Here is a 72,089-nt window from a genome sequence, read left to right as displayed (position 1 = left end):
AGTTAGTAAGGAGCAGAGCTGGGATTTGAACTCAAGGATGTCTCTTTAAACTCTGCTTTTTTAAAACTCTTACCTCCCAAAGATGAGGCCCAAGCTCAATTAGCTTCCTAGTTGTTATCTTGTCATGTGAGTCAGGAGCCAGGATTGACACCAATTTTGTAAGATACTGAAACCTTTGGCTCCTCATTGTAAGGTGTATAGAACTACTATTTACACTGTAATATGCCATAACTCATCAATCTTTGTGATTCCAAGCAGTGAATCTCCTTGGTTTAACAATGCAATAATGGCAAATGGAAAGATTGTTCTGGCATATCTTATGCCATTCAAACTTTATTTTTGAAAAGTTAATTGAGTTAGAATGTTTTGCCAATGATAAAGATAACTGATAAATTTTAAAGTACCTTATTTTAGATGAGTTTAACAACATTTAGCAGAAGCTCTAATGCTTCATACCTTGTTATTTGGAGTCAGCCTTATTCCAAATGTTCTTATACATATTTGACTACCTGACTAAGCAGCTAATTGGCTGTCAATTGTTGGCTTATAAATTTGGCATGTGTGTGCCAATGCATTCTTTGGAATTTGTGTCAGTATTGCACATTATAAACCAACCGTAATGATTAAATGGTTACTGACATGTCATATGATATATCCCTGTTTCCTTATTGCTTGAAGTAGCATTCAAGCATGTGGTGTGACTTATGCTCTCCTAAATTCTGTTGCATTTAAAAACTATATTTAGAAAAATTGGGACAGAGATTTGATTGGTAGTTTCAGGTTTCCCAGGCTGAAAGAAGCTAGAATTACTTCAAAGCCAGTCACCAGAACTCTCTGCTGAGTAAAGAGAAGTCCCTAAAGGATATGGGAGTAAGCCAACCTGTGTGCATACAATGAAGAACACCCTGTGGGCTCCTAAACTATGTTAGGGGCTGTTTTCGGTGGTATGGAAATAACCATGACCAGGCAAACAATGTCCCCACTCTCCTGAAGCCAAAGTCTCCTTGAGAAGTTGGTGACTGGAATGCAATTATGTTTTAAAAATGTGAGGATGGATTTTGTGGAGAAGTGGTTGATTCCAATATACAAAGGAATATTATTCAGCCATAAAAAAGAAAAAATCTTGCCATTTGCAATGACATGGATGGAGCTAGAGAGTATAATGCTAAGTGAAATAAGTCAGTCAGAGAAAAACAAATACCATATGATTTCACTCATGTGGAATTTAAGAAACAAAACAAACAAATGAAAAAGAGAGAGAGAGAAAGACCAAGAAATAGACTCTTAACTACAGAGAACAAACTGATGGTTACCAGAGGGGAGGTGGTGGGGGGGAATGGGGGAAACTGGTGATGTGGATTAAGGAATGCACTTGTCGTAATGAACACTGAGTAATGTGTAGAATTGTTGAATCACTATATTATACACCTGAAACTAATATGACACTATATTTTAATTATACTGGAATTAAACTAAAAAAGAAAAAAAAAGAAGTGGTTGATTCCAGAGCTGGAGCAGAGAAAATATCAGATAAGCCTGAGACTTGTGGGGCCAGAAAATAGGAAAGTGTTTGAAAAAGAAAGTGAAGGCACAATATCCAACTTGAATGAGCGCCCATTGGCCAAAATTGGAATAATTTGAGTGACACAATAAAAATGGATTTTAATCTGTAAATTAGAAATAATGTATTCTAATCCACAAGACAAAATAAATATTCATGAATCTATAATGATTAGATAGATAGATAGATAGAAATGGCAAAGGAGCAGCTCTTCTTTTTTTTTTATTTTTCAATATATGAAATTTATTGTCAAATTGGTTTCCATGCAACACCCAGTGCTCATCCCAAAAGGTGCCCTCCTCAATCAATACCCATCACCCACCCTCCCCTCCCTCCCTCCCACGACCCATCAACCCTCAGTTTGTTCTCAGGTTGTTTTTTTTTTTTTTTTCAGCGTTTATTTATTTTGGGGACAGAGAGAGACAGAGCATGAACGGGGGAGGGGCAGAGAGAGAGGGAGACACAGAATCAGAAACAGGCTCCAGGCTCTGAGCCATCAGCCCAGAGCCTGACGCGGGGCTCGAACTCCCGGACCGCGAGATCGTGACCTGGCTGAAGTCGGACGCTTAACCGACTGCGCCACCCAGGTGCCCCTGTTCTCAGGTTTTAAGAGTCTGTTATGCTTTGGCTCTCTCCCACTCTAACCTCTTTTTTTTTTTTTCCTTCCCCTCCCCCATGGGTTTCTGTTAAGTTTCTCAGGATCCACACAAGAGTGAAAACATAGGGTATCTGTCTTTCTCTGTATGGCTTATTTCACTTAGCATAACACTCTCCAGTTCCATCCACGTTGCTACAAAGGGCCATATTTCATTCTTTCTCATTGCCACGTAGTACTCCATTGTGTATATAAACCACAATTCCTTTATCCATTCATCAGTTGATGGACATTTAGGCTCTTTCCATAATTTGGCTATGGAGCAGCTGTTCTTTACATGAGAATTCAAGTTAGTAAATGTGGAAGGAATGAGGCAAATATAAAATTACCAATAGACAAACAGGATCATAATAATCATTGCAAGCAACTTTTTCTGATGAATACAAAAGTCTCTGGTCTAAGCCTGAGAAGAAACAGGATATTTTCAGTCTCAACTTATTTTCCCCAAGTGATTGACCAATTAGAAAGAGAAAGATAGTAACTTTGCAGTGGAGATACTCTGTAGCCACCTTAACAAAGTGCTTAAGGAAATATCACCAGGAAGACCTACCAGGTCACATACCCCTGCTATCATGCACCAAGGAGGATGCAACATCATTTCCTTGGGATTCCTGCCAAAAATGTGCTACCTCAATATTACCTCAATATATAATCACTAATGAGAAAACATCAAACAAATCCAAATTTTGAGAGATTCTACAAACTAGTACTATCAACAGTGTCAAGGGCATGAAAAACAAGGAATGACAGAGGAAATGTCAAAAAAAATTGGTGATCTGCCCTTCTAAAAACAAAAAGGGAAGAGTTGGATAAAAAGAGGCTCTTAAACTCTGGCAGGAGTTGGATATTATCTGGAAACCTTGAGAGTTGAGTAAAATGTATCTCTGAAGTTTCTATAAGGATAAAATGAAGTATCAGAGAAAAAGCATCTGAATTTGGCCATTGTAGATGAACAATTAGGATAATGCAAACCCAAATATCTTATTTGTCTCAATAGCAGGTTGGAAAAATAACCTTTATTTGAAAAATTGCCTAAATTCTCATTTTTCCTGTCAGGTAGCTTACTTTGTGCACAGCACTATTTTAAGTCCTGTGGAAAATAATAAAGACATAGAAAATGTAACTCTTGCCTTTAAAACTTATTAGGAGGGAGGCACCTGGGTGGCTCAGTCGGTTAAGTGTCTGATTTTGGCTCAGGTCATTATCTCATGGTTTGTGACTTCAAGCCCCACATCGAGCTCTGTGCTGACAGCTCAGATCCTGGATCATGCTTCAGATTCTGTGTCTCCCCCTCTCTCTGCCCCTCCTCTACTCATGCTCTGTGTCTCTCTGTCTCTCAATAATAAATAAATGTTAAAAAAATAAAATTTATTAGGAGGAAGTAGGATATTACAAGAGAAATACACAAATCAAAGATTAAAAACATGCCTGTACTGAATGGATAAAGAAAATGTGGCATATACATACAATGGAATATTATTCAGCCTTTAAAAAAGAAGGAAATTCTGCCATTTGCAACATGGATGGGCCTGGAGGGCATTGGGGTAAGTGAGATAAGCCAGATGCAGAAAGACAAATACTGTACAATCTTGATTATATGTAAAATCTAAAACAATCAAACTGATAAAAGCAGCAAGTAGAATGGTAATTGCCAGGAGTTGGCAAGAGGCAGAAAGAGGGAGATGATGGTCAAAGGGTACAAAGTTTCAGTTATGCAGGATGTGTATGCTCCAGAGACCCACTATATAGAATAGTGCCTATAGCTAACAAGACTGTACTGCACACTTAAATTTTGCTAAGAGCATGGATAGATCTTATGTTAAGTGTTTTTACCACGAAATTATAATAATAAGGGATGGGAGGAAACTTTAGGAGGTGATGGATGTATTTATAGCCTTGATTGTAATGATGATTTCACAGATGTATACCTCTCTCCAAACATAAGTTATATCCATTAAATATCTGTATCTATATCTATATATATGTATATACACATATGTATATATGTATGTATACACACATATGTATATATAGCTTTTTACATGTCAATCATACCTCAGAAAAGTGGTTTTAGAAATAAATAGATAATTGACTTTAAAAACCATGCCCATAGATATTACACAAGGGTCAGCCCATTAAAGGTAGGTGGGACATAAAGGATCAGTCAAGGAAGAGGAAGTTGAAAGCTGTGATTGAATGGTTGAATTAGGGCTGTGAAGAGAGTATTCCCAGATGCAGAGAGACCTGCCTTTTCCTGCTGACGACAGAGCACTTGGATCCTTAGGCACTAGGGGTATAGTAGAGGTTAAAGGAAAGCTTTGAGGTGTATTTTTTTGATTGAAGATGGCAGCATAGGCCACTAGGCCCAAGGTTATGAGAGTAATTGGTGTCATGAAGATAAACATCTTTGAAGTGTTTGGTCAGATAATTGGGGTTGATTCAAGAACATTGTGAGGCTTAGAGATTCTGAGAAGCAGGAAAAGAGTTCAGTTAGACACCAAAGGATTGTGAAAGCTATGATGCCAAAGATCAGATTAGGAGGCATGTCCTAGAGAAGGGGCTGCTCAGCCTAGGTAGAGGAGCTGAGAGGCCCAGAGGCTCAGAAAAGGGATGAGGACATTGGATTTTTGCCAGAAAAATCATTGGTGTTTTAATAAAAGTAGTTCCTCCAACATCTAGTTCCAGAGAACTAGAGCTACTAAAGTAAAAATTTATTGAGGGAAGGAAACATGCTTTAATATATCTTTGTATTTTCCCCAAATACCTAACCCAGAATATCATCTTCCAATTTTCACAACGAAGGTTGTGAATGTTTCGCTGCCGAGAGCTTCAACCCAAACCAGATTGCAAGCAATCCAGAAAAAAAGCACATATGTAAAAATAGGAGTAATTTGCACCAAAGATGTGTTTAAGAAATGAATTATATACTAAGGAGGAAAATATGGAGGGCTGACAAAGATTGAGGGATTGAGTAAAAGTGAAGGTCAAGAGATATTGTCATAGTATTGACATAAATCAACATGATCAATCTTAATATGTGTTAATTTTCTGTTAAGAAACTATTTTTATGGTTTTGGTTATATTTTTATGCCCCTAAAAGTTTAAACTTCAGAAAAAATGAAGATAAAAACAATTTATATAAATAATGTGTGACCTCACCACACATGTTGGGGTTTTCCCTAACTCTTGTTCATTTTTCTCAGTTAAGATGGTATCATGCATACAATTTTGCATTCTGCTCTTTTCCCTTAACTTTATATCATAAGTATTTCCCCTAAATTAACAAAAATTTTCATAAATAAATTTTCCAACTATGTGAATGTACTAACATGTATTTAATTTAATTTAGTTTAATTTAGTTTAATTTAATTTAAATGATTAGGTATTTAGATTAATTTCAATTTTTACAGTAACAAATGCTGAGATGAACATTTTTAAGAGTATCCAACTTCTTTCTAGAAGGAGTGTGTTTATTTTAGCCACATAGATGTCTCATATGGTATCATTTAAATGGGTATGTATTTTCTGTTTTTAATGATCATTTACTCATTTATTTATATAGAAAACATGTATTGAACATCTAATATGTGTGGAAACTTTTGTATGCATTGGCTATGCCAGTGATCAAGAGCATCAAAATCCCTACCTTCATGGGGCTCACACTTTAGTAAGCTGAGATGAGCCATCAATAATATCAACAAGTAACAGAAACAGACTGTGAAAAGCTAAGTGCCAGATGGAAAGATTAAGGCAAGTGTTTAAGCATTAGTATGGAGAGGTTCCCTGCATGGTGGTCTGAGTAAAGGCCTGATGAAAGACAGGGAGCAGGCACAGATAACTGTGAAGAGTTTTCCCAGAGAGAGAGGTTATTAATGAGGCTGAACATTTTTTTCAATATTAATCATACTGGGTTATTTCATAATGAGGTATGTGGCCAAGAGCTGTCCTTACTGCTCAGCTCTTTCTGTTGACATGGGGCACCTCTAATAACCCCATCTATCTCAATGTGTTCATCTCTAAAAATGGGATCATTATGTCTGCTTCACTTTCCCACTGTATTATAGTGAAAAATGATTGAGGAATCAGTGGAGAAAGTCCCATTTAGTTAGCTGTAGACCAGATGTTAGTTTGGCTCCTTTGCAGTTTTCCACAGAACACTAATCCAAAGTAGCATTTTTATGGAGACTTTGCTATCTTGACCATGTGAAGAGGTCTCTGACTGAATATGTGGCCCCCAAGCTCCCTCCTTCCAGTGCAGGACAGAACAGCTTCATGTTTCAAAACAGTTTAGGCGAAGAATTGTCCAAAAAGTCACTGTACTCATAGGAGCTCCCCATCTTCCCTCCTTTGCCTGCTTGCACATGGCACCTATTTTCCTTTCTTCCCTCACAGCTCCCAAGTCTGCTCTGACCAGGCATAGCATAGAACAATGTTTCCTTCCAGGGAAAAGGAACCTGCAGCAGCCCATAAAGGAAGTTACCTTGGGTCGTTCCCACCCAGAGCCACTCCACAACCACACTGAATGAAACCTCTGTTGGAGGGAAGTGATCAACCTCCATGGTGAGAGGAAGCTTAGTTCCTCCTGACCTCCCCCTGCCCCCAACCATACAAGTTTGGGTCAGGCAAATAGAGAAGCCTGCTGTTAACCAAAATAGCCACTGTGTTTAAGATAGTTAATGAGTCCTCTGCTATCTCCCTGTCTGCCAGTGGGCCATATATACCTGGTCCCCTACCTCACCTGCTTCCAAAGTTAAATTCCAATTGTTTTTTATGGGACAATCTGTCCAAACATCCTTCTTGGTGCTTCAAGCCCAAATTCCCAAGACAGACTTGACACCCTCACACTCTGTTATCATCATTTCCTGTTCCTGGTTCTCAGTATGTCTGGTAATCTCTCTTGCCTACACCTCAGTGAGCCATAAATCTCTGTCACAGTACCTCCTTCTCTGTGACTTCCTTAGTCTCCAGGGCCTGCGTCAGACCCAGAAATACCTAGACTTTCCACCTACATGCTTTTGCACCTCCAATCCATGTTGTACCCACTGCAAATTTCCCTTTCTGAAACTTGAGTTGGGTTATGGCATTTCTTGCTCCAAAACTGTTAATGTACCTGCCCCATGTTGTCTGAAGTGTGTGGTCCTGGAACCTCTGAATCAAAATCTCCACTGTCTAATAGAAATGCATATTCTTAGGCCTACTGACCGAGTCTGAATCTCTAGGATAATAGCAATGTTGAAGGACCAACATTCTGCTGATAAAGTACATGTCCCTTAGTTTCGAGGCCCTTCATGGTCTCCCTTGATGGGATTTAAGCCTCCTTTCTGGCCCCTGTACCCTGAGTCCTCACCTCTACTCTGTAGTGTGTTCTTCTAACAGCAACCCACTGTCATACTTCAGGACGTTGGCCATGGTTCATCTCAGCCTAGAATGTCCTTTTCTCTTCTGCTATGATATTGAAACTTTGTGACTTCAAGGTCCAGTCCAAATGTCACCTCCATGATGCTCTCTAGTTCCCTTAATTTCCCTTCTCCTTTTCTATTTTGTCATAATTCTATTTCATTCTGCTTTGTGTTTCCTCCTGTGGGTGAATGGTGTGTGTACAGTCTAGGTCCATAATGTGGTAGGTTCCATGGAATGGTTATACTTAGGTCTTCCTTGGTGCCTGGTGCAGTGCCTCACAAAAGCACCCCATCTGAAATAAACCACAGAATCTTGAAAGACAGTCATGCTTTGTTGAGATTCAGGATATAATTCAAGCTTGAATGGGTACAAGAGAAAGGTTATGTACTTGCTGCCAATTTTAGGACTCTGCTTCAGCAAGCTCTGCCTCTCCAGAAGAGAGGGGGAACCTGCAGCAGAACTGAGATAGTATGGGTGCCCTAGGCAGTTCACACAACCACTCTGGAGAAGGGACTCAAAGAATGCAGTGGAATGTTTGAATGAATTGTGTAGTGGGTGAGTTGGAATTAGAGTGCTCCAAAATCACATAATGTAGGCCCCTCTTGTAGTTCTCTAAGAGGCCTGGTCACAAAATGGGGTTTGCAAGCCCCTGGAAAAGTAAATGCCTCCTCTGGTTATACTTTTGCACATTGAGACATCTTCTTCAACTGGACAAAATGAAATAGTGAACAGAAATCTCTCTCAGATGGTCAGAAAAAGCGAAGAGCCTTGGGGCGGGGTGGGGGGCAGGGTAGTGAATGCACATCAGTAGAGGTCATGGAGTCTCATCACAAAATACTATGGAGACATGTGTCTACAAAACCCATGGTGAGGAGAGTGCTAAAATTACTGAGATCTATGCATGATAAATCAATATTTCAAGAATAGACCTTTTTCTGAAAATTATTTGATAGGTTAATGCAAAAATAGTACCCACAAAATATATACTCATCTAATGGGTGTTTTAACATGGGAATCAAGATTAACATGTACTAGAACTTAATGTTGCTGATAGACCCTGAACTTGATTTTCAAAAGGAAGAAACATTGAAGGAATTTGGAAGTTTCTATGGAAAAAATAATAATAATAACATTCATTTCAGATTTATAAAGATGGAGGCAGAAAATAACTTTTGCTTAACCAAAAGTTAAAGCCAACAAACAGTCAAAATTTCCCCAAACAAGAACAGTATATTAATTTATTTTAAAAGTTCATATAAATCACAAACTCGCAAAATGCAACATGTTAAGCCTCCTAAAAGTTCTGTATAGGTCACCCAGGATGAACACGCCCAAGTACAACCTGTAAGAATTCATTTATGAACTGTGACTACATTGTCAGGGACTATAGTGACACGTTGATTGTTCAAGATAAAATTAAAGTACATCTGCCAAAGAAGCTTAATTAAAATGTTTATAGCATAGCCCCTCTGAGGCCTTGTCTTTTATAGAAATTGGTTCCTTTTTACACTTGACAGATGATACCAAATAAAAACAGAATCAAATTCAGTGAGCAGAAAAGGACAGACAAGTCCCTGGATTTATTAAAACTGTACTGCCTACTGGCTTTTAGTAATATTTTGCAAAGAGTTGAAGAAAAAGCCACAACACTGAGAGGAAATAGGGAATTTTTGAACGGAGTTTCAAAAGCAAACTTTCAGTTTAAACTAGATGAAGGACACAGGTTAGTTCAGGAACATAAGTTAGTTAGTTTTGTGAGTTGGGTGTCTTCGAGGTGTTGCAGGAGAACACAGGTAGCCTGAATGGCCCCAGGGTGGCCCCTCACACAAGGGCCCAAAAGGCATGGAGGAGAGAAGAGCAGATAAGACTCTCACAAAGTCAGCAGGGAGGAGAGCTCACATCTCACTGGAGACCTCAGGCATTTCTGAGCAGAATCATCCTCTTAAAGACCTCTGCTGTTCACAAAAAGTGCCATTATCTGATGCTGTCATTGGAAAGCAACTTATAACAACATATGCCTTTCAAGAATGTTCAAACATTTTGTGCAACTCTTCCTGTCAGTTGAATGACACCAACATGATTTATGTCCATTCCTGTGGGGTCGTGAGTCCCTTCACACATCTTACTACCCTGCTCATACGTTCCTTTTCAGAACTTTGAAGGTTTAAGGTGAAATGGCTAAGCAAATGTAAACATGAATCTTCCCAAGCACCTGGGCCTGACTGCACTGGGTGCTTAGAGGGAAATAGAACAAGCATCATGGTGATGGCTTTATTCACTCATTCAGCTGTATGAACAAGTTGCAAGCGGAAGCAGAAACTCCCTCTGGGACAGGAGGAGAAGGTGGAAGGGAAGTTGCCTGGGCAGTCACATCTCCTGCCTCATCTTCTCTGCAGGGGAGGGAGGTGGGGGTGAGGGACAAGTGGGGCAAAAGCATGCAACATTATGCACTGTGAGGAGTCAGGGAGAAAAATGGAGAGGACAAAAGCCAAGCCTGCAAGACTACCAAAACACATGAAAGGCTAAATCTGTGTGGCTTTATTTTCTCAGGACTAGCCTGAGTGAGAGAAAGGAAGAAAGTGGAGGTGGCATAGGTGACAATCTTGGGTAGGGACTGGCAGAATGGCTGAGTGCAAAGTCAGAGGTCAGGGGCCTGTGGGCATCAGCAAGTCATATGGCCAAGGGCTGTCTTCGCTGCCCAGTTCCTTCTGTTGACATAGGCACCTCTAAAAACTTCTTAATCTCAAGTGTTCCTCTCTAAAATGTAGACATAATGCCTATTCTACTTCCCCATTGGGTTATAGTGAGAAATGATTGAGGAAACTATCTTCAAATGTGTCACAAGCCTCTCTGAATTATCAGAAACAAGGTCTGGCATTGCCAGCAGGACACGGGTCTAGTGGGAAAATGCCAAGCTGCACCAGTGAGATTGAAAGGAAAGAAGTTCTAATCCAATCAGATCACATCTGGGGAAGGGGATGTGTTTCCAGCCCAGGTGGAGCAGGCCTGGTGTTGCCCTCTGTGCTCCCCCAAAGTATCCAAGCTTGAAAGAGTGTGTGGCCTTCTTGGCATGTGCTATGCCACATTGCCTTAGAGAAACCCCCACTCACCCCCAGACAGATTTAGAAGACCCTTGGAGGGCCAGCCCTTTATTCCAGTTCAAGATCCAAAGCAGAGGTTCCTATCAAACATCCAAAGGTGTCCATTTCCAGAGCTGCTGGTGGCTTTGTAGGATAGGTGGAGAACATATATCAAAACCACCATCCAAATCAAATTGCCACCTGACTTAGCCTAGGTAGCTTCTGAAACAGAACAAATCAAACTTCTGAAACAGAACAAATCAGCTGCCTCACAACATTAAAAAGAAAATATGTTCAGATTTTTTAAGCTAAATATATGTGGAGGGATGTGGAAAGAGAATTCGAGTTGCCTAATATTCAAGTTAAAATAAACTTAGTCACTCTTTTGCTCAAATCCATTAATGCATGCAAAGCTCTTAAACTACTATTTGACAGGGGCCATTCTAGCATATAAAGTAGGGAGCAAAGAAGAAACCAACAATTTCTCATTCTAAAATATACTCTGTGAACTCTCTCCAAACAGCCAGAGGGATGATTCTCCTCTCTTGCCCACTCCTTACCCATCTGCTGTAGGTGTCAAACCTCCTTCCAGCCCCTACACCAGGCCTTGGGATCCTCTAGTCTATTTGTCATTGTCCAGTTTTCCCCTATCTGAAATGCACCTCCACCCTGACCTGCTTAGAAACCCCCAACTCTCCCATCAATGTTCTGTTCTAATATCACTTCTTTCATTAAACCTTCTTACAAATTCCCAACAGCCTCATTACATATTGCTTGGTTATGCAAGTGATGTCTGTAGTCTTTTTCTGCCCTTACCTCAGAGGTACAGAGGTAAAGGAACAAGTTGGTAGACAGCACAGATAGGAACACTGAGGCCCAGAGGAGACATGCACTGCCCTTGGTCCCTGTGGCTCGTGCTGGGAGTTACCACCCACATTGCTTTGAGGAAAGGATTTATACCCTCAGCTGGTAGAAGAAGCACTACAGAAAAGCTTGAGTCCTCAGTTTCTCCTGAACAAATGCTCTGAGCCAGCAGACGTCACCTTCCTTCCTACAAAGAGTTTGTGTTCCTCCTTATTTGGAAATGATAGAGGCTTCCCTTCTGTAAGAGAATATATACTCCCATCAGGCTCTTCCCCATTGCTCCTCCTGGCCCTTAAGCCAATAACCAGGGTCAAGTTACTAGATAGCCTAACTGGGAATGTGCAGAATGTGCAAAGGGAGCAAAAGGATAGTGCTCTGAAGGAACCACAGTGCTTATCTACATGTATGACAGGATCTTGGAGGGTACTCATGGGACTGAGTTATGAGAGTGCTGGGATAAGAAGGTGGGAATTACCTTCAGCTAAGAGTGACAGGATTGAACAGTCAGCAAGACCCCAGGAGATGTTGGAAAGATGCAGGTAAGATGGTGCCTAGAAATATGAGAAAGCAATGGCGCACATTAAGTAAAGCAGAAATGCCACAGCCATGGGTGGGTGATGGAGGAAGCCTTCAGAATGCTTCCTATTGTACTTGTCTCCAGCAGGACACACAGGTCAGGGAACTAAGGGGTGGAATTAGGAGCGACCCACTATCATCACTCTCAGAGACCACTTGGGGAATATGTGCTGCAAAGCTGGGCTCAAGCAAGGTTCCCTGTTCTAAAGAGGACAATATACTCCAAGAGGCACAGCAAGAGTGCTACTGAGCTCTAAGCTATGGTAGCCATCTGAGAGGCTCCTGAAGCCCAAGAAACCACTGGAACCCCGGAGAAGCTGCTCCCAGAACCCATAAGAGAAAATGAATCAAAGTAAAACAAAGAGTATACTTTGGTGGATGCTGTCATTCACTGCTCAGATACCCACTTGAGAGGTAAGAAGTCACCATGCTGACCCTGCTCAACAGAACATGTAAGTTTCTTATACAATAAGGTGAGAATGAGTGACCCATTTGGGCTCCTCTTGTGCTCTTTTGTGTGGTTTTGGTGGTGGATGGTAAGTGGGGATGCAGCAGTGGTAGGTCAGTAAGGGCATGAAGGGGTCAGGACCCTCAGGGCTAAAGATTTAGGTCTTGTCACCAAGTCAGACACTGGCCCAGCAGAGTTGCTGGCTAAAGGTGAAAGAATCTGGAAAGGACAGAAGAGGAGGCACAATTGATAAATTTCCACTGGGGCCCCCAAACCAGCTACAGTGATGGGCTTATAATTTGCCTCACTAAACTGTCTCTTCAAATTTTCCTCCAGGATAGGGTTGTGAGATAAAATATAAGTTTCCCAGTTAAATTTGAATTTCAGATAAACAATTAATGGTTTCTTTAATATAAACATGCCTCAAATATTGTATGGAACATACTTATACTAAGAAAATTACTCATTGTTCATCTGAAATTCAAATTTAACCAGGAGTCCTATATTTTTATTTGTTAAATCTGACAACCCTACTCTAGGAACGGAAACCACTGGAAGCCTGAAGGAGCTACTCCCAGAACCTATAAGAGAAAGTGAATCAAAGTAAAGCAAGGAGTATACTTTGGTGGCTGTTGTCATGCACTACTCATATACCCACTCCAGAGTGATGGATTCAATCCCCTGGCTACTGGGATCTTTGTGGAAGATGGTACGCAGCAAGAAGCCCTCTCTGAAGGTTGTTCCAAGTAAAGAAAATCACCTTGCCAAATTTATGCCTCTCTCCAAGGACAGCCGGCACCTGTGACTGATCAGCCCATGAGTTTGACACTATCCCTTCACCCCAATTTGAAACAGGCTCTTTCCAGCTCTAAAACTCTGAGGCATTGACTGAGACCTTTACAGTAAGCATTTAACTGTAGCTTCTCTCCCTGCCCAATCCTGCTTCCTTCTGCTGACTCCATAGGTATTTAGCCTGTAGGTATTTACTCCCTAATACTCATAAGTCCCACAAGCTAACCTCCATCTTAGGGTCTGCTGCTGTTCCACTGGTTAGAGACTCCTCAGTCTTTAAGGACCCCATTGTAATCTTGTCTCCAAAAGCATCCCCTTAAAAGCAAGACACATTCATTTTTAGAGCTCATTGGTACAAGGCACTCAGCATATTCAGGTGTTATGGTTCAAAGATGAGCAAGAGATAATTCTGTGTTTCCAAGGGAGGAAAGGGATAATGCCCATAAATGAACCACAGCACTTAACTAGATCAGCCTGGATGTTGAGATGTCATCTCAAATTTCCCCTGTATATTCTTCCACAAACCCCTTCCTCCTCCAGGTGTCTTTGTTTAGGTTCTTAGTCACACCATTTCCCCAATCTATTAACCTGGAAACTCTCCAGTTATCTCTGACCCCTATCTTGTTGCACCATATCCACATAACCCCTTATGTACTCTTCTTTCCTTCTAATTAACTTTCCAACTGCCCCTGTCTGAGAACTCCTTGTGTCTCATCTGGGTCTTCTTAGGATTCCTGGCCTTTTTTCACTCTTCTACCTTACCCATGCTACTGCCAGGCAATTCTTCCTTCAGTGTAGTTCTTACCTCATAACAGGAGAACATGAGTCACAGTGATGTAAAACTTAAAGAATGAGTATGTGGTTCTCCCTGTATGATTTATCTATGCCATGTGACCAGGAATATACTAGATAGCTGCTGCTGTGTTAACCTGGATTCTCAGAGTAGTGATAACCAATCAACATATAACTCATGTAAACAAGAAGTAGTCCTGCATTATTGTAAGCCCCTGAGATTTGGGGGACTTATTACCAAAACATAATCTAACCTTTCCTGAAAATATACTCTACCACCCAAAGTGCCCTCGAGTCTCAGAAGTAGTACTTCATTTGACAAGTAATGGCGTGTTATTTCACAATGTTCAGCTACAAGGGCAGTTGATGAACTTTAGAATAACCCAATATTATGAACTGCTACAAATGGGTGGAATTAGACAAAGCTATTTGGTTTTCACCTATTGTTTCAATTTTCAGAAAATGCCCAGAGTTATTGCACTTGCATTTTTATTGGCTTGGTGAAGAGAGTTGGCAGCATCAAGTGGCCCCTTGTTTAAAACCACGTCATTACTTATGTAGAGAGCAAAACAAGTCAGAGAGAAAAGAAATGTTACAAGGAGACTTCTTAGAATACTGGCAAAAAAGAGGAGATAAAAAGAGAACAGTTGTTTCTAAAGAAAGGCACAGGAGACAATGTTGCCTTAGTCTTTGACTTTGTGACTTTTTAAAAAATATAATTTATTGTCACATTGGCTAACATATAGTGTGTAAAGTGTTCTCTTGGTTTTTTGGGTATATTCCCATGATTTATCACTTACATGTAACACCCAGTGTTCATTCCAACAAGTGCCCTCCTCAGTGCCCATCACCCATTTTCCTTTCTCCCCCACCACACATCCACCCTCAGTTTGTTCTCTGTATTTGTCTGTCATGGTTTGCCTCCCTCCCTCTCTGTAACTATTTTTCCCCTTCCCTTACCCCATGGTCTTCTGTTAAGTTTCTCAATATCCACATATGAGTGAAGACCTATGATATCTGTCCTTCTCTGACTGACTTATTTCACTCAGCTTAATACCTTCCAGTTCTATCCATGTTGCTGCAAATGGCATGATTTCATTCTTTCTCATTGCCAAGTAGTATTCCATTGCATATATAAACCATATCTTCTTTATCCATTTATCAGTTGATGGACATTTAGGCTCTTTCCATAATTTGGCTACTGTTGAAAGCACGGCTATAAACATTGGGTTACCTGTGCCCCTATGAATCAGCACTCCTGTATCCTTTGGATAAATTCCTAGTAGTGCTATTTCTGGATTGTAGAGATGTTCTATTTTTATTTTTTTGAGGAACCTCCACACGGTTTTCCAGAGTAGCTGCACCAATTTGCATTCCCACCAACAGTGCAAGAGGGTTCTTGTTTCTCCACATCCTCACCAGCATCTGTAGTTTCCTGAATTGTTCATTTTAGCCACTCTGAACAGTGTGAAGTGGTATCTCAGTGTGGTTTTGGTTTGTATTTCCCTGATGATGAGTGATGTTGAGCATCTTCTCATGTGTCTATTGGCCATCTGTATGTCTTCTTTGGAAAAGTGTCTATTAATGTCTTCTGCCCATTTCTTCACTGGATTACTTGGTTTTAGGGTGCTGATTTTGGTAAGTTTTTTTGTTACAAAATTGATTAAAATGACCAGTCCAGTTTCCTAGAAGTCTGAAAGCAGATTATACTCTGCTTAAACAAAAGCCACACGTTTTAGGTCTGTGGCCAAAAAGAGTTCACAAGCTAGTCTCGAACAGCCTGTGTTCTGGAAATGCTTATGATGAAATTCTGTAAAGTTCTTTCATTGAAGAAACTCAGAGCACTTTGCAAATTAGGAAAGGTTACATAACTCTGAATGAAAAAGAATCATGTTTACATACCATATTGGTATTAGAATTTATCACTTTACGGGGCGCCTGGGTGGCTCAGTCGGCTGGGCAACCGACTTCATCTCAGGTCATGATCTCGCAGTTTGTGAGTTCAAGCCCCGCGTCGGGCTCTGTGCTGACAGCTCAGAGCCTGGAACCTGCTTCGGATTCTGTGTCTCCCCCTCTCTCTGCCCTCTCCCCTGCTCACACTCTGTGTCTCTGTGTCTCTCAATGATAAATAAATGTTAAAAAATTAAGAAAAAAGAATTTATCACTTTACAAAGAAAGATCAATATAATTCCTTTAAACAGGGTATGCAGTGAAAGCATTCAACAATTTCATTTCCAGAGTATTCCATCCCAAGTCCTCTTCTGTATAGTAGTTTATAAGGTTAGATTTTTTTCAAAGGATTAAATACTTGAGAGTAGTGGCTGAGAAGCAGCGCCTGTTTCCTCCAATTTCCTCAAAGTGAATATAACTTCATGAAGAAGAATGAAGTGAAGACCAGTGGTTAGGCCAGTGACTTAAAAAAAAAAAATACAGCTTTTCTTACTAGGAATATACCATAACCAAAAAGGCCACTGGACTGTCATTAATGGTTTTAAGTTAGAGCAGAAATAAGAAAACAATTTGTTTAGGGTTGGAAGAAGGTTGCCTACTGCCAACCTTCACTTCACAAACAAGGAGACCAAGGTCAGGAAGACTACATCTTACCCAAGCTGTTTTAACTAGTAAGTGCCCAACTGGAATTACTATGCTACCTCCAGACTAATAGGTCTGCACTCAGAGGCTGATTCTGAAATACTAATGCAACAGGCAGCTAAATACCTGTAGACAAGGGGAAAGAACCGTTGGTCAGAATGTGTCCTGGGCAAACCATTTGGACTCAGTGGACCTCTTTCCTTATCCATACAATGGGGCTAAATATTGCCTGCTTTGCTCACCAGGAAGTACTGGTTGGGAGATCAAATGAGATAAAGTGTAGGAAACTTCCTTAAATGTTGAATAATAAATGATAATAATCCCAATTTGTTGAACACTTGGGACATGCCAAGCATTGTGCTAAGCATCATTTCATTATCACAGCACACATTATCACAGGCAAGAAAGTCACTATCTTCATTGTATATATGAAGGTAAGACTTTGGCTAAACAGTTCACCTAAGACCTCATGGATTTGAATCAGATCTAGTAGACCCCCATACTCGAGCATTTAATTATTAATAGTACCATACAATAATTGTGCTATAATATTATATAATGTAATACTATAATACTACATTATATTACTATAGTATTGTAGTAGTGCTGTAGTGCATATTACTATATCACTACAGTATATTGTATATTACTATACTAGTACATGTTATACTATTATATAATATCATTAGTATTACCTATGATACATATAATACTAATATATAGTATTACTATTTATATAATAATACAATAATAGTATAATAATACTGCACTACAAGATGCATAGCTAATGGTAATACTTGACTAGGCATACACATATTGCCAAAGAAGAGATATTTATCCTAATGATCCTACATCATAACAACAAAAGATTTTATTATTTTCCTGATTTTTACAAATAATTATAAATGCCCTTTAACCTTTTTCAAGGATATAGTTGCTTTGTTTTTAACAGATTATAATGTCACCTCTTTTAAAAAATGAATTAGTAAGAAAATAGGTTTATCAAAAACAAGACTTCAATAATTTATTTTTTGTGCCTAGTATGGGTTTTACAAAATATTTTTCTTGTATGTGAATGTGTAGTTTTAAAAGATTGATTTGTTACCACATTGAATTTAAGTAAATTCAACTTTTCTTACACTCTCTTTATGATATTATAAATTACAAATTGCAATGCTTAACTCAGATTGGGCTCCATTTACAACTTCTGGACAACTCACTGAAATAACCTCCTCACAGAATATAATGATCAGCCTTTGTTTTGGATAGACACTCAAATAACTGATGTCCTATTTATTTTTTTACTTTTTAACAAGTTGTGACTTTTGAAAATAAATGTCTAGTCTTTTATTAAAGAACCCTTTGATTTTCTCAAGTAGTATGGGGGGGGTGGGGTTGCTCAACTTTAAAAGCTTTTGTCATTTTTGTTTCAACTATGACTAAGATGTAAGCCTTTGGTGAGTAACTGGCAACTTCTACCTGTTCACTCTCTTCCCTTTCCCAGGGGTAATGAGGACATCAAGAGTTTTAGTGTTTAACATATATTATTCTTTGTATTCTCATCATAAAAAAAAATAGCAGATCAATATGACAAATGAGTAAACCAGAAGATGGCGTTGAAGATTAGCAATCACATTTTACAGCAAGGTAGATGTGAAGTCTCAGAAAGTTTCATGCAGTGACTGTTGTTTTGCACTTCTAAACCTGGCACAGAGGACACGTGTAGAAAAATGCAAAAAGCTCATTTGCCATTATTCTTAGCAATCTCTTTCTGTCTGTTGTTTGAGAACACTTAAAGAAAAAGTAACCCATTGATTAAAATGTAATGCAACATGAAGGCAGTGACCTTTTTTTTGCTTTGTTCATAAGTATCCTAAGTGCCTACCACAGTCTCTGATAGGTAGCATGTGCTCAAGAAAGTATTTTGTTGAATGAATCAGTGAAAGGAGAAGAAAGGAAGAAAAACAGGTTGTGACTAGAATTTTCTTTGAACACAACTTTGTTGTTTATTACATAGACTCTGATAATGGAAAATTACTTGGGTGAATAAAAATATGGCATCCTGTTAATTTCTGAGAAAGTCTTTTAGTTGTAGGAAAAGCATACTGAATCTGTGTCTCACTGCCTGTTTTGCTCTAGACTAAACTTAGTTTTATCTTTGAGTAGGAGACATTGACCATATATATAAGTTGAAAAGAGAAAAACTGAGAAGTAAGTGAAATCAAAAGCTTTTCAAAAGTTGCAAGTTGACCTAGGGTGGTGGTGGTCTAAAATCATATAGAAACCAGTGATCTGACGGTTTACCTGAAATTGCTAAGTACATAAACATGCTGGAAGCATCCAAGATGCTCTGGTGAAAGCTTAGTGGGCAGGTGCAGGGAGTTTAATTTTAACAATAAGGATATCTTGGAAAATTAAGTATTATCACAGTTCGATTTAAATATTATTCCTTTTCTGGACATTTATAACCCACTAGAAATTTGCTTCCTACCAGATTGAGGTTAAAACTATGCCATTTTCCTTTTGTAGCAACGTGGATGGAACTGGAGAGTGTGATGCTAAGTGAAATAAGCCATACAGAGAAAGACAGCTACCATATGGTTTCACTCTTATGTGGATCCTGAGAAACTGAACAGGAACCCATGGGGGAGGGGAAGGAAAAAAAAAAAAAAAGAGGTTAGAGTGGGAGAGAGCCAAAGCATAAGAGACTGTTGAGAACTGAGAGCAAACTGAGGGTTGATGGGGGGTGGGAGGGAGGGGAGGGTGGGTGATGGGTATTGAGGAGGGCACCTTTTGGGATGAGCACTGGGTGTTGTATGGAAACCAATTTGACAATAAATTTCATATATAAATAAATAAATAAAAAAAAACTATGCCATTCTAAGGTGAACTGAAGTCCAGAGGCAATTAAGTGTTTGGATACTTCAAGACTCCTCCCCCAACTCATTCATGTTGCCGTAATTGACTTTGGGGTCTATGCATTGTCTGTCTGAGTCACCTCAAGGCAATTTAATAGATACAAAAGTCTGTAAGCATTTCAAACATGTAGATAGTATTTGAGCCACAGTTTATTGTTCAAAGTATCTGAACCATGTTTTTCTTCTTTTTCTTTTTAATGAGTAGGATGTTCTCTAAACACCTAGGAGGGCAGGGCTGTCAGCAAAAGCTGCGATGCCAAGGGTGGCTCCCACCCTCCCTCCGTTCTACAATGTGGACAATTCCTACGTTTTTGTTACATATTCTGCAGGTGAAGTCCCCGTCACACCAGATTCCCGCTCCTACATGTCCCCAGCAACTTCCCTCCCTAACCACATCGCCCTCGTTTAGCTGTTATTAGTTATCATTAATCGGCCTCCTGCAGGACCTGGCGCTGAGGCGGGGTCCCCATTTTAGTGCCTTGCCCTTTGCGGGAAACCGCCCCAAGTGAGAGTCCCCCAGGCTGCGAACGCCCCACTCGAGTTGCGCTCTCCGCTCACAGCGCGACGAGGGTCGCAGCCAGCGCGAAAGCCTCCAGCCTGGAGGCGGCGGCGGCACCACACCTTCCAACACACACTCCTTCTATCCTTGGCCCTGGGACTCTCCCGCGGGGCCCCAGTCTTCACTCACAGCGCCCCCCTCGCCCCAACCCGGCAGGCGCATTGGTACCCGCCCAGCTCCGCCCCAGGCTCCTCCCCAGCGGGGCTTTTAAGCTTTATAAAGTTCCTCTTTCCCATCTCCGATACTTAGTTTCAACAGTTGAACTTGGGACCCACTGCTGCCCTCAGCTACGAGTTTGGGGCGAGGTAAGGTTTGGGGTCGGGCAGGAGCACGGATGTGAGGCTGGCACTACAGAGAACAGGGAACGTGAGACTAGAGGTCCCGGGGTTCATATCGAGGGCAATGCAGGGAAACCCAGCTTAGGAGGAGCGAGGGAGCATACCCCTGTGGGAGCTCCGATTCTCACCTCTTCTTCTCTGGGCCCCGGGGCCTCTGTAGGAGCTCCGTGGAGGGCCAGACGGTGCAATGCCCAAGCATTGCCCTCACCACTCTGTGGGCCGGCTCCGCCCAAGCCCGGGAGAGGCCACGCGCTGGATGGGATGGGATAAAGAGACTGGCAGGGCCCCAGGAGTGCCCGAGGCGGGACCATCGAAAGGACCCACGTAGGACTACAGGCTTTCCCTGAGAGGGGACATCCCCTTACTCCCAAGACTTCAGTCTCAGACTCTTTATCCTGTGGCCCTGAAGGGCCCAAACTCACTGTGGCCTCCCGCGCATTTTTCCCCGGCTGGTGGTGGTGGAGGAGGAGCTCCAAATTTGGGCCACTTAGGGCCCTACGCTCTGCTGCCACAACCCCATGCCCTCTGAGAACCCTCCCGGCACCCTCCCCGCCTCCGCTCTCGCTTGCTGGCCTCCGGGGTCCTGCTGATGCTCTGCGCGCCAGAATCTTCATCTACTTGGGTGCGCCGCTCGCCTGGTCGTGACCCGGGTCTCAGCCGCGTATTGCTCCCAGGGCCCACGAATCCTTGCTAGCTGCAGAGGGCTCAGGGATACTCTTGAGGCAGAGCGCAGGTACTGGAGGAGAAGGCCCAGGCAAGAGTTAACTGGTACTGAGCACCTAGAACGTCCAAACTGCAGACGTTCCCACGTGCGAGATCCGTGGCGCTCGGGGGCCACCAAGGGAATGTGAATGGGAGAGTGGTAGAGAGTGGTAACTGAAAACGAAGGGAGGAATGGACTGGCAACGGTTTGGGAATGGGTAAAGAAGAGCAGGAACTAAGAGTGAGCAAGCAAACGGTGCCAAAGATTGGTGGCTGCTGGATTTTGCAATGTGCACAAAGGCTAGAGTTGTGTTGCCTGGGCAGCGTTTGGCTTGTGGGATGTGTAACAAGAATGGAGAGTCCAGAAGGTGGGGAAGGAGGATGGACTACGCCGGGGGCACGCTGGAGGGGCGGCAATACCGGACGCGCCAAGGGATGAGACAGGGTGCCTTCGGCAACACCGACTTTTATAGAGCGCGCTTAGCTGCCTCAGAGACTCCAGTGCCTCGTGGTCAATGCCAGAGGGGTTTGAGAAGGGTGCTCAGAGCGCTGTTCCACGGTGGCTAAAGGCCGGCCCTCTTCTCTGTAGCGCAGAGCTAGAGCAGGAGGCGGATCCTAGGCGCGTGAGGGCGACATTAGGCGCGCTGGGCATGAACCTGGAGGGCAGCGGCCGAGGCGGAGAGTTCGGCATGAGCTCGGTGAGCTGCGGCAACGGGAAACTCCGCCAGTGGCTGATTGACCAGATCGACAGCGGCAAGTACCCAGGGCTGGTGTGGGAGAACGAGGAGAAAAGCATCTTCCGCATCCCCTGGAAGCACGCGGGCAAGCAAGACTACAACCGCGAGGAGGACGCCGCCCTCTTCAAGGTTACTAGCACGAGGGAAACCCCAGGTGGGGGTGGAGGGAAGGCCCCAGGAGCCTGGTGGGTCCCTAACCCAGACTCCATGGCGAACCCTGTAGGCGCCTGACGGTTCTCAGAGGAAAGGGAACCTCGTGGGAAGGACGGGATGGAATGAGACCCGCGGGGCGGGCGGTCCGGGAGCATCAGGTGGCAGTCAATTGGCAGAAGGCTTGAGAGGAGAGAGATTTCAACCTTTGTAGTGTTTTTAGAAATGGGGGACTAGGTCCCAATCCTGAGCGTGTGGCATGAGCAGTAGACAGAGAGTCAGATGGCTCCAGCAGCAGGGAAATAAATGTCTGGAGGCTCAGTCCGGGGAGAGCAGCCGTCCAAGGACTCTGACTTGAGTGTTCTTGGTTGCATTTCTGTGATTTTCTCTTTCTGTACCTCTGGATACCTCTTTGCCTTCTTTGGTCAGCATGTGTCTCTCTTTGTCTTGTTTCTTTTCTGTGAACACCCTTAGATGTGCTTGAGTCCACCTCTCTTTTCGTGTCCCTCTCAGTATGTCTGTCTGTCTTTCTCTGTTTCACTGTTTTTCTATGGAGACCTTTCTGGATTTTTTTTTTTTTTCTTTAGTTCAATGTCTCTGGTACTGTATCTTTTAACTCTCTTTGGTCCTTCTTTGTGTTTCTTGCTCTCTGTCTCTGACTCCCTCTTTTCAAGCCTCTCTCCATAGACATGGACATAGACATATTTCTCTAGTTCTCTCTCTCTCTCTCTCTCTCTCTCTCTCTGTGTGTGTGTGTGTGTGGTGATGATTGTTTTCCCCTAGAGCAGTTTACCCAGTGAAGTGTGCATTAGGGCCCAGCCCCACCACCTGCAGGCAGAGCAGGCAAAGGGGACTTCCTCAGGAATTTGATCTCAGAATACCTCAGACTGACCGTTCAGACATACTCTATGGGTAGCAGCTCACCCCACAACTCTGCCCCTAGTTCCAGTGTAACTCACTTCAGATACTGAGGGGATGGGCTGATAAGGGCCCCTTTCCAGGGATCCTCCACATCTCACCTACCTTTTATAAATACCTAGAGAATGTTCAAACCACTTGTCTTCAAGTCAGCAATGATAGAGTCCAAGGTGAAAAGTATTATGCCTAGAGTACACCTGGTGTCTTTTTGTCCCATGTTTTGAGCAAAAGTGTAAATCTAAGGCACCTAAGCATCATTCTTTCCTTTAGAAATACAATTCTCAGGTTCTTTTTTTTTTTTAAGACTTGTATTTTAACTTTTTAATCTCTTCTTTCCCACAAGGCTTGGGCACTATTTAAAGGAAAGTTCCGAGAAGGCATAGATAAGCCAGACCCTCCTACCTGGAAGACACGCTTACGATGTGCTTTGAACAAGAGCAATGACTTTGAGGAACTGGTTGAGAGAAGCCAGCTGGACATCTCAGACCCCTACAAAGTATACAGGATTGTTCCTGAGGGTGCAAAAAAAGGTGGGACTTCCTGGATTGGGGTCACAGAATATAGACAACCACACACTTGTAATGCCTTAATTTCATTCTGAGGATTGATTTGTCTATTATATTTCAAATAGCCTGCCTGCCTCCTGCCTCATGTTCAACCCCGGCAGGCTCTTTGCCAAGTCCTCAGGGACATAAATTGAAATTCTTGTGGTATTGGTTAGGATATTTCTCAGATTCCAACTCTATACCTGTGGGTGTATATCTATGCATGTGTGTTCATCTGTGTGTGCATATTTTTCAGTTAGTTCTATCGATGTAAGATATAGGCCAAATTTTTCAAACAAAAAACAGAAAACTTGTTTGAAGCTTTATCTTTACTTATCAGTGTTTCATGGTTAACCATTTTGTAGAAAGGAAGCATACATATATCTGTATATTGTTACTATTTTAAGTAAAAAAATGTCAACTTTTAGAGTGTACTGTGGTCAGCTGGGATGCTTATTGAAATTCATAACTTCTCTTCCCAAGTTTCTGACCAGTGTGTCAGAGTAGAACCCAAAAATATGCATTTTAAACTAGCCATACAAATTACTTCACTTATGGAACATCTTGCTGGTGGAGCTCTTTATGTGACAAGGTGCATTCACACACAGCATTTCATCTCCTTCTCTACCTTTCCTACATAAGTCAGACCTTGTAGAAACCAGTTTAATGGACAGAACAAGTAATTGCCCATGGTAATTGCTGGAAAAAAATGCCTTATTTGTCAACACTGTTATGCATTCTAGGAATTAAACTCTTGGGTATTTTTCTAAGATTTCACTTTTAGTTATGATAGTTCCTTTTTTCACACTTTGCCATTTGTCTTTTGCTCAAATACATAGGAGCAAAGCAGCTCACCCTGGAGGACCCACAGATGACCGTGAGCCACCCCTACACCATGACAGCTCCTTATACCTCACTCCCAGCTCAGGTATGGTGGAGAATGCAGGGATTATAGAAGGGGAGGCTGGGTCTGGGTGAGGCCATGTGAGCAAGCTAATCCCAAATAGCAGGAAAAATACACAAACAAAAACAGCAGCACTTTGTTTTTGCTATTAGTCAATTAGCCAAACCAAATTTCCAATCACTGGATGAATATCTCACTTTCCACCTGGTGTTACTATTAGTGTTGGTCTGAAGGAGAGGAGAGGTGGGTGTATCTGCCTGTTGGTAGAGACTTCTACTGATTCTGAAATCTGGGAAACAGATCTGTTGTGGAAGATGAAACTTTTGGAAGCAATGCTTTATCATGTGAAACCACAGGGCAGCTGATCTCTTCAGACTTTTCTGATGTGAATTGCAGCTCTGTTTTATTCACTCTGGTGGGTAAAAGAAGGGAAATTTCCCTGCAGTACTTTTGGTGCCAGGTTTAACCATATGATGAAGCTTTACATAAGTTATTACTTTATAACACTGTCTTCATTGTGCTTTTTAATTCTTTATGGCTACTTTCCACCTAGTGTGATGAGCTATTCACTCCAAAGTCTTTTGAGATGATAAAATTATTTGGCTATCAGCCAAATAAGAGATTCTGTGAGGAGTTTGAATATAAAAGAATCTGCCGCTCTTTCCCAGAACCAACCAACTGATCTTTGCCGAGCTGGTTGCTTTTCATCTCAGCTTCTCCCTCATGTTCCTTTAGCAGGTTCATAACTACATGATGCCACCCCATGACCGAAGCTGGAGGGAGTACGTCCCTGATCAGCCTCACCCAGAAATCCCATATCAATGTCCTGTAACGTTTGGACCCCGTAGCCACCACTGGCAAGGCCCAGCTTGTGAAAATGGTAAGGAGTGTGCTGGACTGGTTCCTATGTCTGTGGCTGACCCAGCGGAACAATCTGGGCCAAAGAGCCCTGTTCTCTCCTGATCTGTCCTTCTGAGCAGTACCCCAGTTCTTTCCCCTTCTCAGAGCTGCTAGGAAAGTCCTCACGTGCAGTGGAGAGAGGGTTTTCTCTTTCCTGCAGGATGGTAAGGCCCTCAGGGGAAGGAATCCAAGGCCTGCTTGCACCAGGATCTGTGCTGGGAACTGCCTTACGTGAGATCTTATTTAAACATCACAGAGATCCATCCCAGGCAGTTAAAAACTGCCCCACATTTTTGAGACAGACACACAGAATATAAGTAATGCCCAAAGTTATCCAGTGAAAGTGAGGGGCTGGGGTTTAATTTCAGATCTCCTAACCCCAAAGGCCAGTCTTTCATTTAAGACAGAAGATGTCAGATATCAAACTGGTTGGCTGTAGTTTTTAAATTATCTGTTGGTTAGGGTAACATTTTTCATCCTCCCTGAAATAGTCCTTGGTAAAAAGTAATAGATTTTGTTAGTCTTCCCTCCTGGATTGTCCCTTAATGTTGACAGGGCCACATAATCTCACTGGTCTGTTTCTTCCATACTGTAGCTGTGCCCAAGCACTCCCTCTATAGGGACACCAGGAGATTATTGAGCTGGTATATTTCTCTTAACCAATAGTGTGCCCATGGAGCACTCGGCTGGCTCAATTGGTAGAGCAGGAGACTCTTGATCTTGGGGTCATGAGTTCAAGCCCCACACTGGGGGTAGAGTTTACTTAAAAAAAAAAAAAACCAATAGTGCACCCATTATAGTTGTTCTTGGGGTTAAAGGTGATAGTAAGAATGTAATGAATAAATACTACACACATAAAATAGTCTCCAGGAGGTGATTAGTGCTGGTATTAGGGCCCAAAGAGCTTTGCTCACTCTGGATTAGATGTGGTCCCATGCCCGTAGGAGCTCCCCAGACATCAAAATGAGATCTCTCAGTGGAAGTACTAATCACTAAGAGCAGAGAAAACTTCACACAGTGTATTGAATACAGCAAAACACAAGCTTTTAGGACTTTTGAGTTAGTTATTTAAATAGAAATCCTGAGACAGGTAAACACTCAAGTCCTTCTGTATGTTCTAGGAATATTTGGTCCTTCACAATTTAATCTGTTTTTCTAATCATGTTTAGGTTTACCATCATTTAAAATTTGCATTGAGTGGCATGTTTACAAAAAAGCTCAGAATTTTATTTTATTAGCTTTTCAAGAGTGATTTGCAGCAAAGGTTGTTTTCCATATCACAGTGGAGGAGTTAGCTAACTCGTTTCTGAAATTCAGACCTATGGCTAGTGCATCAGGCTCTATTGAACTAAGAACTTTATTAACAAGGCAATGCCTCAAACTATACAAAAATGTGGAATAGGTAGATATATTTTGAAGCATAGGTGACATTAAGTGAAGTGCCAACAAAATTAGGTTCTATTACATATTATTTCTCTATTAATGTTTAGTGTGACCCAAAGCTACCAGGCTGCCAAGAGACATGGTTCAATTTTCTCCTGAACCCAGAAATAGAAAGCTAAATAAGTGTGAACTAAACAAACTTGTAAGTTTTTAATTGGGCTCTTTGGCATCAAAGCTCAGGTACACCTGAGCTCACAACTCTACTGTGAACTTGCTATGTGAACAGGAATAAATCTTTCTGAGCCTAGGTTACCCTGTTTATCAGGATAATTATGGAGGGATGTTGGTCAAAGGGTACAGACTTCCAATTATAAGATAAATAAGTCTTGGAGATCTAAAGTACAACATGGCTATAGTTAACAATACTCTATTCTACTGAAAGTACCTAAAAGAGTAGATCTGGAATGTTCCCAGCATACAACACACACACACACACACACACACACACACACACACACACGAACACACACACACAATGGCAATTATGTGAGGTGATGAAGGTGTTAACTAACTTAAAAAAAAAAGAAAGAAAAAATAACAGAGGGATTGTTCCAAGTTTCCTTCCAAAGCTGTGAAAGGCTCCTTCCCCTTTCAGTCTTGTTTTTTCTGATTGGACCTCATCTTGTCTTAGTTCCTTCAGAATGCCAGTGGTCAGTTCTAGAGGGCCCTTGGCCCATCCCTCCCAGGGTTGGTTCACCCCTCAGGGGCTGAGTGGCCATATCCCAGGGAGAGGAGACCTTCCAATGCGTCGGACAGATTCTGTTTAGACATCATCTGATTCTTATTTACAAATGCAGGTTGCCAGGTGACAGGAACCTTTTATGCTTGTGCCCCGCCTGAGTCCCAGGCCCCCGGAATCCCCATAGAGCCAAGCATAAGGTCTGCTGAAGCCTTGGCGCTCTCAGGTGAGTGCAGCGTTCTGTTCTAGAGGCACCCCCAGGAGGCTGGCTTCTGCTGTGACTCCACCTTCACTTTGGGGCAGATTTGATTGGGGGGGGGGATGTCCCTGAGTACAGCCCATGGACACTGGCTTTCTTCCATCTGGGGCCTCAAGTGGGTGTATACACATCTGACTCCCAACTTGTGTGAATAAGGAACATCATTAGAAAACTTCGCACTAAGAAGCCAGCTTGCTATTCTGATGCCAACTCTAAATGCTGGCTTGAATTGAGTCATTTTAAGGTCTCCATTTGACATCTATTTGAATTTCCAGAAATATGCAAACACCTCAGCTTTACATACTAAGGGCCCTTCTTCAGCCAACATTCTCACAATGAAGTATAATTTCTTAGAAAAATACACAAGGACTTCTCATTTTGAAAAGCTGATCATCCTTCCAGGTTTAGCTGCAAATAGGTCATCCTCTTTGGCATTGAGATCTTCCTCTGAAATTTGACATATCCTACAAAAAATTTGGATTAGATCTGATTTTTAAAGTTTCATTTCCCTGCAGTTCAGAGATGTTGCCTATTTTAAGGAAGTCACCTCAAAGCTTACTAAACATATGTGGTATGTGTATATTTATTTTTTAGATAACATTTGGATTGTTTTAAAATGGGACTTGTAATTATATTAAAAATAAATAACTTAAGCTTCAGAATTCTCACCTGCCCCTGAGGCTTTTTAAAAATCAGATATAGAAAATATAAATTCTCAAGGTTTCAGGGAGTTGTGGACACCTTTCTCACTTCCAGGTTAACCATTTATTTCTTTTCAGTTCTGAAGTTCCGAATGAGGCTTACTGCCTTTCTTCTTAGATGCTCCTAAATGATGGAGGGGAGATGTTAGTGTAAAGAAAGGGTTGTGTCTGGTTTTAGAAACTTTCTAACCCTTCTCTTCAGCACCTAAGACTTGTGTGGGTGCCTGAAAAGTAGGAAATAAACAGCTATTTATATCACTGGGACCTTGTGATTTCTGATGACATTAAATGAAATGAAACCTGCCCTGAAAGTCAACTCAAATGGCCAACACTCACTGTCATCAAGGTACGCTGTCTGAGCTCACTCTCAGCTAGTGTGTTTACAGCAGCAGAAATTGAAGTGGAGAATTGAGACAGTGATGTGGGTTGTTTAAGTCTCAAAACCTGCCATTGAGGAATAAGAGGGTTTTGTGGATTTTTTTTCTTTTTTTGGTATGCGTTATACAGATTAATTATCAACCTTGAGCACATTTGTTGGACAACTGCAATTCCCATTCATTTGAAATCCCATACAGTTATGGGTGGGTAACTGTTGCCTTTCCATAAAGCCCTTTTGCATTTCAGTTAAGGGGCCCTTTGCAAACCTAGCTTGGTCCTTCCAGTTTGTGAAACCTTCAGAAGAAGGTTCTGAAATCAGAAAAATTTCGTAAGTGAACTCATCTTGTTTAATGTTTTAGAACGCAGTTATTTTCAAGGGAGATTTTGAAAGCCTAGTGGGACTTTAGCCTTTGAACATTTTTCTTATTCTTTTCTTTCCACATGAATTAATTTTATTATACAAGTCGTACACATATAGCATAAAAACTAACTTGACAATCAGGAAAGCAAAAATGGAAAAAAAAGTCATTCCCATTATACTTCCTGAAACTTCAACATACATATATGTATATGTGTGTATATATGTATTTTTATGTAAGTGACATCATATTGATATTTTAGAACAGTTTCAGATGTAAAATATTTGTTTATTTTTTGAAACATCATTATATTCTTTTTGCTAGTAGAAATTTAACTTAGGGTTTACTTCCTCCAAAATCAAAACTTACCACCATGCTTAAAGAGGAATTTTTGTTCAGTGGCACATGACTTCGTATTTTAGACATAATTGTCATGACCACTATCATCATCATGAAAACAATGACATAGAAAGTTCGTAAGAGTGATGCTCTCTAATACAAGTCAAACATATGGTGCAGAAAACTAATGTAAGGGGTGCTCCCTCTCCACAAAAATATCTATGGTCACATACATTTGGAAAATTCTGAGTTCAATAACATTAAATAGATTTTTTCAGGATTTCTTTAATATTGGTCACTATCCGTGACTCCAGGAGGGAGATGAGGGCATGTAACATTTCCTACACTTCCTTCACTATGGAACTTTCTACTTTTTATGGAGTATCAAATAAACATGTTCTGGTTGAGTAGTTTGGCATCCTGGTGGGTATCCAATGTTCCTTGGTCCCTTAGCACTGACTTTGAAATCTCTATTTTTACAGACTGTCGACTCCACATCTGTTTGTACTACCGAGAGATCCTGGTGAAAGAGCTAACCACATCTAGCCCTGAAGGGTGTCGGATCTCCCATGGGCATACCTATGACGCCACTAACCTGGACCAGGTCCTTTTCCCCTACCCAGAGGATAATGGCCAGAGGAAAAACATTGAGAAACTTCTGAGTCACCTGGAAAGGGGTGTGGTCCTGTGGATGGCCCCTGATGGGCTTTATGCCAAAAGACTATGCCAGAGCAGAATCTACTGGGATGGGCCCCTGGCACTGTGCAGTGACCGGCCCAACAAGTTGGAGAGGGACCAGACCTGCAAGCTCTTTGACACACAGCAATTTTTAGCAGGTAATACACCAAATTATCTGTTAGAATAGAGCATCCCACACCTGTGAGCCTAAGAGACAGAATAGAGGGGGTGACAGTGTGCCTGCCATAATGGTTCAAACAGAAGGTCACTCCCACACCAGACAGAGGTCTTCCTTCTATTAACCCCTGAGCCCAGCCAGCATGATCTGAAAATAGATTTCCTGTTTGTTCATCTCTCACCTCTGCCTCTACCACCTGCTCCTCTCCATCAGCAGAGGGGTGTGAGGAGGAGGGAGATTGCTCAAGGGCATTGTGGTTCAGGCTGATATCTTAAAATTCTGGTCTTCAACCAATTGTCACTGACTAATAAAGTTCACACTTTATTGGTAGTATGATCTCAGCAAGCATGTCTACTGATGTGTCAGCTTTTTTAAGATTCCTAGGAAAGTCATAAAGGTTAGAAGTGTATTGTTAATGTTCTTGGTTCTGAGATGTGTTACCCCTATGCAGATGCCCTCCAGCAGGTGGGACCAAGGATAGAGTATGTGGAACTGATTTTGCAAAAGGAAAATTATGAGAAGGATTTGAGTTATCTTTATGATATGCATGTTTCAAAACATATTTTCTAAAACCAGTAAGTTTTGTTTTTCTAGGTTTGATTTCATAACAGTTAAATTAGCCATAGGCTGGCTTTTGTGAAACCACTTTTGTGAAATTATTGTTGAAGTTTCATCCAGAGTGTTCATTCAGCTATCTATATGGATGATGCCTCCTTTGGAGGGAGAAAGGTGTTCCATTAGCTCCCTTCCACCTTTTTCTGTATCTTATCCTTAAGTTATTCTTTTATAAGTACCCCTTCAGAAATACCCTATGTCTTTGGATTTTCATGTGACTTTACTTTCCCTGAATGTGCTTCTTGATTCAATTCATTTAAAATAAAAATATAAAGCATCTATGTGCTTTGACACCATTGACATTTGCTTAGCCTTTTGGGTCTAAGTTTCCCAAATTTGTGTAGGCTCATCAAATTCTCTTTAGTGCCCCAAGAAAAATATGTCTCTATATGACTAACCCTTGACTAAGATGTGTGACAAGGGGAAGAGGGAGAACTGAGTTTCTGGTTCCCCGAGGCAGCACCAAGGTGAGAAAAGCATGTGGGCCTGAACACCTCTTCCTCTCTATGAACTGCAGAACTGGCTCCAAGCCTGCACTGTGACTGTTTTGTCCATCCTGGGGTCCCCTGTGGTAATCATGGTGGGCACCCAAGGAAGAGTCAAGAACCACAAAGGGTCATCTTGTCTGTACTTCTTATATCTGCAGTGAAGTCTGAAAGAGCCCTTATGGGGTTGGATCTCCTCATAGATCTCCTCACCAAGACCGTGAATCTTGGTCTCTTTGAATTCAGAAGATGCCACAGGGCTAGGGCTTTAGTTAAGTTGTCCCAGGGGAATGACACTTGCTTCTGTGAGTTTCTCTCATCTTGTATGTTTTAGGAAGGTAGAATCCTCCCATTCTATAGGCAAGAAGAAGGAAGGCATATTCGACCAGCTATGAACATCCTCAAGCTGTGAATTCACTTGCTTAGAATTTAATACTTATCTGCGAGCAAGAATTGTTTTTTCTTCATCTGCAACTAAGGGCTGTGCTTTTTGCTCACTGCAACCTCCTATCTTGAAGTATTCACTGAAGTTCAAGGAAGAACCTGTGAACTTAAAAACTGCAGCTATGTAGACCAGCTTCTGCATAATCAAGGATTCCCACAGAATGTTCTCATGTTATCAAGCACTTGAGGCACAACTTTTTCGGAGAATTGTGCCAACTCGCCACTCTGATTAGCTTGTGTAGGTGTAGTCTCAGACCTCAGTAGTGTGAATGCCTTTTACACATTCTGACTAAGTCAGTTAGGTTTGATTTGAATTCTGGAAGAAAAAAAAAGCAGGAAGTCAAACAGTCCAGTGAGTTAGTTAGAAACTTTTCTTCAGTTGAAGAGAACAGTGGAGATCTTTGATATCTACCCATTCAGGATTTGCAGACTACTAGGGACAGCCCCAAAAGGCAAAGCCCGAGGGTGCATATCTGATCAAGATGCATGCGCACACTGTTCTGCAGAAGTTGTTGCAGCAACCGTGTAAGTGTGTTTTCTTTTGTGGAGGTGACATTTAACTCTAGCGGAAAGGAAAGAATAGGAGCCACAAGAGGCATAAGAATCATCTTGAATGTGGGCAAAGGGACATGGGTCAATGTCAGGGATTGTACACGTGTTGTTTCCACAGTGCTCAGTCTCTGTTTTGAATCCTTAGGGTAGGGATGGTGCCTTCAGGATATACATATCCACAAAGTGGGGACCCTAGTGCTTCATCACTACCTTTCTCATTTCAAATCAATGTCTGTCCCAGAAGATAGGCAAGAAGTCAGCTCAAAGTCCCACAGTTTAGGCTTAGTGCCAAGTAGGACACAGACGCCCATAACTGGTACTTGGTCTCCAAGATAATGTGAAGATTTTCAGTGATGCCTCAGTCACAGAAAGGTCCCTCTCTTGGGTCAATGCTGCAAAGCAAGGTTCTTAATCTGCAGGGCATATTTCCCCTAAAGAATCAAGTGAAAGCTGGAGCCCTCTCAGGAAAAGCACACATATGAACATATAGATGAAATTCTGTATCTGGGGTCTAAAAGTTAAGAACCCCACTTAGAGAAATAAAGAATACTCACTCTTATTTTAGTTTTCCAGATCAATGGTAAACTTTTGCTTCCTCCTTTAACCTGTCCTGTTCAGTGATGGTTTCTGATCAGGTTAATTTTTTTTTATTGTGGGGCTTCTCCAGAGCTACAAGCATTTGCTCACCATGGCCGTCCCCTGCCAAGATTCCAGGTAACTCTGTGCTTTGGGGAAGAGTTTCCAGATCCTCAGAGGCAAAGGAAGCTCATCACTGCTCACGTGAGTATTTAGCCACATTCAAATGATTGAATTTCCCTGTTTTTCATTAAGGGCAGGGTCCCAGTTAGGAAATTCTCAAAGGAAAAGTAAATGTTAAGTGACTTGGGAAAATTATGAGGGAGGAAGCAGGGCCCAGTGAATGGTGCAGGGAGCACAGCCCAGAGACCCATTTGTTTTTCCCAGCCCTAGAGGTCTACTAATCACAAACCTGCAAACATGGGCTTTATTTGTTCCATCTTGTGTATTGATCAAGACATTGTCCTATTTTCATTTTATAAGGATCTAAAAGGACTGGTGGTTATAGTTGCCCTTTAAAATTCTCCATGTTTAATATTGCTTTTAAAATGCTGTCTAGCTGATCTTCACTTGATGAAGTTTTCCCAAATGGTAAACTATTTACTGACTTATGTATTTTGCAGTTTCTCCAAAAGTTTTCCAAATCCTATTTTATATCTGGATTTTTAGAAGTTATTTAACTAGTGGAAACCAAGGGCCATGTATTATTTGGAGGAGGCTCTTTCAAGGAGTTTAAGTAGACCAGACCACTGCAATGTTCTCTAGCAGAGTTGAAAACAGGTTGAACTGCACCAAGTAAACATCTTTTTCATAAAAAAGAAAAGAAAAAAGGTTTATATAGGCCATATTTAGAATAAATTTGCCACAGGAAACAGAGTTTTGAATACCTAACATTTTTGAATCTGAAAACTTTATATTGCTACCTAGCTTTGAGAGTTATTAATGGGTCCAGGCAATAAAAAAAGTTATAACAAATAATAAAAACATTCAGGTCATATTTTAGTTCTGATAGTGTTTCTTGTTGAAAACTGAAATAGCACACTAATTTTAAACACACAGTCCCGCCTCTTGATTGTAAAATCAAAAACCAACCAACCAACCAACCAACCAACAAAAATATGGTCTTTATATATTTTAGAGCTTTGTCATGAATTCTCTCCGGTAATTGATACAATAATTGATATCTTATTAACACCTGACTAAATATACTTGGGATTGATAAATAACATTTCAAAAGTTGGCAGAAAACTCCTGCATCTGTCTGATTTTAAGGGGTTTTTGGATGCACTAGCTCTCCTCTGAGGCAATAGTGGGTCTCTGGGAGTTGTCTGGTATGGAAAAGAAAAATGGGTATGTGTATACCTAGGAATTCATACTCCTTTTTACTATGGATTTAGTTTATTTTAGGTATTTCATATGAATTATGCTTAAGTTTCTATATCTCAAATGACAGAAAGGCTCAATTTAATGGCTTAGTTGATTGACAAACTATTCAGTTTTCTTAGATGCTGTAAATTAAGGAAATGCTGAAAGCTGAATTTTTTTTTTAGTGAATGTGAACCAAACAAATAGCCAAACAAGATGAATTTGGGGTTAATTAACCTCTCTTTCCCCATAATAGCAATGCTGTTGTTTGATTTTGCTCCTTTTGTTTTCCTTTATTTTAGGTTTAGAAATATACAGATTATGTAAGTCATCCAGGAATTGTAAATTGTTCAGGATTTACACCTTCATCCCTGTCAAACTGTGGTTGTGAAAAACTCATTGGCCTAAATTATCCTGAATTATCTCAAACTTCATTAATCATCTCAAACTTCCTTTTAATTTGGCCATTTTACTTGATTTGCTTAGGCTTAAACATAAATTTTAAGTGGCTATTGATTTAAAAGTATCATCTCTGACTTTAGCTTCAGTTAAAACCCAGAATGAGTTAGAATCTTTTTAAAGGTTAGTATGTGTAAAGACTAACAAAAAGTTACTTCTTCAGAATGTTTTGATGTGTGTAGCACTTACCTTTGGATTTAAGATACCTTAAATACCTTCAGATATTGAGTTATTTAATTATAAGCCAATTATAGGATGTTAAAAAGAATATTTCAAAAATATCTTTTAAAATTTCTTTTTAAAGGTCGAACCTCTACTAGCCAGACAACTATATTATTTTGCTCAGCAGAACAGTGGACATTTCCTGAGGGGCTATGATTTACCTGAACATGTTAGCAGTCCAGAGGATTATCATAGATCTATTCGCCACTCCTCCATTCAAGAATGAAAACCAAGACAAGTGATTTTGTTTCATTTAAACATCTGACTTTGACAGGAACAGCTGATTGAACTCCCTCTTTTTCTTTTGAGAAACTTGGAAACTGGGGCTTCAGTTCAACACTTCAGGAGAATCTCAGCGAGAATGAGTGTAAAAAACCAGCTCCATGTAAATGACAGATGAGCTTATTCCAAAAGGAAGGATGGTCTTCAGGGTCTTCTGTAGACTGCCATCTTTGATAATTACTGTGAAAATTGACCAAAGAAGGTGTTTACATTTACTTAAATGATATCTTTAATTTGATGTGGATTATTTCTTGCTTTAAAACTGAGAAAACTTGTCTTCAATATTTACCACTAATTAGAAGGATAAAAGTACTTAAGTGCTGTACTATTTCTCAGGGAAGTAATATCTAAATTTGAGGTGACTCTGCCTACAAAAGAAATGTATTAATGCACATAGGTGATGTTGCTCTTGTAGAAAATGCTTGCTAATAGAAAGGAACAGAATCTTTGACCGAGATTGGACCACGGGGCCTCCAGCTTTGGGGTGGCTCATCACCCCCGCCCTGGCCTGGGTCTCACCCTATGACAGGCTTCCCTGCCCTGCCTCACACTGTCCCTCCATTTTCTCTATCTTCCTGAATGCCCCTGGAAGCCAGTTGGTATTTTGTGGAACCAAAAAGCATTAGTGCTACACTTGATTAGTATATTTTTGTCTGTTCTACAATCTCATAATGACTGGTTAAGATATTTTTTGTTTGTCTTTTTGTCTGTCATTCTATAGAAATTATTGGTAAAACTTTTTTTCTTTAAAGAAGAAAAAAATATCAACAATCCGAATACTAAAGATATATTTTTGAAACTCGGTGACATTTCCCCTCTTATCCTGTTTGTTTTGTTTGGCTATCAGTTAGTTATCCATGACAACACTAAAGAGGAGGAGCCGATGCTTTTCAATTTGGTGAACTCTGTTAGGAAAGATGATGACAGGATTTCACTGATTGCATAACTGCAGACTCAGTGGGCTGTTTTTGCTTATTTTGTATATTATATGCTTCCTCATGCCAATATGGTTTAACAGGACCTTTACTTGCTTAAGTAAACCTGATCACTTCCTTGTTGATTGTTTTGGAAAAGTACAGATGTTTAGACTGTGATGCTGGCAACTGATATTTTTATCATACTACAAAAAAATTGCTATTACTTTCAGGCCCAGCAAAAGACTTGATAGTTCTCAAACATATACCACTCTTATTCTAATCTATATTTTTTAAATCACTCAACAAACTGTATCCCTTTCATTAGATAGATTGATTATATGTAGCCTTTATCCAGTTTAGTAAGCAATGAAGCATTGGAATGTTATATTTTTAACTTTTTAAAAGGAGTTTTTAATAATAACATAATACATATTAACTATGGAAAATGTAAACAGTATAGACAGGCAAAAATGAAGCACATCATCCTTCTTTACTGCAGTCCAAATCCTTTTCCCTAGAAATATCCTCAAGAAGAGTTTGACTTATTCTTCCAGTACAGTTCATTTCTCTATACATATGCATCAGCTCAAAAAAACCTCATAGGATCATCTTGCAACCACTTTTATGCAGTGCTCTTTTAACCTAACAATACAGATTTACCTCACTCTTTTTAGAGGCATTGTCGTCATAGAACTCCACCACCGTGCAGTCAGTAGCATAGTTTATGGAATTTCATCAGCCACTAAGAATGAATACACGTGGACAGCAGATTATACTTCATGAATTGCAGTAATTTATACATCTTATAGATGCAAAATGTTTTAGGGTATATTATCCTAAGGACGAATTGGAAACAAAATTAGGAATGGCTGTGACACAGGCCCCACGTGTATGGCCCTCTTCCCTGGAGAATATTTAACCCCATCCCAGCACATCAGAGAAGCTCTATGGTGTCAGTCCCAGGGCTGTTTTGTCTTCTGAATTCTCCAAGCAGATGCTTGATTTCAAATGCTGTTGTGTATTCTTTACTGTCTTTTTTTTTTTTCATTCTTTCTTTTTTTTAATATTAAGCTGCTTTAACACTGGAGTTAAATTTTCTGGAAAATGCTCTTGGCTTGGGCCACTTTACCTTTTCTTATTTTTACTCTCATCTACATTGGCTTTTTTTTTTAATTTGGAAGAATCCAGAGTGGGCATTAGTGAATGAATTATGAAATAATCAGGGTGAAGAATCCCGACAGCTGTCTCAGAACTTTGAAGATGAATAACTATTCATTCCTTGACTCATTCCTTGACTTGATGAAGTGGGATTAGCAAAGTGGAATTTAGTTTGTTTTCAGTAGAAGATATTATAGAAGAGTTTAGGCATTTATTATGCTAAAAATCTTCGGATGGCAAGGTTTAAAAATGTGTAAGTCTCAGAGGTGCATGTTCTAAGGGCTTATTTCCTGTTCTTTGGATTTAGTAGAACTGGGCAGTAGTTGATGTCTTCTGGAACACTATAGAGAACCAGGGTGACCATCCCATTTAAAACCCAAACCTTGGAACCCCCTCAGTCCTGGGCAAAACAGGACAGTTAGTCACTCTATAGAGAAACCCAGCAAGACTATTGCCTTTGAGCAAAGAAGACACTGTTCTACTGGGAGATAAAATTATCCTGCATGGAATGAGCAGCAGAACAACATGGTTGTCACCAAAGCACCGATATGCCCAGGTTCATGTTTAGAAAAAGGCACACACTGGGCTAGGGTCTAAACAAGGTTTTCTTTGCATGTCACTGTATGTAAACCCCAGAGTTGGACAACTCTGGTGCAGGGTCTGGCATGGGTTTTTGCTTAAGAGGCTGAGCAACAGGTGGACATGCATCCCAAGAGAATCCTTGCTCCTGTGTTGGCTGTACCTGTGAACATCAATATTTCTTCCCATCAGTTATTTTTAGCAAAAATTCTTTTAGTTCAACCCCCTGTTATTTCTCTTTGATCACATTTCTCCCCTTTCTCCAGGTGAATGTTTTTCTGGAAGTGGTGAGCTTCCTTAAGGTCCATATTTTTCTATGTATCTCCTTAGTTTATAATTGACTGGCATCTATTTAAATATTACAATAGGGCCATTGTGCCATATGTATTGTTCTGCAATTTACTTTTTTCATAGCCCCATTTTTGAGATTGTTCCATGTCAGTGTTCTCATCCACCTCTTGTTAACTGGTGGCAAATAGCTTGTCACATGATTGCAGTGAAGGTCAATTTTCTTGGTATTTATTTTCACTGCTTTCAGGAAAGCCTGTATGTGAAATGTAGTTGAAGTGAAGGAGAAGAAAGAGGAGATGTGAAAGATAAAAGAAAGGTCAGCAGGCCAATCCTCCTCCAATATAAACTCATATTTTGTTTTAGACTCTTTGAGATGGAAGAAACCTAATGGGTAGTGGGGTTCATTTTGCTGCACCCCATCTGTATAAATGGATAGGACCAAGCAGCCCCTTGACTTCAATCCAAAGCTATGTTGGTTCCATCTTGCTGCTAGGCCTCCCAGGCAAGGGTGTCTGGAGAACTAGGTAGATCATCTCATGGACAATTGTTGTATATAATCATGCATGAATTTTATTATAAAGACTTTTTAAAAAAGTAATCTGTTGTGAGCTGTGTGTGTGTGTTATTAAACACTCATCTTGATAGCTTTTAAAATACTTCCTCCTTCTGTTGCATTCTTTCAGAGAGGCTGCCGCAGCAGCCTGCTTCCTTCCTGGTTGTTGTATGGGTCCATAAAATCAGATCGCAAAGTGCTCTGCTTGTTTAAAAAAAAACCAGCAAAACTTGTCCCAGCATACGGCAGTTTCTCCAGCCCATGGAAACACATCTAAGGAGAGTATTAAACAATCCTTACCCTCTTCTCCCTTGTGTATTTAAAAGGTCTAGTAGACCCAAGGAAATTGTTAATGTTTCCTTTTATATTCATTGCTTCTTTGATTTTGTCATTGTAGTTAAAGGGGAGGGGATGTAGGTTAACCAGCATCCGGAATGTGAAATATAACATAAAACTGTAGAAAAAGAACCTATCAACTGCTTACAGGTCTACTGGGAACACTAGAAGGACAGGGCTGCAGCTTGTGGTGTTAAAAGCCTTGCAGCCAAAAATTTTGTGGAACTGTCAGAAATGTTTATAATCTGCATCTAGGAGCCCCAGAATACCAGTTCAGAATAATTTTGAATTTTCTAGGTGCTAATCAAATAGAGCTAATGGGAGTATAAACAATCATACTGCTTTTGGGGGCTCTATCTGCTCAACAAATATGAATGAACTTGAGTCACTATATATAAGCAGGATTTTTTTTCAAATAATATATCAACTCTTTATGTCTAAAAAAGAATTTCAAAGGGATTTTGAGCCCTTGAACTTGTTCTTAAGTAATTTCACACCTTCCTTAGGTACCAACGTTTATAAGCCTTTCTTTATACATAGTGCAAATTTGACTATATTGAGTTCAGTTTTCTTAAAGCAAGTTTTGTCTTGACAAACACATACTTTTATATAGAGTGCACTGGCAGTGTTTATCAATGCCAGAAAAACATCATCAAGTTCTACATCACCTCTTTGGAAAGACACCCCAGGGGTCATAATATCTTTTTTTTTTTTTTCTAGGACAGTCTATACCTAAATTAACTCAGGTAGATAAATCTCTTCTGAATTAGTAGAGAGTTATGAATTCTAGGGTGTTATAGATATCAGAAAACACTTTCAGTGGCCCCTGTTCCTGCCAGGTTGGCAATATGTTGGCATATGGCAGTCTTTAGATCTGCCATTTTTGTTTAGACCACCTGTCTGTCATAATCTATTATAATGTTCATTTTATCCCTGTCCTTGAGTGACTGTTCAAAAGTTTGGAATCCATAGAGTTCAATTATGAACATTTTATTATTCTTGAAAAGCTGTTGTGTCTCTACTTTAGGTAAATTACAATTCTCATTTTTTCCCCTTTTTTTTCATAAGCCTGGGCTTGATGGTAGCTTTAAAGAGAATTGTACCAGCAAATATAACTTCCTATGCCTTTTCTTCCCCCTCTCCTCCTGAGTCAGGTTTCCATAGCAATCTTTACCTGGAAGAAAATTAACAAATGCATCTGAAACCTCCACCTTTATTTCTTGTCATCCCCCTTTCTGTTTTCACATTCCAGTTCTGCCAGACTATTGCAATGCCCAAGAGCACCTCTTCTCTCTCCTGAAGACTTCTGTTGCTACCTGGTCACCTGGCTAACCCCCTTTTCTCCGCTAAGTCTTAGCCATGACATTTTCTCTTGCTGGAAGCATGCCTTCACCTCCTACAACTAGGACAGGAGGCTTTCTTATTTGTACCTTCTGTTTGGATCTGTAAAGAATCATGTTGTTGGAGTATTGAAAAAAGCACCCCCACTATGTACACTCTCCCCTTTGCCTACTGCTGAGCAATTAGGAGAAATAAAGTAACTTGCCTGTCTACTTCTGGCATTTTTCTTCTAAAGATACTCTTTCTGGGGGGAAAATAGGACTCAGAAATCTGGGAATTTAAGAAAGATAAACTCTTTCACCATTTCTGGTCTCCCACTCCAGACTAGAGAAAGATGATTGAGCATCAAAGAAGAAGAATGAGAAGAAATGAATGTATAGACAAGCATCTCCCTGATAAAAAATAACAAAACCACAATGAGATACCACCTGACACCTGTCAGAATGACTAAAAATAACAACTCAAGAAACAACAGATGTTGGCGAGGATGTGGAGAAAGGGGAACCATTTTGCACTGTTGGTGGGGTGCAGCTACTCTGGAAAACAGCATGGAAGTTCCTCAAAAAAATAAAAATAGAACTACATTATGACCCACCAGTTGCACTCCTAGGTATTTATCCAGAGGATACAAAAATGCTGATTCAAAGGGGTACACGCACTCCAATGTTTAAAGCAGCACTATCAACAATAGCCAAATTATGGAAAAAGCCCAAATATCCATCAATTGATGAATAGATAGAGAAGATGAGTTGTGTGTGTGTGTTCCATATATATATATGGAATACTACTCTGCAATTAAAAAGAATGAAATCTTGCCATTTGTAACAATGTGGATGAATCTAGAAGACATTATGCTAAGTAAAAAAGTCATTTAGAAAAAGATAGATAATGTGATTTCACTCATATGTGGAATTTGAGAAACACAACAGATGAATATAAGGGAAGTAAAGGAAAAATAATATAAAAACAGAGAGGGAAGCAAACCATAAGAGACTTAAATACAGAGAACAAACTGAGCATTGCTAGAAGGGAGGTGGGGGGGGGATGGGTTAAATAGGTGATGGGCATTAAGGAGGGCACTTTTTTGGGATAAGCACTGGGTGTCATATGTAAGAGATGTATCACTGGGTTCTTCTCCTGAAACCAAGACTACACTGTATGTTAGGATTTCAACTTGAATTTAAGTTTAAAAAATATCTACTGCCTCTTAAAAAGAGCCTTTAAGGGGCAAATAAACTTGAGAAAAGTCTGTTGAAAGGAATAGTGATGAAGCATAGGTTATGGAATGGCAGAGGGGAAGGACTGAAGGAGAACCCCATAGTAACCTGTGTGGACCAGTGACCATTTGGATGGTGGGCATCCCAGGATGTGTTTGAGTGGAGACCACACTGAGGACCAGAATGCCCTCTCCACTTTCTCCCCCTACCACCTGCCTGGGCCCTAAAGAAGCAGTGCTAAATTTAGTGCCCACTCAAGAGATACAAAGTGAATTGAGATTGAGTTTTCATTATCCTTGTGGAATAAGAGCTAAAATGAAAAATATATTGTTAAAGAAAATTTGAATTATATTTCTTAAAAACTTTCACTATAGACTTAGATTTGTAGTTGCTGTGTCTATAGTACAACACTGACCATTCTTTATTGTAATTGCCTATTTATTAATATTTCTTTCCTAACATAACTCCTTGAAGATAGAAGCTGGGTTTGCTATTGTATAGCCAGTACTTGGAGCAGCATCTGACCCTTAGCATGAACTCACATGGATTTGCCTAATAGGTCCAACAGTGTCCAAAGGGGTATTAGCTAAATGACTGGCCATCTATAGAATGAAATGTTATGTAACCACTTAAAAATTTGTATGGCATGCAAGTATTTTATGACATGGAAAAATGTTTGTTATTTTGTTAAGTGAAAAGGAAGCAAGTTTCAAAACAATGTGAGATTTTTTTTAAGTGGTAGCAATTTTTAATTTTCTTGTGTGTTCTTTTATATTTTCCAAAATTTCTTCAATCACTTATTTTGTTATCAGGAAAAAAAGCAGAAAAGTTTGTATATTTCCTTCTAAGTTTGTATGTTTCTTTAAACATGTGTGTGTGTTTCCTTTCTTACTCATTGCCTTTCCAGGGGAAAGGCACAGCACATGAGTGGATCTTTTCTGCCACAGGAAGCTCCTCCCTGACTGTGGGGAGGGAAAAAGAACTCTTTCTTCCCTGCCTTTCTCTGGGGTTCTTGTCTTTACTTCCTCTTGGATGCCTTTTCTCTCCCACTCTTCATCTCTCCAAGATGAATGGTATGCTCCTCCCAGCTATCCTATTGAAGAACATTGTCTTGGCTTACTGGCTGTAGCTATGGCCCTCTTTCACCCCCATCCCCCACCCTCCCTAGGAAGACTTCCCTCTATCATTCCCCCATCCTCTTTTACTCCTCTAGGCTCCACACTTTGCCTTTGCCTCCACTGTTTACTTTCATGTGAATGGCAACACTTGGGGTTGCTCGAAAACAGGAAGGAAAAGAACACTTTATTCATTCACTCATGCAGTCATTCATTCATTCATTCATTCCAGTATAGTAAATGTACAGTGTTGTGTTTCAGGTGTACAATATAAAGCGTCAACAATTCTATACATTTCTCAACACTCATCAAGGTAAGTGTATTTTTAATCCTCCATATCTATTTCACCCATTCCCCCTCTACCAACTTCTGGCAACCACCAGTTCTCTGTATTTAAGAGTCTAGTTTTTTGTTTGTCTGGTTTTGTTTTTTCTTCATTTGGTCATTTACTTTGTTTCTTAAATTCCACATATGAGTGAAATCTTATGGTGTTTGTCTTTCTGGGACTTATTTCACTTAGCACTGTACCCTTTAGGTCCATCCATGTTGTTGTAAGTGGCAAGATTTCATTCTTTTTATGGTTTAATAATATTCCATTATATTCCTATATATATGTATCATGTATATGTGATATATATATTCTAATATGTATATCACATCTTCTTTATCCATTCATCTATCTTATCTATGGACATTTGAATTGCTTCCATATCTTGGCTGATGTAATGTAAATGATACTGGAATATACATAGTGTGCATATATCTCTTCAAATTGGTCTTTTTGTTTTCTTTGGGTAGATATCCAATAGTAGAATTATTGGATGATATGGTAATTCCATTTTTAATATTTTGAAGAATGTCCATACTGTTTTCCACAGTGGCTTCACAATTTGCATTTCCACCAACAGTGTACCAGTATTCTTTTTTCTCCCCATCCTCACCAATCCTTATTTCTTGTGTTTTTGGTTTAGCCATTCTGAGAGGTGCAAAATTATATCTCATTGTGGTTTTTAATTTGCATTTCCCTGATGAATGAAGATATTGAATATCTTTTCATGCATTTACTGGTCACCTGTATGTCTTAGAAAAATCTCTATATTCTTAGAAAAATCTGCCCATTTTTTTGTTTATTCATTTATTTTGATGGGGGGGGAGAAGGAGATAGCAGGGGAGGAGAAGAGAGAGAGGGAGCGAGAGAATCCCAAGCAGTCTCCACGCGTGGAGCCCAATTTGGGGCTCAATTTCATGCCCCATGAGATCATGACTCAAGAGTCCATTGCTTAACTGGCTGAGCCACCCAGGTGCCTCTCATTGCTCATTTTTATTTGGAATATTTGTTTTGTTGGTGTTGAGTTGTATACGTTTTTAAATATATTTTGGACATTAACCTTTTACCAGATATATCATTTGCAAGTATCTTCTCTCTTATTATTTTTAAAATTTATTTGAGATAAAGAGCAGGGCAGAGGGAAAGAGAGATAGGAGAGGGTCTCAAGAAGGCTCCATGCCTAGCCCAGAGCCTGACACAGGGCTCAATACAATGATCCCAGGATTACAACCTGAGCTGAAATCAAGAATCAGACTTAACAAAATTGAGACACCCAGGCACCCTGCAAATACCTTGTCATTCAGTAGGTTGCCTTTTTGTTTTGTTGGTTTCCTTTGCTATACAAAACTTTTTATTTTGGTGTAGTCTCAATAGTTTAATTTTGCTTTTGTTTCTCCTGTTAAAGGTATATATATATATATATATATATATATATACATATATATGTCTCTATAACAGGACATCTTAGCCGTGAGGGTGTTATGGGATGGCATATATATATATATATATATATATAGTGGCCAAATACACAAAAAACAAAACGTACCATTTTCAAGTATACAGTTGCACTGTTGTACAACCACCACCACAAAACTCTTTCATCTTATGAAACTGAAACTCTGCATTCATAAACATTCACTCCTTTCCTACCTCCCTCTAGCCTCTGGTAACCCCCATTCTACTTTCTTTCTCTATGAATTTGACTACCCTAGGTACCTCATATAAGAGAAATCATACAATATTTGTCCTTTTGTGACTGGCTTATTTCATTTAGCGTAATGTTCTCAAGGTTTATCCATGTTGTAGCATGTGTCAGACCTTCCTTCCTTTACATGCATTGTGTGTATCTACCACATTTTCTTTATCCATTCATCTTTCTATGAATGAACATTTGGGTGGCTTCCAACTTTTGGCTATTCTAAATTATGCTGCTATGAACACGGGGGTACAAATATCTGTCCAAGACCCTACTTTTAGTTTTTTAGGATATTGGAATTGCTAGATCATATGGTAATTCTATGTTTAATTTTTTGAAGACTTTATGTGTTTTCAATAGCAGCTGCACCGTTTCACATTCCTACCAACAATGCAAAAGAGTTCCAATTTCTCCACATTGTCTCAAACACTTGTTACATTCTGAAGAGCTTAAAAAAAATTAACAAACATCTCCTGAAGATCCACCATGTTCCTGGCCCTCTGCTGGTTTCCAGGGATACACAGCTTCAACAGGACAACATCCTAGCCTTGAGGGTGTCAAAGGATGGCATAGGTATGGTATGGGCTATGTAGGTGCTGTGGGCAAGGCACCTTCACCAGTCAGGGGTGGGGGTCAGTGATGACCCTTGAGAAGGAATTATTTTCATCCCCATTTTTAAAGTGAAGAAACTGAGGCTCAGAAACCTTAAGGCACTAGCCTAATGTTGAACAGCTACTAAGAAGCAAAGCCAGGATTCTAATCCAGATCTTTCTGATTTCAAAGCCTCATGTTGATTCTGGTGCCAAGCTGTAGTTGAGGGACTGAGTAGTCAGAGAGGTGACAGTTTACCCCATTCACATGATTGGTGAGCTTCCTACCAGCATCAAACCCAGACTAAGACCTTTGGCCTTTTTTCACCAAGATGAGTCCCACAGATGGGAGCCTATCCCTTTAGATGGAGAAAGGGACTAGAAGCAAAGAGAATACCAAGACATCCAGAAAGAGAGAAAATCCAAGGATTTGAGATTTTGCTTTAAGATCTGGCTAACCCCCATTTAAAATCTCATTAAATAACCATTTATTGGGTACTAAATGCTTTAATATGTATCTGCTCATTTGATCCTTGAAGTAATCCTAGAAGACAAGTGTTGTATTTCTCACCTTACCAAAAGAGAAACTGAGGGCCAGGAGGTAAGTAACATATTAAGGTTGCATGATTAACAAGTGTCAGGGAAAGAACATAACCCCAGCTTATCCTATACCAGGTACTCTACTTGTCTGCTATAAAAATCTGTCTTTAATTTACTTTGTAACATGAGCATTTACTTCATGGGACCATTGTCAGGATTAGTGGGTAAAGTGTCAAGAATAATGTCTGGGATATAGTTAGTGCTATGGAACTATTGGTTATTATTATTTTAAGCTCAGTATTTATTATAAGCTCCTTTGAGAGTTAGAGAAGGTAGCTTATTTCAGTAGTCACATACTGCACTCAAAATTTTACGATTATTTATATATTAGCTAATTAAAACTTATGGCAAATATTTATTCATTCAATATCTATTTAAAAATGTGACTTCTCAAAATACATTTTAAAATATTGTTATTTTCTTAAAATCTTTAGGTGGACTCACTTTTAAAATTTAAATGTCTAGCATCATTGTAAGCAATAAAAATTGGTAAAAGACACAAAGTTGACAACTTATATATCTATTTTCTAATATCCATTTAAAATAAACAATGATTGAAATAAAAATACCCATCAATGCACCATCTAAAACACTCTTCACTCTACCTATGGGGCACACCACTCCTTGGGGAGACACCAAATACTTCTGTCTTCCCATCTTTCCACAGCACCTGACATGGTGCTTTGTGGCAGTGTTTATCAAATTAATGGCAGATTTAATTAATTAAGAAGAATTAACTTCTTGATCGATTATTGACTTCATAGGAAATTTTCCATATTTTACTGTGTAACTTCAATTAGCAATGATATATTAATGGAAATAGTGTAGTGCATTTAAGGATTTTTTTAAAGACAGTTCATGTGTTAAATGTGAAGAAATGGAACATAGCAGGTTCTAAAGAAAATCTACTATCCCCCTCCCCCAAATGACCAAGCACCCTCTGCCCACTGGAATCTAGAGTGAGTGCTAATTCCTTCCACCTTCCACCATCTGATGATCAGATTGTATAGACTAGAAGGGAGTATTTACTCTTTAGAAAACATTTTCTCTGACCTACCATAACCCTCAAGCAAATAAGCAAATCCCTCTTTTAAACTTGGCTGGATCTCTTTGTGTAATTTCAGTCTTGTTGAAAAGTGTGGTTCAGCCCAGGGCTTCTTCAGTGCTGCCTTTCTTCTGGATAAGAAACATAAACTAAATGCCCTTGGTTAGTCTCATGTACTGACTTACGGTTTTTTTTCATGTTGCTAAAACATTTCTCTATAAAGTATGACATGCTAGAGCCTTTTCCTGGCAGAAAGACCAAGAAATGCAAACTTTAAAGCTGGGACATTAAATTAAGAAGCATGCAAACATTTCAGTCATTCCTGTCCCTGTGTTGCTTGGGCCATCTCGCCCCAGGTCTTACTCACCACTGTGTGATTTGGTTATCACATCACTCCTGCCCAGTGCTTCAGTGATTCCTGTAATGCAGCTAAGTGGGCTGCTTCCCATTATATTAACAAACAGCAAGGCACAAAGTTTTCTGACATTTAGGATCCCAGTCATCATAGACAACATTAAACTTAAAAAAACGTTTAGGGTTAGATACAAATATTACTCTATCTTCTACTTTTGAAGAAAAAGTGGGAGAGGAAGCAGAGTGAGTGGTGTTCTCTGTGTTAACTTTTCCCTCAGCTATGATGGGCATTAATGGGCCTTTCCAGTCATTTGTCTCCTTTTCTTCTATAAAAGGCCATCTACCTTGTGGATCTCTGTGCTTCCTTGCAACTGGAACATGGGCTCTAGCTCACAACTTTCATCTCCACAATGACCAAAATGGGTTAACAGGGAAGAATATTTCTTAGGAGAGTTCTTTCCTATTTGAGAAACTTTGGGTGAGGAGGAAGGACTCATGTATCAGGGAAAGTGGTTTCACTGTTGGCCTGATCAGGCCTCTCTGCATACTGGCTTCTCTCCTCAAACATGGGCATTGGCCACAGTGGGTGGGTAGGGCATGAGGAGCAGAGGAACACCCTTCCTACTCCCTAATTCCATATTCTTTCTTCAGGCAGGTCAGTTTGCCACCTAATCTTTAGGGTAAAGACAATCAGCCCTCAAAGGCCCCATTGGAAATGCAGAAGAAAAACTCAGCTGCTTAGTGCAACTACTTTGAGAATGGAAAGAGATTTGTGGGACCAGAGAATTTGAGTGAGAATTTGGTGGATCTTGAGCATTCTGGACAGAAGTTTCTGCCCAAGAGATGCTAGAGAGAAATATTGCCCCCTGAAGGATGGACATGGCCAAAGAGGAAAAGAGAGTGGAGTATGGAATGGAGAGGCACATTGAGAGCAAGTTTTGGGGCAGAAGCAAGGACCTTCAAAGGCAAACTTAAGCCTCACGTCAATTTCATGTAGCGAGTTCTAAGGAACTTCCAAGCATTTTCCATTGGCACAAGGTTGGAGAGATCTAGCAACTACCAGTGATGGTTAAGATTCTGGCAGGCTCTGCTCCATATGTCAGCCCATCTGTGGACATCGAAGTTCAGGGAGGATTCATGAGAGGGTTTAATGGTGTTTGTGAAGGGGATAGCACACAGTTGGTATGAAATTATATGCACTTTGCTTACTTTTCCTAGGCACAGGACAAATAAGGCTCTCCCAGGGCCCTATTTTGCTATAGGCTTGGACAAGTGCAAGAACGCTGGCCAGTCTATTCCTGGTAAGCCCAGCAAAAGTCCCCACCAGTCCACAATGATGAATAACTGCTTTGCAATTAGAACACGACACCAGCAACAGAAGCAAAACCTCTGGTCAGGGGAAAAACAAACCTTTACTCATCTGACAACTGAGTTCTTGTGGCTCTCCTGGTGCCAGCAGCATGGGCTCCCACAGAGCTCTACATCCCTGGGGCCACTGTCTCTCAGGCTATAGTTGGCCTTGTGGGGATGGTTGAATCCTGAACCAGGAGCCACTCCCCTGGTCTTGCCAGCTGGCTAACATGTACCCCAATTCAAGGGATTCTTCGTTTTTCCTTCTGCTGCCGCCACTCTTCTGCTCTGAGTCTCTGCCAGATGTCTGGATGTCAGCTCTCCTCCTAGGAAAGAGAGAGGCATTGGGAACCTATGGAAGTCTGCAGGATTTCTAAGCTGTATGGCTTCCCATGATGGTGACTCTGGTATCTACTCCCTGGTCAGGAAGTCCTTCACAACTGAAAGACTGGGAGCTTCTGTGGGGCAGAAGGGGAGAGGGGAGCTGCAGCCTGCATAGAGTGAGCCTGAGGGGATGACTATAGGGCCTGTAGAGAAGGCAAAGTCAGGTACAGAGAGGGACAAGAGCTTGAGGTGAGATAAAAGAGTGCAGAGCTGAGTGGCAGTAGTTGAGTGGCTGCTGGGAGGCCTGTCCTAGGGTTATTGGGCAAAGGCTTGGGCAGAGCTGAACATTCAGACCCAAGACCTGGGAGGCCTCACAATCTGGAAGCCAACATGTGGGATCTCTCGCAACATGTGAGGCTGAACAGAAACCAAAAACTCCCAGATCTGCTTCCTCAGGTGCATGTTTGCATGTCCCCTAGTGTCACTGCTGCTTCCTTACAGGGAGAAGAAGGAGGTGACTGCAAAGTGGGGTTTCCTGTGAGTCAGAGCCCTTGTGTTCTCTCTGCCCTGAGAAATAGTCCCTGAGTACAGAACTTTGTGACGGTGAGGGGCACAGAAGGAGGAAGGTGACTGAATGGGATGCTTACATTGACATGCTGAGCATCACTGACACACCTTTTGCCTCCTTCCCTGTACCACAGCCAGGGCTGTGAGGTACTGGAGCTGGCTCAAGCTAGCTATCAACAGCCGAGTGTCTACTTTTCAGTGGTCATCAAATAAAGCCATTATTAAAAATTAAACTGTATAAATATATGATAAATTATACTAAACACAAAGGTAACAAAGCCCCAAAATACTCATTACTTCTAAATTATTTGACTACAATATACTATTATCTCTGCTTTGGGCATTATTTCATATTTTGTATGTGTATGGTGGAAATACAATACCACATAACCATGTGTTATTGAACACATTATCCCAACTCCACTTCTGTGGCATCATGTTGCAGCTTGAAACTAACCGTGGCAGGAGTGTTTACACCACAGGAATCAGTAAGCACTACAAATCAGGGTTTCCTCTCCTCTTCCACTTCCAGCCTGTTGTAAACCATGTGTTTTACCAGCACACCACTTGGTGGAATTTGGCTTGCTCTTTCACTGCCAGCTTCTCTCACCTCTGGTTTCAGCTGCTTTGGAGGCTATTGAGGATGAGAGGAAAGATAGCAGATAAATCTAAGAGAAGGTCCACAGGACACAAGACACTCCTCCCCATACCTCCCTTGGAGAAATGCAGGCTGTGACCACATGTCCACAGTCCCAGCAGCCCCTGAGAGGGGGTGAGGCAAGCTGGTCTCCACCTATGGAATATCTTTAATGGGCCCAGGGCCCCAGGTGAGGTCAGCAAGATAGACTTGCTACAATGACCTGGACTCACATGCTTTATGTGCTGAGTTACCTGCTCATCTAAAGGTGAGTCATCTGTGCCTAGCAGAGCCCTTCTCATCACAACATCCTTCAAATACTTGGCTCCTGCTCTCCTGTCCTGGCTTAAACTTCTCTTCTCCAAATCTAACAAAGTAAGGCAGAGGGTGTGAATTAAAAAAAAATTTGGGGTGCTTTACTGGCTCAATTGGTAGAGCATGCGATTCTTGGCCTCAGGGTCTTGAGTTTGAGCCCCACATTGGGTGTAGATATTGCTTAAGTACATAAACAAACTTTAAATAAATATATCAGGGGAAAGCTGGTCCAAATGGTAAGCTCCATCTTACCTCCCTTTGCTTACTGTCATTATACCATGGTTCCACTAATTCTCTTTTATCTGGCTTGAGTACATCAGTTATTAATTCTCTTTCTCATGCATGTCACTCAGGCTTGAGAAAAATCCCTTTGGTATCATAAAAGACACTTGGCAATGAGATGCTTAGTTGAGTGATCTGATTATCTGGAGTAAAGATTGGGGAGCCCAGTCCTTCACCCCAAGAGAAGCATCATCACCTCAGAGTAGATTGTGTGGACTACATGAATGAACTAGGTTTTGTCCTCTCTCTTATATCCTGTTCCTGAAATATTCAATGTCAAACATGATTCTTAACCAATTGCTATGGAACAAGAGGGGACTATCAGTTTGCTATTTCTAGGTACCTTATTTATATCAAGGCAGCTAAAATAATATACAAAGTACTGTGTAATGGATAGTGCCTATGTCAGAAGGTATGTGTCTGGAATTGAATGGAAAGTGTTGCAATGGATATAATTTGTTTTTCTACATCTTTATCCCAATGATGTTATTCTCTTAATTTAGATACTTTAAGTTCAACTTCATATCTGCACCACTGTTGTGTCATTATTAATAATTCCAATTTCTTGTTTAATTCCCATTCAAGAAAGGGCTTGCCTGTAAAATACATTGACAGAGACAGTGTTCTATATTTAGTGAAAGAGATGTTATCTATAAATTACAGGGAAATGATTACATCAAGGTCCTCTATTGATGAAATAAACCACAAGAAAGAAATAAAGTGTGTTAGAGGAACAACATCCTAAAAGTCACTAAGAACAAAAGCTGCTTGACTTTCTTGCATCTGAAGATTCCTTTGCCCACAAGTATCCTCCAAGAGAATGAGCAGCATGGTCTTTGTGCCCTTGGTGGAGGGTGGGAGGGAGATTAAAAGAACAGCAATACTGTTATAACTATTACTTCTATATCCTAAGAAAATTATCTTCTCTATTAGATGGTTATGTATCTAAACCACAAAACCACAGGGTAATTGGATGTGTTTCAAGGAAGGATAAGAAGCATGGCACAAATATCCCTTTGGCTTCCATAAAACTTAAGAGTCGGGAGAGAGTTTACTGCCACCTATCCTGCCCAGTATTTCTGCTTTTCTTAAGCAAACTGAGGCACAGAGAGGGATACGGACCTGATTAGGACCAGATTTCTGACTGAGCTGGGACTAAACCAAGTCTTCAGACTCCCCATACCATTCTTCCCATAGAGGAAAATGAATTCTCTCAGCTTCTCCTACCAATCAGAGGTGTCCAGTAGAAGCACAGTGCAAGGTCCACTGTGCTATCCACAAAAGTGAATCACTTCTGTATTTTTAGGTTTCCTAGTAGCCACATTTAAAAAAAGAATAAAAAGAAACAGATGGAATTAGTTTTTATAATATATTCTATATAAATTCAGTCTATCCAACATTATCTTTCTAATGTACTCAATATGAAACAATTGTTAATGAGATGTTTTGCATTCTTTTTTTGTATTAATTTCAGTGGGTATGTTACACTGCATATTTCAATGCAGATTAGCCACATTTTAAGTGCTCCATGGTCATGCATGGCCAGTGGCTATTGTATTAGACTGTGAACATACAGACACTTAACTCAGGGGGGGTGAGCCCTGGTTTCCCATTCTGGTGCTGCCCCTTGTTACAGGTATGACTTTTATTTTTTTATATTTTTTTCAACGTTTTTACTTATTTTTGGGACAGAGACAGAGCATGAACGGGGGAAGGGCAGAGAGAGAGGGAGACACAGAATCGGAAACAGGCTCCAGGCTCTGAGCCATCAGCCCAGAGCCTGACGCGGGGCTCGAACTCACGGACCGCGAGATCGTGACCTGGCTGAAGTCGGACGCTTAACTGACTGCGCCACCCAGGCGCCCCCAGGTATGACTTTTAAAAATCTCTTAGTCTCCTTGAACTCAGGTATCCTCACATGTAAAATCAGGATTTGAATACCCGTTCTATCAGGTTGTGAAGACTATATGATCCAAACAAATTCAAGATGTCCAGGAAGCAGCCTTCTTGGTTCCTGGCACCTAGTGACATGTTTATATTTATTACTATCACTAAGGCTAGTGTCCTTATTAGGTAAATTTCCTTCCAGCTATTTTGGGAAATACATTCATTCCTCAGAGTATCATTTAAGTAATTCAAGACCACTTTTTGGTAGAGATCACCAGGGGTGAGTAACTTGATTCAATTTTTAAATAAAAACTTGTATTGAAAACCTATGTTCCAGACCTTGGGTTTGGATATGGGAGCTTGATGTTTTAAAAGACGTAGTTCCAGGAGTGTCTCGGTGGCTCAGTTGGTTAAACATCTGATTCTTGATATGGCTCAGGTCATGATCTCATGGTTCCTGGGTTCAAGCCCCAAGTAGAACTCTGTGCTGACAGTGCAGAGCCCGCTTAGGATTCTCTGTCTCCCTCTGTCTCTGACCCTCCCCCACTCATGCACGCATGCTCTCTCTCTCTCTCTCTCTCTTTGTGTGTGTGTGTGTCTCAAAATAAGTCAAGAAACTTAAAAAAAAAGATACAGTTCTGGTGACTGATTGGCTTAGTCAGTCGAGCATGTGACTCTTGATCTGGGGCTTGTAAGTTCAAGCCCCAGGTTGTGTGTAAAGATTATTTAATAAAATCTTTTAAGAAAAGAAAGAAAGAAAAAAAGAAAAAGACACAGTTCCTTTCTAGGAGATGGGTGAGAGGGGGAGGCAGTATTTAGGAACTTTCTGTACTCTTTGTGTAATTTACATAAACCTAAGCGTGCTCTAAAAAATAAAGCCTATATATTAAAAGGAAGACATGGTCGATTTCTGAAGAGGAGGAGGGGCCAACATGGTGGAGAAGAAGGGGGATCCATACTTCCTGCATCTCTCAAAGAAGGGCTGAAGCCAAAGGACTTTGAAGCCCAAGAGTCTGGGAGGAAAAGAGATTGAGTCTAAAAGGGAGACACCAGGACAAACTTGGGCTATAGGTGGGGGATTGCAAACTGGGGGAGATAAAATGGGCCACATAGGCACAGAGGGAAAGGATCGCCTTCTGTGGAGAGACAAAGGGAAGAGAAAGAGCAGCTGTGGAAGCGTAGGACTGTATCTGGACAAGAGAAAACCTTGGACTGGGACTGAGAGGGATCTTATCTCTAACTGCGGGGCTTTGCTTGGACTGGGTCCGGCTGCCCTGGTCTCACACCTGGGGAGGAGGAAAGCCACCCCTGGGTTTGGTGTTAGGTCAAGGGTGCAATCCGCAGAAGAAAGCAACACCCTCCCTGGAGTGCTGCAGGATAAGACAAAATCTGCCTGAGACCGACACCCCGGGCTCAGTGGCTAGGTTGAGGGTTCAGTCCACAGTAGGAGAAGGCGGTCCCCTCCCTGGAGTGCTGTGGAACAGGACAAAGCATGACTGCATCTGCCAGCCCTGGGCTTGGTGGCTAGGTCAGGGACACAGTCTGCAGCAGGAGAAGGCTGTCCTCCCTCAAGTGCTGTGGCACAGACAAAGCCAGCTGGGACCACATATCAGGCCATACAGAGAAGCACTTCCCCAGTGCCAGAGTTCATGGAGCAGGAGTGTGAATCCTAGCCAAGCGCTGGGTCAGGAGAGTTGGCAGAGCGAGAAGGACTGCCCACCCCATCTGCACCAGCGGCACAGTGAGGATGACTCTGAAACAGAGTCCACTGGGCCTGTGGAGAAGAGACTGTGGAATCGCTTCTCCTTCTTATCTCTTCCCTCCTCTAGGCTGGTTACTCTGGTTGGTTTGTTTAAGCAGACATATTTAATCCATTCTCTTATTTATGTATGTATTTATTTTAATATGAAATTTATTGTCAAGTTGGTTTCCATACAACACCCAGTACTCATCCCAACAGGTGCCCTCCTCAGTATCCATACCCACCTTCTCCTCCCTCCCATCCCCCCATCAACCCTCAGTTTGTTCTCAGTTTTTAAGAGTCTCTTATGGTTTGGCTCCCTCCTTCTCTAACATTTTTTTTCCTTCCCCTCCCCCGTGGTCTTCTGTTAAGTTTCTTAGGATCCACATAAGAGTGAAAACATATAGTATCTGTCTTTCTCTGTATGAATTATTTCACTTAGCATAACACTCTCCAGTTCCATCCACGTTGCTACAAAAGGCCATATTTCATTCTTTCTCATTGCCAAGTAATATTCCATTGTGTATATAAACCACATCTTCTTTATCCATTCATCAGTTGATGGACATTTAGGCTCTTTCCATAATTTGGCTATTGTTGAGAGTGCTGCTATAAACATTGGGGTACAAGTGTCCCTGTGCATCAGCACTCCTGTATCCCTTGGACAAATTCCTAGCAGTGCTATTGCTAGGGTAGGTCTATTTTTAATTTTTTGAGAAACCTCCACACTGTTTTACAGAGTGGCTGCACCAGTTTGCATTCCTACCAACAGTGCAAGAGTGTTCCCATTTCTCCATTCTCTTGATACGTGTTCTACACTTCCTTCTTTACTTTCTTTTCTCTCTCTCTGGAATAATCAAGCAGTATAGTTTCTCTGTTAGGGTAACTTTATCTTCGTTTCCCCCCCCCCCCACCTCCTTATTTATTTTCCTTTCTCTCTATCTGAATTAAGCCATTTAGTCTCTGCCTGGTAAATGTTTATTTTCTCTTTGTCCCCACCCCTGTCATTTCTGTCTGTATGTGCTCTTCCATCAGCACCACCTCCACCCTGTTCTTTACTTGTAGCTGGTGTTTCTGGTTATTTCTTTTGGATTGTTTTTGTGTTTTCTTTTGTTTGTGTGTTTTTTGTCTGTTTGTTTATTTGTCTCTGTGTTTGCATTTTTGTTTCCTGTTTGTTTGTGTGTTTGTTTCCCTTTCCATGGCTACATCAGAAAACAAATTAAAGCACATCTTGTGGAGGATCCAAAACATCATTAAAAGTAGAGAAATAAAATAACCAAAGTCACAACAGAGAGCAAGTAACATTCTCCAAAATACACCTCCTGAAGGGCCAGGCCATGGACAGTGTATGACCCCCCCTTTAATATAGCAGTGCTCACAGGTGTAGAACACATAACAAGATTCTTAAACTCATAAGGGACAGAAAACCAGCCAAAAAGACAAAACAGAAGAATTCTCTTCAAAAGAAATTCCAAGGAGAAGTGACAGCTAGAGAATTGATCAAAACAGATATAAGCAATATAACAGAACAAGAATTTAGAATAATAGTCACAAGATTGATTTCTGGGCTTGACAAAGGCACAGAACAGCAGAAAATCTATTGCTGCAGAGATCAAGGAAGTAAAAAATAGTCATGATGAATTTAAAAATCTATAAATGAGGTGCAAAATAAAATGGAGGTGGGCACAGCATGAACTGAAGAGGAAGAGGGGAGAATAGGTAAATTAAAAGATAAATTATGGAAAAAGAGGAATCTGAGAAAAGGAGAGATTAAAAAAAAATCCAGGACCAAGAGGGGAGAATTAAAGAACTACATGATGCAACCAAATGGAACAATACATGTATCATAGGAATTCCAGAAAAGAACAGAGAGAGAAAGGGGCTGAAGGTGTACTTGAACAAATCATAGCTGAGAACTTCCCCAATCTGAGGAAGGAAACATTGAAATCCAAGAGGCACAGAGAACTCCCTTTGACATAACTTGAATCAATCTCCTGCATGACATATCATAGTGAAGCTAGAAAAATACAAGGATAAAGAGAGAATTCTGAAAGCAGCTAGGAATAAACAGGCCCTAACATACAAAGGTAGATACATAAGGGTAGTAGCAGACCTATCTACTGAAACTTGGCAGGCCAGAAAGGAATGGCAGTATTCTTCAATGTGATGAACAGAAAACAATATGCAGGGAGAATCCTTTATCCAGCAAGCCTGTCATTCAGATTACAAGGAGAGATAAAGGTTTCCTCAAACAAACAAAACTGAAGGAATTCATCACCACTAAATCAGCCCTACAAGATATCCTAAGGGGGACTCTGTGAGTGGAATGTTGCAAGGACCACAAAGTACCAGAGACATCACTACAAGAATGAAACCTACAGATAACACAATGACTCTAAACCCATATCTTTCAATAATAACACTGAAAGTCTGAATTAAATGCTCCAATCAAAAGACATAGATACATAGGGTATCAGAATGGATAAAAAAATAAGACCCATCTATTTGCTGTCTACAAGAGATTCATTTTAGATCTGAGGACACATTCAGATTGAAAGTGAGGGGATGGAGGACTATCTATCATGTTACTGGAAGTCAAAAGAAAGCTGGAGTAGCCATACTTATATCAGACAAACTAGACTTTAAATTAAAGGCTGTAAAAAGAGATGAAGAAGGGCATTATATAATAATTACAGGGTCTATACATCTGGAAGAGCTAACAATTATAAATGTCTATGAACCGAATTGGAGAGTACCCAAATATAGAAAACAATCACAAACATAAGCAACCTTATTGATAAGAATGTGGTAATTGCAGGGGAATTTAATACTCCACTTATAACAATGGCTGGAACATCTAGAAACAGGGTCAATAAAGAAACAAGGGCCCTGAATGATACATTGGATCAGATGGACTTGACAGATATATTTAGAACTCTGTATCCCAAAGCAGCAGAATATACTTTCTTCTCAAGTGCACATGGAACATTCTCCAAGGTAGATCACATACTGGGTCACAAAACAGCCCTCAATAAATATAAAAGAATTGAGATCATACCATTAACACTTTGAGATCACAATGCTATGAAACTTGAAATCAACACAGGAAAAAGTCTGGAAAACCTCCAAAAGCATGGAGGTTAAAGAATATCTTACTAAAGAATGTCTGGGCCAATTAGAGAAGAAATTAAACAATCCAAACCCTTTGGGATGCAGCAAAGACAGTCCTAGGAGGAAAATACATTGCAATTCAGGCTTATCTCAAGAAGCAAGAAAAATCCCAAATACTAAGTCTAACAGCACACCTAAAGTAACTATAAGCAGAACAGCAAAAGCACCCCAACCCAGCAGAAGAAGAGAAATAATAAAGATCAGAGCAGAAATAAACAATATAGAATTTTTAAAGAACAGTAGAACATATCAATGAAACCAAGATTTGGTTTTTTGAATTAATAAACAAAATTGATAAACCTTTAGCCAGGCTTCACAAAAAGAAAAGAGAGAGGACCCAAATAGATAAAATCACAAATGAAAATAGATTTATTACAACCATTCCCTCAGAAATACAAGCAATTATCAGGGAATACTATGAAAGATTATATGCTAACAAACTGGACAACCTGGAAGAAATGGACAAATTCCTAGGCACCCACAGACTTCTAAAACTCAAGCAGGAAGAAATGGAAAACTTGAACAGACCCGTAACCAGCAAAGAAATTGAATCAGTTATCAAAAATCTCCCAACAAATAAGAGTCCAGGACCAGATGGCTTCCCTGGGGAATTCTACCAGACATTTAAAGCAGAGTTAATACCTATCCTTTTCAAATTGTTACAAAAAAAGAAATGGAAGGAAAACTTCTGGAATAATTCTATGAAGCCTACATTACCTTGATTCCCAAACCAGCCAGAAAACCAGCAAAAAAAGAGGCCAATATCCCTGATGCATATGGATGTAAAAATTCTCAGCAAGATACTAGAAAATCAAATTCAACAGCATATAAAAAGTATTATTCACCATGATCAAGTGGGATTCATTCCTGGGCTGTAGGGCTGGTTCAATATTCACAAATCAATCAATGTGATATATCATATTAATACAAGAAAAGATAAGAGCCATATGATCCTGTCAATTGATGCAGAAAAAGCATTTGACAAAGTACAGCATCCTTTCTTGATGAAAACCCTCAAGTAGGTCGGGATATAAGGACATACTTAAACATTATAAAAGCCACTTATGAAAAGCCCACAGCTAATATCATCCTCAATGGGGAAAAATTGAGAGCTTTTCCCCTGATCAGGAACATGACAGGATGTCCACTCTCACCACTGTTGTTTAACATAGTGTTGGAAGTCCTAGCATCAGCAATCAGACGAAGAAATGAAATCAAAGACATCAAAATTGGCAATGATGAAATCAAACTTTCACTTTTCACAGACGACATGATACTCTACATGGAAAACCCGACAGCCTTCACCAAAAGACTGCTAGAACTGATGCATGAATTCAGCAATGTTGCAGGGTATAAAATGAATGTACAGAAATTGGTTGCATTTTTATACACCAATAATGAAGCAACAGAAAGACAAAGAAACTGATCCCATTCACAATTGCACCAAGAACCATAAAATACCTAGGAGTAAATCTAACCAAAGATGTAAAATATCTGTATGCTGAAAACTATAAAAAGCTTATGAAGGAAATTGAAGAATATACAAAGAAATGGAAAAACATTCCATGCTCATGGATTGGAAGAATAAATATTGTTAAAATGTCAATACTACCCAAAGCAATTTACACATTCAATGCAATCTGAATCAAAATTGCACTGGCATTCTTCTCAAAGCTAGAACAAACAACCCTAAAATTTTTATGAAACCACAAAGACCCCGAATAGTCAAAATAATATTTAAGAAGGAAACAAAAGTGGGAGAATCACAATTCCAGTCTTTAGCCTCTACTAAAAAGCTGTAATCCTCAAGACAGTATGGTATTGGCACAAAAACAGACACATAGACCAATGGAATAGAATAGAGAACCCAGAATTGGACCCATAAAAGTATGGCCAACTAATCTTTGACAAAGTAGGAAAGTGTATCCAATGGAAAAAATGCAGTCTCTTTAGCAAATGGTGCTGGGAGAACTGGACAGCAACATGCAGAAGAATGAAACTAAACCACTTTCTTATACCACACACAAAAATAAACCCAAAATGGGATGTGAGACAGGAATGTGAGACAGGAAACCATCAAAACCCTAGAGGAAAAAGCAGGAAAAAATCTCTCTAACCTCAGCCACAGCAATTTCTTACTCAACACATCTCCAAAAGTAAGGGAACTAAAAGCAAAAAATGAACTATTGGTACCTCATACAGATGAAATCTTCTTCACTGCAAAGGAAATAATCAACAAAATGACAAGGCAACTGACAGAATTGGAAAAGATATTTGCAAATGACATATCGGATAAAGGGCTAGTATCTAAAATCTATAAATAACTCACCAAACTCCACACTTGAAAAACAAATAATCCAGTGAAGAAATGGGCAGAAGATATGAGTAGACACTTTTCCAAAGAAGACATCCAGATGACCAACAGACACATGAAAAGATTCTCAACGTCACTCAGCATCAGAGAAATAGAAATCAAAACCACACTGAGATACCACCTCACACCAGTCAGAGTGGTTAAAATGAACAAATCAGGAGACCATAGATTCTGCTGAGGATGTGGAGAAATGGGAACCCTCTTGCACTGTTGGTGGGAATGCAAACTGGTGTGGCTCCTCTGGAAAATAGTGTGGAGGTTCCTCAAAAAATTAAGAATGGAACTACATTATGACCCAGCAGTGACATTGCTACGAATTTATCCAAGGTATATAAGAGTGCTGATGTGTAGGGGCACATGTACCCCAATGTTTATAGCAACACTTTCAACAATAGTCAAATTATGGAAAGAGCCTAAGTGTCCATCAACTGACAAATGGATAAAGAGGATGTGGTTTACATAAATAATGGAATACTACTTGGCAATGAGAAAGAATGAAATCATGCCATTTGCAGCAACATGGATGGAGCTGGAGGGAATTATGCTGAGTGAAATAAGTCAGTCATAGAAAGACAGATACCATATGTTTTCACTCATATGTGGATCTTGAGAAACTTAACAGGAGACCATGGGTCAGGGAATGGGGGGGGGAAGCTACAGAGAGGGAGGGAGGCAAACCATAAGAGACTCTTAAATACTGAGAACAAACTGAGGGTTGATGGGGGTGGGGGAGGGGGGAAGTGGGTGATGGGCATTGAGTAGGGCACTTATTGAGATGCACACTGGGTGTTGTATGGAAACCAATTTGACAATAAATTATATTAAGAAAAGAAGAAGAAGACAGGGTCATTGACATCTAGTTGCTTACAATCAGCATCATAGTTAGCATGACTGGACATTTGTGCAAGTTAAACAAAAGCACCTCTTTCTGAAAGTATTTATTGCTAACAAACAGAAATATGTATATATTTATAAATACAACTACATTGATTATGAGATAAATGGTGCCCCTAGACTCATGCAGTGTAAAACCTTTGCAACAGTCCTCAGTGGCCCTACTTTACCACTGATCCACTGGGGGAGGTAGGCATACCAATTAGTTACTAGATTAAAAGAAAGAGTAAAACATGTCCAATAACAGGGAGAAGATAAAAAGAAGGGGAAGCAAAGGATAAAGGCGGGAATAAGCCTGGGAAGACAAGTGGAAGAGGCCAGGAAGGAAATGGGGGAGGTAGATGAATGAAATTGAAAGGCAGTTACCTGTGCTAGATTCCAGCTCCAGCTTTCCCTGACCCACTGTGACTTGTCCATAATTCTGTTATCACTGTTGTGTGCAAGTTAGTGTCTGTTGATGGGTTTCTAGGCTTGTCTCTGAGGACTGAGGATGCCCCACTTGTACCATAAAGCCATGTGAACATAATATACCCAGTTAAGCCTTATAACTCTCCTGGGACCACATTTATACCAGGAAATGATTCTTCTCTCTCCTGTGGGTGTCACCACCACCTAAAACAGGTCTTGAAACATACTGGGCTCCCACAAAGGCTGAAACCTTGACCTATCAGCACTAAGACAATGTTGTTTTCCCAGTGATGGGCAACTTTGGGCTCCTTCATCCATGCCCTTTTTCCCAGATGTCCATGGAAACACATATTTTGGAGATAGCTAACTCCTGGTTGGCTCCCACTGGTTCAATGTCATGGCGTTACCCTTATTCACTAGACAAATCCACTAAACCAGCCTCAGCTCTATGGATAATTGCCCCCACAGTCCATTTTCATATGAGCTTTTCTTAATGAATTATGAAAACTCAATCTCAAGGCACAAGACTCATGCCTAAGGTAAAGATAAAAGTGGAATGTGGAGCTCTGACATCTACATCCTGCTACAGTGCAGTAGGAGAAGGGAAGTTCCAGAGAACTGTTCTGCCTCAAGCATTCATGAAGTCAGGGTTGAATCCAATAGCTACCTCAAACCACTTCTTCATGGGAAGAGTCATGACCTTTCAAAGAGCTGAGGAGAGACTGTTTGGTGAGACCACATCCACCAGAGGCTATACTCACATCTTAACCACTATGCAAACAGGCTATAGGAGAAAAATCAGAACTGCTAAACAATAGAACAGACACAGCTTTGCCCAGTTCACAGAGGCTGTCAGGAAGATAATGGCTTGGAGAGGTAGGTCTTTAAAATTAGTGACAAACTCCATTTCCATTGTATTTTTCCAGAAATACTCCAGTTTAATTCTACCTCTCCAGCTATAGTGTGGGTGTCTACAAAAGTAGTAAGTGAACAAGAATATTCATGGGAATTATATATGTCAACTTCAGGGTGGTAGCTAAATCTCATAGATGTTAGTGGTCAATAGCAGATGAACATCTGTTCTATTAATATCTGTATGTGTAAAGTATTTGACTAACAACTAAAACTCTCTGCAAAAAATATATGGATGGCAAATAAGTACATGCAAAGATCTTCTCTATAATTAGTCATCAGAGAAATTCAAACTACAAAGAATTCTATAACACCTGTTAGCATGGTTAAAATAAGAAAGAAAAAACCTGACAAAAACAAATGTTGACAAGGATGTGGAGCAGTCCAAACTCCCATAGGTTGTTGGTAAGAAGACAAAATGCTACAACCATTTTGGGAAACAGTTTGGTGGTTTCTTATAAAGTTAAACATGTATTTAATATATTACCCAGAAACTCTACTACTAGGCATTTAACCAAGAAAATGTAAAACCTATTTTCACATAAACATGAATTAATCTTAAATGAAATTTTTTAAGTGATAGAATCCAGACTCAAAAGGAACCTACTAGATAATTCCACTTACATGACATTTTAGAAAAGGGAAAAAACTATCAGGACAGAGAAGAGATCAATGGTGAAGATAGGGGGTAGGTTTTGGGAAATGATAGGACTGTCCAGAGTCCTGATTGGTGATAGTTACCCAACTCTATGCATTTGTGCACCAAAAACAGTGAATTTTACTGCATGTAAAATGTTTTATTAATCAACATAAGTTGTTAATTCTAGTGGCTTCAGATCTCAGAAAAATTATTTTCCCTTCTGAAAAAATGTGATAGAATTCTATTTTTCTAATAGATAATATTCCTTAGAAGAGCCAAACATAAATTAAAAAAAAAGAAAAGACAGAAGCTGATACCACTAACAAATTTTGCAGAGCTTATATATTTCAGGGTCAAGAAATAATCAGAAAACAGAAACAAGCTTCTAGGCAGGCCATGGCAGAGTACCTTAGAAATGCAAAAGTTTAAGTTGGAAGACACCTCCAAGAGCAAATGCTAGTTTTTTGTTTTGTTTTGTTTTTTTGCTCTTCAGAGATGTGGAAGCTGAGGTCACATTTGGACAGCATAAAGTTGGGCCTGGACATCAGCTCTTTGGGGCCATGACTGGCAAGTAGTGTGCTGTGGGATGGGTTGGGGTGGGGGAGAGAAAGGAGGGATCAGGGTGGATGGCAGGGGGCATGTACCCTTAAGGTGTGCACCTGGTACTGTTTCTCTATCTGTCGTCAAAACCTTATGGCCCTTTCCCCTTCCTTGGCATTTTTCTCTTGCTGGACAAAGTTTCAAAATGCCAAACCACAGGAAATCTGCAGCATCCCCAGCCAGGTATTCTCAAGAAAAGTCAAAATTCAAAAAGGAAAGTTCACTTTCCTTGGTCTGCCTGCCTGCTGGCTACCCTAAGAGATATAGAAACACAGAGCTTTGGTTTGAAGATGCAGTGGGCACCCTGAGCATTCAGCATTTTCTTTCCACTTTTATATTCTTTCCACTTTTATACTAGTTGTATGAGCTGTGTCTTACTCATTCTACATCCCCAACGACCAATAAACCATGTGAGATATCACTGATAATTGATGAAAAGGTACTTAAAATAATCCAGGCAAAGTAACTGGGCTTGCACTGCTGTCCTTGATTCTGCCCCACGGAGGAAGGGGAAAAAACTCCAGAGACATTAAAATATGATGTCTTTTTAGGGAGAGGTAACTAATCTTAGATGGATTATTTACACAGCACTTCAGGTCACACCACTCAGAACGAATATTTTATAGTTAAAACAAGAATTCCCTTAATTGCAGAAAATGATTTTTAAAGGAAGTAAGTTCAATTTTTATTTTGGTCCAGCAAGAAAACACAGGGACTATTTCTGTGCTGTGCTTTGTCTGTTTCTTATGCTGGTGGGGTTGCCTTTGAGACTTTCCCCCTTGTGCAAGGCAATGAAGACAGACCAGAGAAGAGGCAGCTGCCCAACAGCCAAGATGAGTGGTCAGAGAACAGTGACTCATTTCTCCGCCGATGTTCATTTTACATTCTCTGCAGACTTGATCAACTGTCTGCTTTCACAGAGAAAACGCCCAGGTCAAACACAGTTCTTCAGTTATTAGAAATGCTGTGTAGTTTTCCCAAAATCCTTGGCCTTATTCATTGGTATAAGCTGAAATGCAAGAGGCAATTTGCCCACAAACTGGCTTCATTTGTTTTTTATTAAGATTAACTTTGGGCTAAGAAGGGACAGAAACAAATTTTTGTGAATTTGTTTTCTAATTCTAACTCTAATTCTAATTCTAATTAATTCTAACTCTAATTCTAACTCTAATTCTAACTCTAACTCTAATTCTAACTCTAATTCTAACTCTAATTTTCTAATTCTAACTCTAATTCTAATTCTAACAGGTACTATGGCCCAGAGTTCAGGTTTGCAAAGCTGCAGAGGCAGGAATTTTGACTCCAGAGGCTCCGATCGAGTAAAGCCAGCAGGTGTCAGATGCCACCATGAGAGTCAGGAACCTAAACTTTGCTTGTAAGATTGGGAAGCCGTCCAGAAAAGAGTCCATGCTCTTTGACCTCTGGGACCCAGTCAGAGCCTGGTCCTGGGCTCCTGGCCAAGGACACACTTGTTTCATGAATGATGCTGCAAACACTTTGTGGTGGTCATACATCTGATTGTCTGCTTCTGGGCTTCACAGTTGCATCAGTTTGTTGCCATGCATAACTTCTGAACTGAACACTTTCTGTTGACTTGACCCTGAGTAATAGTTGGCTGTTTCTTCAAATCAACTGTGAATATTCAAAAGAACATGTTACACTCTGCTCTGGAAAGAGTTCCAAAGGAGGATACCAGGCTCTGAGCCAGAGCAGAGGATAAGGAGATAAAGGAAAGTTTGACTTTAATCTCTTTTTTAAATACACATAACATAAAATTTACCATTTACCATTTTCAAGTGTACAGTTCAGTGGTATTAAGTACATTCACATTGTTGTACAACCAACACCACAGAAGTTTTTTGACCCTACAAAACTGAAACTCTGTATCCACTAACTCCCATCACTCCTTCCCCAACCCCTGGCAACCACCATTCTACTTTCTGTCTCTTCCGATTTGACTACTCTAGGTACCTCACATAAGTGAAATAATACAGTTTTCGTCCTTTTGTGTTTGGCTTATTTCACCAAAAATAATGTCTTCAAAGTTCATGCATGTGTCAGAATTTCCTTCCTTTTTACGATGGAATGTGTATCCTTTATATGCATGTGCCACATTATGCTTATCCATTTATCCCACTTTGGATGGATACATGGGTTGCTTCCACCTCTTACTTATTATGAATAGTGCTCCTATGAACATGGGGACACAAGTATCTCTCCAAGCCTGTACTTTCATGTCTTTTGGGTATATACCCAGAAGTGGAATAGCTCTATCATGTGTTAACTCTGTTTAATTTTTTGAGGGGTCACCATACTGTTTTCTACAGGGTTGTACCACTCTACATTCCCTCACTGTTATAGTCCATTTGGGCTGGTATAACAAAGTACCACAGACTGGGTGGCTTGCAAACAACAGATATTTATTTTCTCACAATTCTGGAGGCTTGGAGGTCCAAGATCATGATGCTGACAGATTTGGTGTTGTGTAAGATGAAATAAAATGGAATCACTTATGTCAAGGGGTTTAAAATTGAGCTGGGAGGTCTTGAAAGAGATCTTCCCTGGAAAGACCATGAACTTTTGATCTGGGCCAAACTGGAAACATTCAAGAATTCAGTCCAAACACCTGTAACTTTCTACTGTAGGAAACTTTGCTTAGTGATAGCCTTAGCAGCCAATAATATTCAATCAAGATTAGTTTTCTGCTGCTAACACCAATCCAAATTCTTTGTAAATAAATAATATATACTAGTGCTTCCTTTTGTCTTTAAAAACCTTTAACTTTTATTCCCCAAGGAGTCACTATTTGGGTTGATGTGTTCTTCAAATTACGATTCTGAAATGCCAAATCATTCCTTTTTTTTTTTTTTTTTAATTTTAGCTCTGCCCCTTTGCTTGGTGACAGTGTCTAATGAGAGTTTCCTGGTTCATAGACAGCTGTCTTCTCACTGTGTTCTCACATGGTTAAAAGGTCAAGGGTGTTCTCTGGGGTCTCTTTTATAAGGACACTAACCCCATGAGGGTGGAGACCTCATGACCTAATCAAAGGCACCTCCTCACACCATCACCTTGGGGGTTAGGGTTTCAGCATATGAATTTGGGGATGAGGCACAGGCACCAGAACTTTATTTTCTTTTAGAGACAGGTGTAAGTTGCAATTTTAACCATAGTTCATGGCAAGAAGGGGTATGTGCAGTGGCAGCAGGAGCCCAGGGTAAGTGCACCAACCCTCCACCATTTTCAGGGCAGCCTTCATCAAAGGGATGTGTCCTTAGTCAAATTTTGAAGGAGAGCACATTGGCAGGAAACAGTGGTGAAAACAAGTACACTCTGCACGGAGGTCCCCAGGGGTGTGCCCAGAGAGGGGTCTCTGCACTTGTGTCTCGGGGAGCCCTGGCAGCCAAAGGTTTCCAAGTCTTGGGTGACGGGAAGGAAGTCCCTTTATATGAAAGCTGCAGTGGCTTGAACCTGGCAAGAGAGTTCAATATTCTTTTTGAAGCGATTGGATTTGGTGGGGGGTGGAGGGAAGCAGCAGTGGCCAAGGAAGGTAGATCTAAGAAAATCAACAAGAAGGACATTGTCTTATACAGATATAAAACAAAAGCAGTCTGAATTCATTTCAGCTGCTGACATGAATTCAGACTGCTTTGTGGATAATAATCATAGTAACATATAAAAAGCAATTTATTTACAGGTATTAACTTTTTGATTCATGAAAACAACTCCGCATAGGAGGTACTATCATCATCCTATTTTACAGATGTAGCACAGAGAGGTCAAGTAAATTACCCAAGGTAAAACAGTTAATAAAGAGGAACTCAGACTCAGCTCCAGGCATACTGGCTCCAAAGTCCATGGTCTTGTACTTTTTTGTCCTCTCTACAGAAGAAAAAGTATGAAACAACCAGACACCTGCCACCAAGGCACTTGAGGTAGTTGGGGATATAGGTATAATCCTATATTTAGGTTTTTCAGGCCAAGAAGAGAACCTGAAGATATGATGTAGGTCTCTGTTGAAGTTACTCAAGGGTACAATTGGAGCATGAAAGCAACCACAGAAAATATGTAATTGAGTGAGCATGGCTGCAACTGAACTTTATTAGTGGACACTGAAATTTTCCATGTTTGATGATACTGGGCCACCAGAATGGGGCTGCTATGCTAACTGGGGGTGACTCATGCCTTCATTTTGTCTTAGACTCCTCTCTACATGACATTATATCAAGAGTCTGCAAACTATAGCCTATGGGTCAAATCCAGGTCACTGGATACGATAATTTTTTCAACCATTAAAAAAACATGAAAACTATTCTTAATCCCATGGTATTTGATCTCATTAAACACTTTTCATTACTGACAGTGGCACCAGGAATTGCCAGAAATTGCCTTAAATAAATTTATCTGCTCAAAGTGTAAATACAGTGACTTTTAAATCATTCATTATATGTCAAGCATATACTAATATAGACAGGATAACACAATGACCTTAGGCACTCCTTGCCAGCTCCAATAATTCTCCACTCATGGCCAGTCTTGTTCCATTTGTGAGTGTCCCACCACCCCCTAACCTCAGGATTGTTTTAAATAAATCCCAGGCATCACACCAAGAAATAAATTAATTTTAAAAGCATACATACCTCAAAAAACCTTTTATTTAACAAAAATATATCATGAAAATCAGTGAAGATTGTATTAAATATCTACCAATTTGTATTTTTTAGATTCATCTGGGTTTACTAGAAAAAAACAAAACCTTAATATTTCCACATATAAATGCACCAAATACATTTTGCTAATCTAGGAGCATTGAAAATCAGATTCTAGTGTATATTTATTTTCCAAAAACATGGCCCAAAAGAGCATCACGCAATATTAGAAAACATAAGAAATTTAAATTTCCCAGGAGAGCTCTATTGATCTCCTGATAGGGGTGTAACAAAACCACTCCCTGCCAAATTTGGTTGCGGAAACTCCAGAAGAGTGTTTACAGCAGCTCTTCTGAAAAGAAGTTTCCAACAAGATGGACTCAACATAGCTGTCGTGCATTGTAGCTGGGATCAAAATTTTCTGTAATAATTAGCACTTTGTAACCTGTAAACTGTGACTTGGGTAATAATGACATATCTGACATTTGTCCTGCACGTTTCAACAAAGCACTTTTACTTACATTAACTCACTTAAAGCCTCTATCCCTTGCAGTTCACAAAATGAATTTTGTATAAAAACATAGATTAAGTTCAAATCATAGCAGGTTCTTTCAAACTACCCAGTCTGGGTACATCCTATTCCATCTCCTGAAAATATCCTTTCTTGTCACATATTCATACTGAACTATGTTTATCCTAAATACCATGGCCATCCAGAAAGAGACCTTTGTCCTCACGGAGACAAGGCTGGGCGGGGCAGTCACCAAAGACTTGAAGAGGAACAGATGGACCCCATCTGTCCAACTTGAGAAGTTGGGTTGCTGGTCAGACTACAGACACCATGCCATTTATGGTCCAGAGACATAGCCTTTTTTCAATGTCAAGCCTTTCCCATCACTGAAGACAAAAATTTACTCTTATGGAAATCATTTGGGCTGTTGACAAATGCTCTGGTTCTTCACCTTGCAAGCACCAGGTAAGATTATACTCCTTTGCCTTCTTTGTAGATTAATACTACAACACTCCTTACTTTGATGGATGAGGTGCAAGAGCAAGTGACACAAGTCACATCCAGGTGGAGATTTTAAGAGCTAGTATGCAGTTTGCCACATTCTCTTTTCTTTAGCCAAAGGAATCCTGAAAACTTGCATGTGGACAGGGTTTCATCCACCTGGTGCACCAGTGGCCATGATAGCCAAGTTCTGCTGCCAATTGTCTTGGGATTCCTGCCTCTGATCCTACTGCTCCTCCAGCCAAGGAACCCATGTCCAGCTCTTGTCCTCCAGATGCAGAGAGCTCCCTGGTTTAACTCCAAACATGCTTTTCTACCTCTTATACGCTTAGGGGAGAAATTAGTCCTTCGACAGGGTGGCTTGAGGAGAGCAGACAGGGCTCAGTGATATTTATCTCCAGACCTGCCCTCTGTGTACCAGGTTGGAGATGTCGTTGCTGTCCTTCCCTGTGATGCTTGCCATGACTCTGTTGGTTTAGTTTGCATCCTTCGTTGGCACCTCCTCCACACCAAGACATGCCACCACTAGGATCTGTCATAGATGCATGGTGACTAATGTCCCAGCTTGCCCAGAACTGACTAAGGAGGTTCTGGGACTCTGGAATTTCTGTTTTAAAAATGAGAAGATCCCAGGCCAATCAAGACAAATTGTTCACTCTCCTCATGTATCTATAGCCCCATCACTGCATTTGTCTCAGGCATAGCTTACTATTCCAACCATTATATTTTCTTTTCTTCTCTCTACAATATACTGTTTCCTTTGCTTTTTTCCCTCAGAATAAAAAGCAATATACATGGTAAGAATCACTGTCTCTGTACTTCAGGAAAGTGTTGGGCACACTGTGACCACAAATGTCCATGAAGAACCAGACTCTAAAACCATGCTTCATGGGGCCTGTGGATGCTCATGGTACCATGAGAAACAGCTATCCTTGCCTCCCACAAGCAGGGGATAGCAAATGTCCCTTGTTCACTAGGTCACAAAGACAGTGAAAATAAACAAAGTGGGCAAAGCAGATTAAATGTCTCCCTCCCACCTTCCATCCATGTATTGTGGTTATATAGTTGGAAAAATGGGAAGAATAAACAATAAATGACCTCCTCAAGTAGCTTAAAAACTGGGGGCAGGATTAACCATGTTCTAGAACTTTATAATAAGTTCTAGAAAGGTTGGTGGGAGTGCTACTTTGGGGAGAGAAGATTTCTCAAAGCCCCTGAATTACACCAAAGGACCCTGGGCAGACTCTCATTGTCTGACAGGATCATGTCTACACTAGAACAAGCCACCACTAGGATTTTTCAGATGTGCAGAGTGACCAACCATCCCATTTTGCCCAAGACTGAGGGACTTCCTGGGACTTACTCTGGCCTATCACAAGTTCTTTCCTCCAATTTCCTCCAATCCTCCACTCTCAAGGAGTGACCTTTTCATTGCCCAACATCCACTGTTCTGGTGGCAGAACAAGCCTCTCCAAATGGCCTGGCCCATTAATCACATTCTGTTTGTGGATGTTTGGGGTGCAGGTGGAAGGCAGGTTCAGAATAGACTAAGGAAGTATGGGCAATGTGTGCCTGGCTGCCTTCTGGGAGAGGCCCAGTCCTGAGGACAGGCAGTGAGGTTAGCTGGCAGGAGCAGGTGTTTCTGATTTTCCCCTTAGTGACTCATTTGGGCAGGTTATTGCAGCTCTTTCCAGATGTATCCAAACAGTGCATGATGAGGTCAATGTACAGAAAGGTATGGAACTTCAGGGAAACTTTAGCCCCTACAATACCACCAGTTGGAAAATCCTGCCTGTGGGACCCAACGTGCATCTTCCCCAAGCAGACAGCCCCCCAGCTCAGGGCTCCACTGGGCAAAGGTCTGGCTGGAGCAGTTCCCAAAGATGCAAGATACCTTCTGTGTTGTCATCATTCAAGCTCAGACACACATCCATGTGTGTCAATTCTCCTTGTAGCCAATGCTGTGGGGTCCTGCCTATATCCTCCTTGCACTCCTCATGGGATTCCAATCCCAGGTCCATCTGTATGTAGGATGGCAGTGAGAGAACCCCCAGGCAGCAGCATGTGGGAGTGGAGGACAAATGCCCTGCTTCCTTGCCTTCAATGGTGTGGTGGATTCTATTTCCAGTGTCCCAGGCATCCCCACAACTGACCTCCTCCCCCCACCTCACCTTGCTCTCCACTCCCCATCCTGCATCTTGCTTACAATTCTTGTCTCAGGGTTGGAGTCTGGAGACAACAGGCCCTCCCTGTGTCATCATGGATAAATCTATTATTGGGTCAATATATCTAAAGCTTTTGAGAACTTATTTGTATAACCATATTTTAGAATTCTCCAGGAAAATAAGGTTCATGACTTCACTTCATAGTTTGTGAAATATTCCTTCCTTAATTTTTCTCTTCCAGCCTTCATCCCCACAGCCACCTCCTAATTTCAGGGATAGCCATTCTTAGTCTTCATGTTTCCTCATCAGAAACTGTCTTAGTCCATTGGGCTACTATAATAAATTACTATAAACTGGAGGGTTTAAACAACAAACATCTATTTCTTACAGTTCCAGAGGCTGGTAGTTTAAAACCAAGGTACTGGCTGCTCTGGTATCTGGTTCCCTCTTCCTGGTTTGTAGACAGCTCTCTTCTCACTGTGTCCTCAAATGTAGACTCATAATAACTTCTTATAAGGGCACTAATCCCACTCATGACGGTTCCAATGACCTGATCACCATCAAAAGTCCCCACCTCCTAATACCATCAACTGGGGGGT

At 40.5% G+C, this 72,089-nt stretch overlaps 1 protein-coding gene across 4 annotated transcripts; it reads left to right on the top strand.

Annotated features, from left to right (window-relative positions):
* Positions 1–20,442: 20,442 nt before the first annotated feature.
* IRF4 (interferon regulatory factor 4) lies at positions 20,443–40,832 on the top strand. Of its 4 annotated transcripts, XR_005786114.1 has the most exons (10): positions 20,443–20,542; positions 21,867–22,143; positions 23,426–23,612; positions 24,467–24,555; positions 25,267–25,411; positions 27,672–27,779; positions 30,072–30,425; positions 33,209–33,321; positions 35,246–35,647; positions 39,074–40,832. XR_005786114.1 is itself a non-coding variant. In XM_040460403.1 (9 exons), exons 2-9 carry the CDS (start codon positions 21,928–21,930, stop codon positions 35,387–35,389), a joined length of 1,353 nt encoding a protein of 450 aa, XP_040316337.1. In that variant the 5' UTR covers positions 20,443–20,542; positions 21,867–21,927; the 3' UTR covers positions 35,390–38,978. The 4 variants fall into 4 exon arrangements, 3 of the variants coding, with proteins under 3 accessions (XP_040316337.1, XP_040316336.1, XP_040316338.1); XM_040460403.1 differs by lacking the exon at positions 39,074–40,832 and having other exon boundaries at positions 25,270–25,411; positions 35,246–38,978; XM_040460402.1 differs by lacking the exon at positions 39,074–40,832 and having other exon boundaries at positions 35,246–38,978.
* The last annotated feature ends 31,257 nt before the right edge of the window (positions 40,833–72,089 follow it).

This window comes from Herpailurus yagouaroundi, unplaced genomic scaffold, assembly GCF_014898765.1.
Source record: "Herpailurus yagouaroundi ecotype Mexico unplaced genomic scaffold, PumYag 250, whole genome shotgun sequence".
Classification (NCBI taxonomy): Eukaryota; Metazoa; Chordata; class Mammalia; order Carnivora; family Felidae; genus Herpailurus; species Herpailurus yagouaroundi.
This window is presented reverse-complemented; position numbering and strand designations above follow the sequence as displayed.

Bases quoted from the DNA above. Each gene is read 5' to 3' on its own strand.
- IRF4 (XM_040460402.1), top strand. From the start codon at position 21,928: ATGAACCTGGAGGGCAGCGGCCGAGGCGGAGAGTTCGGCATGAGCTCG. The intron at 24,556-25,266 runs GTATGGTGGAGA...ATGTTCCTTTAG, and splicing joins ATACCTCACTCCCAGCTCAG to CAGGTTCATAACTACATGAT. The intron at 30,426-33,208 runs GTAATACACCAA...GGGCTTCTCCAG, and splicing joins CACACAGCAATTTTTAGCAG to AGCTACAAGCATTTGCTCAC.